This window comes from Stegodyphus dumicola, chromosome 4 (assembly GCF_044657685.1).
Source record: "Stegodyphus dumicola isolate Sdum_Otavi_A_Nest chromosome 4, ASM4465768v1".
In the NCBI taxonomy this organism is placed as follows: domain Eukaryota; kingdom Metazoa; phylum Arthropoda; class Arachnida; order Araneae; family Eresidae; genus Stegodyphus; species Stegodyphus dumicola.
In genome coordinates, this window is record NC_140771.1 from 254413026 (window position 1) to 254485114 (window position 72089).

Sequence of the window (72089 nt, forward strand, 5' to 3'; positions counted from 1 at the left end):
ATGTTATTCTGAAGATAACTAGTATAGCTAAACTAGTCAGAAAACATCATGAATCTTTAGGGGGGATTCTTATTAAAAGGGCTTTGTACAAAACTTTATAACTATTAAAATATGGCATTAAATTTTATTAATGTAATTTTTTTAATTTAAGAACTAGTAAAATTTTTTAACTTAATATTTTGTTGTGTCATTTATTATGCGCTTTAAGTAATAAGAAAACTAAAATATTTCAGCTGAAAATATTTTAGTACCTTTTGTTACCAAGCATGTCACCTTCTAAAGTACAAGAAATGAAACAGAGTTGTAGTGTGGTTTCAATACCTTCAGAAGAAGGCAACATTTCAAGGAAATCTTCTGTTTCATCTAAAAGTAAGATAAAATTGTTCTATATAGGGAGGGGAGCTGCATTAAAAAATTTTAATGTATTTAAATTGATTATGTACATTAAATTTACTACACCATTGTAATTATTGACTGTGATATAATGTATGATGTATTTTGTGAAATATTATCATAATTAAATGGTGCTTTTAATTTTCTCTTGTATTAAGTTTTTAATTTTTAAACATTATTTATATATATATATACAGTACAAAGTCTGTAATCCAGACTCGTCGGGACTTTAGCGATTCTGGATTAGGGTTTTTCCAGATTATAGATCATCAGTTTAAATCTGGTAAGATGGCATGCAGAAATTATACAATTAAAAATATGAAACTATAATTTATGAAATAAAGGACAATTATGATCTAAAGGGTATCAAATTAAAAAAAAAAAAAAAAAAAAAAAAAAAAAAAGCTTAATATTTGTTTGTTTACGTTATTAAACATTTATTTCAACTCGCCCATGCCTAATGTATGTGCATTCTTTACGCGCATGCATAAAGTTTGTGGGTTTGAGGTTCAGATTATAGATCATTTTGGATAATGGACGTCCGGATTACGGACTTTGTACTGTATATTGAAACATAATATGTATATATATATGAGTAATGTTTTGCCATCATAAAATACTGATTTTATAATGTTCATTTATGCAGGTCATTCAATAGTATCACCATTTTCTGAAAGATCAAATGGCAAATATAATGTAAGGCAGCTAGTTTCGGAAAAACTGAGAAGGAAACTCGATAGTATACTTCAGGTAAAAATTTTTGACTATCAATACTTCCAGTTTCATGGTAAAATTGCTTTATTTTGATGTATTTTTGAATATGTACATGACAATAGCCAGCTCAGACATGTGTGTGCCATACAAGTTAGGTTACAAGTAGATTTACATGCTTTATATTTAACTATAATTTCACTGATTAGTGTTTTGTAAAATTCATGATATAAAGATTTTCAGGTACTCTTTTGTTATTGGGATGGGATTCAGAAATGTATGTATGTATATTGGGCATATGTGTGTCTACACATACATATATATGTACATGCATACATGAACACATACATCCACACATACATACATGTACACACTTCTGAATCCAGTTCTGATAACAGAAGAGTACCGATTTTTGTTTTTCTCAAAATCCTTCTCTCTTAAAAAGTACCTCTTGTTATTAATGAGCAGAATAGTATGTATGAGCATAAATATAGCTAAACAAATGTTTTGTGCCAATTCATAAAGTCACCAGTGAGTTAATATGATTTCTGCAGGGGTACAGATAATCATGAAATAACATTCATTTGCAAAAACATTTCGTAAAGACAAAATATTACCCATTGAGAAATCTTAAAAATACAGCTTAGATTTTATAAAGTTTTATTTATATAATTTTGATGCTATTTTACATTATTATTTATATAACATAACATTTAAGGCTAATATTTAACTTTTATCTAAAATTTATAATTTCTCAAGGTTAGCAACATTAGCAGTGGCCATAACTGGTACAAAGTATTTCAAATAGTCTTAAGATTAGTGACTGATACATGTAATACAAATATCAAAATTAACTAATAAAATTTAAGTTTTAGATACTTAAAACTACATCAACACTTATTCAGTTCTGTTGAAGTGTTTATGGATGGTCATTCTGCTCTTTTGGCTGGAGCTTAAATAGTGCCCTATTTCACAGTTTTTCTCTCCCAGAGCTAAACATTTTTTTTTTCCATTCTTGTGTTAGTGCTTTTTATATTGGATGTTTTTAACAGTGTTTTTTTAAAAAAATGGGAGGGAGAAATGATAAAAGAAAACTGTAAACATTTAACATGTTTATAGTCTCCATGCATAGGAGAGAAATATTCTGAAGTTTATGGAAAAATTCAGGTAAATTTTGCTTCTTTTAAAAATACTGAAAGCTTTTATAGTTATTCAGGTGAACTGTGGCAAAAATTTTTACGTCAGCATTTAAATTCGCTATACAAGAGTATTGCTAGAGAACACAAACTTGCATTTAACTTTCATTTAGTGACAAATTATTTGCTAGTAAACGTGAACATTTTGTTAAAAATTGCACATTTTTTCTCCCCATTTTAAAGAATGGATAGGGGCAATCCTAAGTTTGTAGACTTAAGACAAAATTTCTTTGTTTAGTATCCTGTACTATAAACTTCTTTTAAAAAAATTAATTTTTATTCCTCAAATACTGTCTGTGTGGAAAATCTCTTCATTTCTCTTCTTGTTTTTATGCATGTTTATTGTTTGAAAATCAGATATCTTAAAAAGTTATTTTTCTTTTAGAGCCTATACAGCAGCATAGTTCTTTTCATAGTAATAAATAGATTTGAACTAATATTTTATTCCATCATTCATTTGACAAACAGAATCATGTTATTCTTTTTGTTTTTTTCTCTTTTCCTCTATTTACTAAATTACAGTAAATTTAAAATTTGTGTTGTGACTTATCTTACATGTCTAACAGTAACATCAGACCAAGTCCACAAGTTTTATCATAACAATGAGTGCAGGATTGTGTCTGTCATTGGTTTGGGCCTTTAGCCTTAACTAAGGTGACAGTATGACTTTACCTAGCTCCATCCCAGTTCTGCAAGAGAATCTCCTGAGGATGGATTGAAGGGTCTCCCATCCCCTTTTCCCTACAACCAAACCACTTGAGACAGAGCTTAAATTGTGCTGGAGCCTGGCTCTGATACTTCTTAATGTTTTGGTATAAATCATAATTCTAGTCGGAGTGCACCAGAGCTCTAAATAAGAAAGCTCTAGCACTTCTTTTATATAACTGAATAACAAGTTCAGCAGAAATTTAATTTCTAAAATTTTATTAAATAAAAAAATTCTGCTAAAAATCGATTCTAACTTCTGACTGTATTCATCTCTTGGCTTGTGAAACAAACCCTTAGAAAGAGGTTGAGACTTTTAAGGAAAGAAAAGCCTCCACCCACATGCCAAAGGCTTATTTTCTGAAAATACAGTGAATTTATGACAGCGGGTAAATTTTTTGTGCCAACCCTAGTGCCTTCCTGCGGAAAAGAGTACCTGCAAACTTTTTGGAAAGATGTAACCAAAGACGGAGGAGGAAAATTGTCATTTGTCACTTTTTTGTTAGCTAACGCTCGGATTTGAGGTGGGGGGGGAATTTATTTTCTTATCACATTCTGCTTGAGAGCTAGAATTATATTAACAGGAGATCATTGTCAGATGGAATGCTGGACTCTTCTCTCTTTGTTTTCATTTTTACAGATAATCCGTTAAAATTTTCTTTATATTCTGTTGCTGTTTATAGCACTCCCTCTAGTCTCATTAATGGCACTTTAACCATTTTAGCGTTTTTCACTGGTGTACCGGAGAAAAGAATGGTCTTTATTTTTATCATCCCTTGAAGTAATACATTATATTCAGGGCTTAAATTCAACTAAAGACCAGTTGAGGAATTTCTCAGTTTTTTTGTAAAATTTAAATTCCAATAGCAGCACTAAATAAGTCAAGGTCCCCAGTACTTTGTTTTATTATTTAAATATTTACCATTTATTTAAGAGTTTATTAGATTTTATTTCCTTACATTTGAGTAATAATTTCAGTTATTCAATTATTATAAACATGAATTATTTTAATAATGAATTATTTTGAATTAATTTTATTAGTCATTTCATTTATTTATTTATTCTTGATCCTGACAGTCTTCCATAGCGCCCAGGTGCTTCTAATTTTAGAAATTAAGCCCTGATTTGAGAAGACATTTGGCTCGCTGTGTATTTTGAATGCATCCTTGCTCCAAGACATTGTACCCTTAACGTCCAAGCATTCTCCAGGATTCAAACCTAGGCTCATTGATACAGCAGCCAACATTGCTAGCCACTGTGCTTACCATGGTGGCAAATTTAAAACTTAGATATTGCTGTGTATTGTTAACATTTTTCTGCTTGTTGCACTACATTCTACTAACCATTCTTCTGAAGAGACTTTTATCTGTTTTTAGAATTTTTTTTTCCATGTTTCAGCAATTTATTTTTCAGTCCACCTTTAGTCTCGATCTCAATTGTTTACATTTTTTTGCTATTGGTAGAATTTTTTCTTATATGAACAAATGCTGAATACTGTTATGCTTACCATAGTAGAAGCAATTCTTTGAAGTATGTATTAACACTTTAAATAAGGATTAGATATAAAACAGCTGTTGCTGTTTTTTTTTTTTTTTTCTCTCAGCAACCAAGTGAAGAACATCAGTAACTGTGTCCTGCTTCAATTCCTGATGAAGAAATAGGAGGGCTGTATAGGTGTTGTTTTTTCAGTTAGAATCGGATATTACTAATATTTATTTTAACAACTAAGGCTAGATTGTAGCTTTTCGATACAGATAAATTAGCTTCCATCTGGAAAATGACAAATCTTTTAATGCTTCTTGATTGGTTTCATTGCAGAAAGAAGGTTGTTATTTAATCAGTTATAATATATTGAAATACTTACTTTTGAGAAGTAAATTACATTGACCAATAACTAAATTTTCTATGGTGAGACAGTCTAAGTGTATCTTGAAGCTATTATGTTAATAATGCAAGAATAGTCAAAGCTTTTAAACTTTTTTTTAAATCAAAGCAACCAGTGTTTTGTCTTGATGAAACAAAGCCTGTAGACACAAGTAAATGGGTATTGAAAAATGAGTATTTTCTGCATCTTAATAAAAATGATAATGGGTGATATGGCTGATAGTGATAAATCTTAAACATTTGCTGAGAAAAATTTCAAGAGGAAGATTAGTAAAAGATTAAAATCTATTTAATTCTTTGTGATTCATGAAGTATTATTTGTGCTAATTTTAATGCTTGTTTTATAAAATACAATCTCTTCTTATACGTTGCACTTTTTTTTTAATGTGTCTGTTTCCACTTACTATGTGTTTATCAAAGCTGACTTTTTTTCTGTCACATTGCCTGGCATGTTAAACATAGCTAATTTCTTATACTCCTTTTTTAAATTACTAACTAGTTTTCCTGGTCTTCATTTTTTGTTCTTCTCTCTCTCTCTGTATATCTTTTATATTTTCTATGCAGAGCATATAATTAATTATACTAGGTATTAAACACTTAATTGATTAATTTGTAAGTTAGCTGTTTTATATCTAATCCTTATTTTTTTACATGAATAACACTTTTCTTATTTTTTCTGTTTTGCACATTAATATAAGTGTGGTATACCAGCTGACTTTATATACTTAATTCATATGGTATGAAAGCATTTTGATAAGAGAAAATACTACATAAAATAGTAGATGAAGTACAGAAACTGTCAAGAATTAAAAAGGGCCTTCATCATAAAGTAAATCATAATTTATAGTCTGAAAAGAAAAACTGATTTTAAAATTTACAGTGTTAAATCTGAAATTGTATTTTGCTGCAGTGTTGATATAGATGCATTTTGAATCATGACTTTTTACTTAGTTATTATACTTTTAAATTAGACATATACAAATTTGTTTCTGTTCTGTATTTTTGTTTTTATTTATATATTTTTATTATTGTTTTATTCATTAATATATAAGTATTTAGAAATGGATTATATATGGACATTTAGATATATTTTACATCAACAGAGTTGATTATATATTAATATGGAAATTAACATATTGCTACATAAGTATTGACTTTTGGCTAATTATTTATCACAGGCTATAAAGAATTATGATACAGAAGATACTGGCAAAATTTTACCTGCAAATTTACATAATGTTTTAAAAGTGTTTTGCTGCCCTCTATCTCTCCAGGATTTTACTATGCTGTTGAAAAAGGTAATTTCATCTAACTTTTGGAATTTGATATCTAAGAGCTTCATTGTTATTTTATCTGCTTTTTGCATATGCAGCGTGTAGAAAATGCTTGAGATTGATAGCCAGTTTTACACTCTTACTGAAGTTTTTTTAAATTTATCAAAGATACGTATTTATAAAGAGTTTATTAGCTTGCAATTTATTATTTTCAAATTTAGATTGAAAAGAAATTTAATTCTACACTTGCATGACAAATAGAATCATTTCCTGAAAAAAATTCAACATTGCTATTTTTTCATATTACAGTTCCATGTGATGGTTTCTTAATGACTCTTTTGAAGGAATTATTTCTAATTAAATTGATATTATATTATTTATTTATTTATTTTCTTAGTCATACTGTGAAGTCAAATATAGTTATTTTAAAAATGCAAAGTTTTTACTATATTAAAATAAAATATAATTATAAAACTTTAAAAATGTAGTCAGTTATATTAAGACTACTTTATTATTTTTTACAAAATGGCATCCTAATTAAATATTGAAATCATATGCTTGATATTTCTTAAATGTCACATTCGCTGTTTGTTTAAAATGTCTCATCACTTCTGTGCTATTCTTTATTTGATTTCAACTTAATATAAATATTTTATTTTGATTTATTTTTTATAAATTGCTTTTTGAATACATTTGTAATTTAGTTTTATTTTAAAATATGTAAAATTACAATACAATTCTTAAAAAAATAGTTATTAATTTGTTAATTTAAGACATATTTTAGGTAAATTGTGTTGTTCATTAGTAGTTCTCCATCACTTATAAACCACTATAGCAAGTTCTTATAAGCCACTATAGCAAGGATTCTCAATCAAAGAGAAATTCCTCATATGAGAAGAATTTCTAGTTGGGGGGGGGGGAAGGAATGCAGTCAGCCTTTTATTCATCTATTCAATATTTAGTTTTAGTTCATGAATATAAAAAGCTACTTTTATTTGAGTTTTGGTATTTATCAACATTTTCTGTTGTTTAAGTTATACAAATCAAGATAATATAGCTAAATCTAGATAAATATATATTTTTTGAGTTTTGGAAAGGGGAGAATGATTTTCTAACAATGGTGAAAGGTTGAGAATATGGGGGAAAAAAGAGGTTGAGAATCCCTGCACTATAGCTTATGTCTTAAATTAAGTAATAACAATATATATTTTGCCTGCATCTTTTTCAGTTTCATGTGTCTTAATTATCTTTTTGAGTCTTTTTTTCCCCCTTTGATCTAATTCTGAATATTTCTTAAAAATTATTTATTTTGTTTTGAATTCTTTCTTTATTCTGAAAATTCCTTTAATTATAATTAATTGAAGGAGATTTTTCTCTCTGCTCTTCTTCCCGTTTTCTCTGTCTTCAAGTTTCCTACATGTTCAAAATATTTATGCAAATATTTTTTCCTAGACTTAATTGCAGCATATTTGCACTTCCAAAAATTTATTCAAATTATCTACTGCTTTTCATAGTTAGTTTCTGTGTATTTTTGTATTAAATATGTAGTGAATTTTATTTGATATCAGTATATATCACTTTTAATTCCCATCATTATCAATTAGTTTTTAGATAAAAAAATTTCATTCAGTAATTAAAAAAAGTTTTTGGTAATACTAGATTAGTTTTGGCTTAACTAAATTGTTCACTTTTTAATTATAGATAAATATCATGAAACTGTAGTTTTTATTTGTTGCTTGCATTCTTTTAATTAATGATGAAATGGTTTATACAATAAGAATTATATATTAAATTCAATAATCTCTGCATTTATTTTAGTATTTTTTTTCCTGTATGCTTTAGGAAATGATGGATGAAAAAGGACTTGTGTCATACAGGTCATTTTTATCTTTTATGGTTAGCACAGGAAAAGAATTTAATGAGACATCTTCGTCTAAAGTAAATAAGTATGTTTTTTTCCTCAGATGATTTGAATGTAATTTAATCTTTCTTTTTCTGTTGTTTTAACAATGCATAATTTTTCTTTGCATTTGTATCATGTCCTAACTATTTATGATTTTCTGCATTTGTAGTGCAAAACAAGATTTTTCCATTGTTTCATTCTTCATACTTTGTGTACTTTGTTTTTAAATAAAATTTTCGTTTTAGATATTAGCTGTGTTTCTGCTTTAGTTTGGAGAATTTTTAGTGCTTTATGATTCTTCAGTTAACTATAATCATATTTTTTAATATAATTTTTTTACAGTAATACTGCTTTGCATAATAAATGCTGTCTATTCCTGGATAGTGTTCAATATGCAGATTATGTTTCTCATAATCTCTCTATTGGAATGATGTGTTCAGCAAGACATTACAAAATTACAAAGCTTTTCGAAAGAATTTTAAAGAATATTTTAATCTTGGAACTTCTAAAAATTTACTATTTATTAGTTATAAAAATATTTACATGCATTATGTGTATCCACAGTCCCACAGATTTTCAATTCAACTTAATAAGAGTCTTTTTACTTCCACTGGAGGTAGCAGACTTTGCTGTTCATCTAGAAAATCTGCCTTTGGTTTCTAGGACTTTCAGATAGCATTGCTTGGCTTTGACCTGAACCTTCTAAAGGTCCTTATTGAATGCCAGTAGGCTGGATCTCTTGTGTTCTCTTCCTCATCAGAAGAAATTTTCCTTTGGTTTCCTCATGTTCCTGTTCAAGGAGTGCTTAGAATTTTTTAGTAATATATTAAGAAAGTATAATATTAAGAAATATGCTTATTTGTCTGCTGTTTTGTTTATTGCTTCTCCCCCCAGATGTCTGCTCTGTATTTATGTGCTGTCTAAACATAAACAAGTTTAGCTCTGCATTGTATGTTAATAATGTTCACTTGTGGCCCATGGTGTTAGAGTCACAACACTTGTGTCACTTGACACATGATGAAAGATCATCATCATTGTGCAAGGTATTACTGTATGTTGTATTTAAACAGCATTTGCTAAATAAGTAAGCAATTCTCTTTTGCAGCATCGTTTGATTTATTAACCTATTTATTTGTTGAATCCACTGAGCTAATAGTACAATTCCACTTTGTATTATTATTATTTTAATCTGTTGTCATTATTGACATAGTTAACAAATTTAATAAATTCAAGAAATTTGTACAAAAATTTTTGACATGTCATTGGAAATATTTTTTGAAAGTGAGATTGTTATATTTTGCCAACTAATAAAAATTTTGGTGATGATGGATCTATGAGGAAAGGGCACATTTTATTTCACTTTTTTTGGCTTCTCATTTTAAGATAAATTGTATATTCATTATTTTTTTGTCTATATATTGATTTGGAACTGAGAGTTCCTCATGACTGCAACATATACTGTTCCATAAATTCACCTCAAAAATTTCTCATATTGATTTTGAAATTATTTCTACGTTTACTGGCAAAAAGGTAATCACTGAAATTGTTGCCGAATTGCCGATATCTAATAAAATCATACATTAGTTTAAGTTATTTAAAATGGCAAAACCACGAAGGCCAAAGAGGAAGGATGCCTTTGTGGAGGACCTCTTGAGGGAAACTGGCTCGTACTCATATTACACATGAAAAAAAATCTCAATGCTGTCAGCTCATTTGTCTGGGATTGAAACCAAACCAGATATAACTATCAGTATTCAGAGGTCTTAACCATTTGGCCACTGGTAGGGCTATAAAATCATAGAACAATTCCTGCTAAAAGAAAACTCATTATGATATATGGCTGTTAGAGTATCCAAAAGATCTTGACGTACTGAGATATTTACGTGGAAAAAACTGCAGTTTTTAAAATTCAGGTGATGAGAAATAATAATTTTGACTTATTTATAGAAAAGAAATAAGAGCATTTAAAAAAAATTGTAACACTGTATACTGGTAATATTAACTAGATGCTTAAAATTTGATATCACTGACTGCCATCTTCCAGTTGATATAAAAGTTTAAAAATTTAACATAAGCATACTGTTGACCAGTCTAAAAATGTAGAGTTAATTTTTTGGCATATTCTATCCTGTGTATCTAAAATTATGTCATTGTGTGTATTATTTCAAATATTTCTATGTGTTAATAAACATTTGTAATAATCTTTTTGGAAGTTTTAATTTTACAATTATAGTAAAACTTGTAAAATTTTTAATAGCCAACATGTTTTATTTAAACTAAATAATAAATAGAAAATTCTATCTAGTAGAAAAAGTTCTTTTTTATCATTTCATATGAAAAATTATGACATTAGACCTCTCATTATGACAGCAGGTAATATATGACGCATAAGAAATAATTAGTTAATAGTGCCATCATGAATTGATTTTTAAAAAATATGGAAATTATTTAAAATATTCACTCTATGTGTATATGTTCAGTAATTGCAATAAGCTGAATCAGTGATCATGGATCCTGTGATGTAGTATTTATATTAATAAAACAGAAAAGAAAATTTCTTAATGCTGATGTATTTAATGAATGTAAAAAAGCTTACCTTTTAAGGCTTTCAATGGTATTGTGAGGAACATTTTTAGATATAATTTAAAATAATCTCTGATTTCTCAGCTAAGATTTTCATCTTAAACTCTTAGCAAGCGAGTCGCTGTAAAGTCTTCTTTCGTCTTAACTTTTGCAATGAAGAATATTATAGTATTATTTAAAGTATATTTCCCACCATTTAATAAGCTGTACCAAACAAATTTTTCTCCTTTACAAACTTTGTGTGTATGATAAAAGCTATGAATTACTGAGTCTCAATCTGAATTTTTAGTACTTCCTTATTAAAGCTGCCCCAGAATTTAATCACTAATCAACCGAGATGTAACATGTAGCAAGGTATAAGAACATGTGGCGAAATTTTGGCAAACTATTTCAGTTGATTAACCATTCAATCTTGAAGGTCTTTATAATAAGGAAGTACTGAATATTTTTAGTTTTATTTTCTCTGGCTTTTGAATGTAAATGTAATTGTAATTTTTTACAGGGAGGCTGTATCACAGTTAGGTACTGAAGAACTAGAAATTGAAATTAAAGAAAAGGTACGAGATTGAATTATGTTTTAACACACTTATTTTAATTTTTATACAATTTAAATTAAACCTAATTTGTTTTCATATTGTATACTTTAATTTTAATAACCCTAGTTTTATATTTCATTTTTAAGTTAGCTTTTGCATTTATGGTAAACAAGTAAATTTATTGCAGATATTAATTCTCATCCAATTTACTGCTGAAACTTAAAAACCACAGTGCTGGATTATAAACTGATTATCATCAATAATCCTAGAAACAACATAAAACACAATTCTAAGTGATGGGATATGAAGTTAATAAATTCATATTATCACTTGTAAAGTGTCCAAGCCTAAGCCAATGACTTGTGCAATATTTTTATCTTTGTATATTTCATTTTATTTTAGTTATTCATTATTTATTATTATGTTATTTTTTTACATCTTTGCTTATGACTTTGGACAAGGCTTTAGCATTTCTGTGTTAAAAATTAAATAAGTGTTTCTACTGTTACAGTAAGGACTTATTTTTAAGTTCTTACTGTAATATTAAAATTTTTCTACATGAGCGATCAAGAAAGGATCTTCAAATAAATGAGCAAATGATAATATTTGTGAAACTCTATAAAGGCATGGTATTGAAAGCAATAAATTTTTAAATCAGTTGATGAATTAGGTATATTTCTCAAACACAGTGCTGCCATTTAAAGGCCTTGATTAGTTTACTAATTTTATATCTAGGTAAAATGACTTAAGACTGATAGATTAAATAAAAGAACAAAAAGTAAGCACAGTTAGTGACAAATATTTCATATTCTCCAAAAAGACTTTATAAATTACAGTTCAAAATTTTATAAAGAATTATGAAAAGGAAATGTTAGTGTCTTTGTTTGTTGCAACCCAAAAACCACGATCTGCAAGAGAAAAAAGGTTCACCCACTCCTCTCCCCAGAGAGATTGCATGCTGAGAAATATGAAATCATTTAACTTTATTGTGAGATTGTGGTATGTCCCAGTAAATATGTGAAAAGGTTGAATTAGCTATTTGGATACAAAAAAATTTCCTTTCTCCCATTGCCAATTTTCCTAAAATTTGATTAAATAAACTTAATGCCAGTTCTGCAAATTATTCAAGTTGATTGCTGTCTATTTTGCTGTCTGGGATAGAAAATAAACCTCTATTTGGAATTAATATCACCTATTAATAATAGTATTCATAACATTTAATGAGATTTAAAAGACTTATTCACTAATTCTACCAACACTTATAAGGCTCCAATGCTCTCTAATGAATCAAATATTGCTGTAAATTATAATGACTAATGAATCACTTTTAATGGTTTGATCTGTACTGAATATATAATGCATTTCAATGTTTTATTTTTATTTGACATTATACTTGTTTTCTGTCCAATTTTCAACCTTTGCTTTTAATTCTCAATGATCTGTTTTGAATAATTTGTTTGATGTGTTAATATTGATAAAGCATGTGGAGAGAACTAAAGTTTTTTAACTTATCAATGTTGATGTAAACTCATAGAGTGCACAAAGAGAACTACATTTTTTGATTTCTTAATGATCTCCCTCAGATTTTTTTTTTTTTTTTTTTTTTTAATTGCTCTCATTTTTGAAAATGTTGCTTGTAAACATTGATCAGCTGAGTGCATCCATGCCATATGCATTTTTTTTTCTTTTTGTCCTTTTTTGTTTCCATTTTTTTCTGTTTGTCTTTCTGAATCATGTTAACTAAGATTCATTTAAGATTAATTGAGATTAATTGTTAATTCTGGAAGTAATACCTAATAATAAATAGCAACTTAAGTAAGCAATAACCAAAGTAGGCAACTCATACCCTAAAGTTTATTCATCTCATAATATTTTAAACGTAACATCAAAACAGTTCACAGAATGCAAATCATAAAATTAGATCATAATGATAAGGCTTATAACATCCTTTTCGTTATATTAATGGAATCCGAAAATGAATAGTTTTAAACATATAAAAATACTATCTTAACTGTTTCCCAAAATAAAAAAAAAAAAAAAAATAAAACTTGGAATTCTAATTTAAATTGCTTTTCGAATCTTTGCCATCATCAACTTCAAAATGAAGAATAAATAATTAAAACATTTTGACACTTTCTAATATTTTCATATATTGAATAAGTATTTTTGTGTGTTAACAATTCATACACACTTTGCAAATAACCATTCTAGTTGGAAAAAAAGATTGGAATTTTTTTTTTTTTTTACATTTCTAAGCAGTACCAATTTTAATGAGTGAAGATAACTGAAGCAAGTTCAGGTATCTTCATCAGTTTACATCCCAAATATGAATAGTATAATGAATATAAAAAATATGATGTGTACACAACATGACTTCCTTGTATGGAATATTAAATTATATGCATTTTTTCTTGCATTTCATTTAAACTTATTGGATTTAATTAAATCTACTTCGCTGACAGCGCATAAACCACAATAGAATAAATGCATGCTTTAAAATTCACTCTGTTTGTTTACCATAGCGACACTCTGGCGCTAGGTTCACTTAACAGTATTATATTTCGTTCATATTATAACTCAGAATGCACAAAATTTATATCTTTCAAAGAATTATCTAATCGTTGCCACATGTTCTATTCAAATACTATAAGAAAGCTAGAACAATGTATAAAAGAAATTAAGCAAACAAATCAAAGAAGAAACAGTTTTTCACAGGCAATTGAGTATTTCTCATTCAATTAATTCAGTTCTCACTTCATAACAAGGCAAAAATAGATAAAAACTCAAAATATCTGTATTAAAAATTACTAATTATTAAAAATTAAATTACTAATTATTAAAAATTAAGTAAATCTTAAACACTTATTTCCTCGAAAAAATTCCCGAAGGGATTAAGCATGATTTAATTCGCAATAATAAATGAAGGCATTATCTTTGTTGTTGCGAAGCTACATTTCTCTAGATTGGCAACAAATCCACTACTCTGCTGTTTCAAATGTAAACAAGCAATAACCGCAATCAAAAAAATTATTAGGCTTAGCGGCACTTAAACAATTTTTAAATTGTTGATAATTCTAAAAATATTGCATACAGATTTACTAAAGGCATAAAAACCTTAACTGGAAGATAAGAACAATAAGAATAATTCAATCATTTTTGAAGCAAAAAATGTACAATTTACAAACATATAAGAATAAAGAAACTGAGATCACTGAGCCAGGTAACAGAGTGGATATTTATATAAATATATTTATATACGTTTGGCGCGGCCGATTGCAATCAAAATACGAGGTGCACATCTACATGTTATAGCAGTCCTATATACAAAATTTCAACGTTCTGAGGCTACTCGTTTTTGAGTTATGCGAGATATGTACGTACGTTTGTACAGACGCCGCGAAAAATTCTCTTCAAAATTCATTTTAAAGCAGTTTTATAATTTTTTTTAGAGGAAAAGAGTCCTTTATTCTATCCTAACGTACAGATATCATGCAAAAACATCATTAAATTGCATTCAAAAGCAGTCAAAATGGATATTTTCGTTGAAATATGCTGCCTGAAACTTTTCGCGATTACAATACTTCCTTTTTACTTCGTACAAGGAAGTAAAAATGTATGGCAAGATTCAACACTCTGTACATGTGAACATAGATCAGCTGATTGTGGATATACATCAATTATGTCAGTGCTAACTTTATTAGCACTAAAAGGAATCAATAATTAATTATTGTAATTAGTTAACTGATTAGACATGGAAATACACTATATTGGGGTCCTAAACTAAGCTGAGTTATAACTCTGTTATAAGCAGTTTGCAGAACTTAACTGGTAACTAAAAATATTTCTTCTTCAGTCTTAGAGACAGATGATTCTTAAATTTGTAATTGTATGCACTTTTTTATTTTGTATACTATGCAATATCTAATAATGCTAATATGCAAAAAATATTGTCAATTTTGCATTATGTATATATAATGTAAAATAAGAATAATACATTTAAATAAAATGCATATTTAATTCAGATCAAGCCACTGAAATAAACATATAATTGTTTGCATATGCAACAAACATGATGAAAATATATTTTTAAAAGTATGCAATTTTTTAAACATTTTCTCACTGTAAATCTCGTTTTTTTTTTTTTTTTTTTTTTTTTTTTTTTAAATCACTGTATTTGCTGTGTATGGAAACAATTGTATGTTTATTTTTAATTGTTTGATCCAGATTTTGTACATAATGTATCTAAATTTTTTATTTGACATTATTTCCATCAGCTGCTGGATTATATTTTGAACTGCTTTTTATAATGTATTTAGGCATTGTGTACGGTGTATATTATTTTACCTTTGTTTCATTAAAATAATCTTTTAAATTTGCTGTTAAGCAGCATGATCTCTATGAATATTCGTAATATACTTCTGATATTTTGCTTGTATTATGTTATAACTATTTATATACTACTTGTATTATGTTATAATTTGATCATTATTGCTTATTATATTACTGATATGAAAACAGTGAACTTGCTGCAACTGTAAATGTTATGCTGGGATCATCTATTATATTGAAACTACAAGTAAACTGTAATTAACTACATATACAATGTATTTAATTTTTTTATATCTCCCCCCCATCAGTGCATCTAAATAAATGTAATCAACTTATAAGCTACAAAATTTCCTTGCATTGAAAACTTTCCAGATATCAGTAGAACAATTTTATGTATATTTGATGCTTATTAAAAGTCTATGCATACATTATATATTTATTTAAGCAATACATTTTGCATAAGGTAGAATTATTTTTTATAAACTTACACTGTGAGAATATGATGACACTTTTCTCACACATGTAGTCAAACAGCTAAGACAGAATCTAAAGAATATTTCAAAGAAATATACTTTCTCTTTGCCTTTCATAGATAAATAATATATAAATAAATACACCTATTTTATCTAATATAATATATAGTATTTAATGTTAAGAATGCTACATTGAGTTATCTAAATAGTGTATTACCATTACTTGCTTAAATTATTATTAATAAAGCATAGGTGCATATGAATCATTCTGCTATTTTGCTTTGTTTTTGAAGTTACCAATAGTTTTCTTTATCAAGTATTTAAATTATAGAAGGTAAATTTTATTAAAAAAGTTTGTAAAAAGTGCTAATTTTATGTGAAAAGATATTCAATCCATTCTTTGAAAATAATATTAGAATTTTTACCATTTTAAAAATAAAAGTAAGTGAATGAAAACTTAACATGTACTTCATATGAAAAATTTAGATTGTATTTTAATATGTATCATGCAAACTTTTTATCTGTGTCCTTCAAAATATATAATTTTTTAGGGGGAAACAACAATTCTACACTTGATTACTTCATTAAAAATATTTTTAGTGCTCTAGAAAATGAAATGAAGTTTTTTTCTGGAAAGGCATTTAAAATTTTAGACTTTAAATAACTTTTATTACTTGTGTTCTGTGATTATATAATTATGTCACATCATATTGTGTTATACTAATATAATTCAGTCATGCATTTCTTTTTTTCAGATTAACAGAAATTTAAAAACTTTCATTCAGTGCATGTGGCTTCATGATCATAATAATAATGGCTTGATAGAAAAACATGATCTTCAAACAGTGTTAAAAAGTTTTGGGTTTTATCTAAGTACTGATCAATTTGAGAGGTAAATCGCAATTCAATATTTTTTCACTAGCATTATTTACTTATATATTTTTAATTATTGCCTTATATGTATCATATAATTTATGAATGTGCTAAAGAAATATTCATATTATATTTAATAGTTCAATAACTTTATGTTTAGTCTTTTTATATATGAAATGTAATTAGTTTACTTAATATCGCAAATCGTCTGGATTTATGGAATTATAGCAGCTGAATGATCAAAAACAACTAAATATTAGTAGTTTTGTCCATTATTTTCATATCTGCTAAGAAAAGTATTTATAATTTTTGTACTTTTAACATGAATATTAGCCATTTTCTCTTGATCATCTTGCATAGGCAGGCTTTCATAAGTTATTGTAAAAGAATTTACTTTTAAGATATGCATTTTACTTACTAGTTTCCTTTCTACTGAAAGGAGGAGCATGAGTTATAAATTTCAATAGAATGCTGCATTATCAATTAACAAATATATAAATTTTACATTTAACTTTGTTTTAGCCCTTTTAATGACATGAACAGCAAGGATAAGAAAAATTTCACTTGTATATGGTGTTAACAATGTAGCAATAGTTTCCACTAAATGTGCTGTTTCATCTGTTTTACAAACATATATGCATATTAGGCTGTTTCATTTTTCCATAGGTGTGATTTTCATACATCTTTGCCTATGCCTCGAGTCTCAGTGATGTAAAAGATATATATGCCAAATTTCAAGAAGATTGGACAATATTTAAGGGTTGCAAACATTTATTACTTTCATCTCAAACTAGTGAAATTTCTAATACTGAAGTGATTGGTACTAATGTACTGCGGCATCTAATACGGAACGAATACAAGGGGCATGTACCAGAAATGAAAGGGAATTTGAACGAAAATTGTTGTGGTTGGCTTGCCGTCATCACATCCATGAACTAATATAGAAAGGAGTGTTTGATGAGTGATGTGGTGTACCATCAAGTGGTTCTGACATCCAAATTTTTCGGAAGTTCCTTGAATTGTTTCGGAAGTCTGTGGTCTTCACTTGATAAGAAGTCGTATACGATAATGCTAAATGAAGAAAGTCCGATTCAAGGCTTTCTGAAAGAACAACAAGTGAAAATTATTAACTACATCTAAAATGCCCTAGAAAACAGAAATCATCCAAGGGAAAACTGCAAAGAATTATTATAACTCTTACTCATGTACCTGAGAGGTTGGTCTCAAAGCAACTTCAGTTTCACCATCCCAGGGGCTCTGCATCAAGCAAGGTGGATGGCTAAGGCAATATATACATATATGCATTTAAAATTTTTCTCTTCACTAAATAATTGAATATTCTTCAATGAGAATTGAAAGGAATGAAACAGTTTGCACGTTTCTCATATTATGTTTGCTTTCATTACAAGGCAATTTTAAGTTGATGGATTCCAAAGAATGATTTGGATATGCTACAGCTTTTGAGTGCTTACCCAGAGGCAGATGTCAAAAGAGTGCTGTCACAGTTGCTAAAAGACAGCTTTGGTATCTGTCGGAAACAAACGTAGGATTGGCTTTTTTAGACGAACGCTGATATGGAAGATATAACTAAAAATTTAGAAACCAAGCCTGCAAAGAATAAGGAAGGGAAATAATTAGTGTAAAAGCACAAGTTTTTGAAGCAAGAGACCTGAGTCATTTTGTTACTAATAAAACAAAGACGTTCCTTGAATTGTTTGGGATCCATGATGTGACAGAATATTGCGGTGATTCTCTAAGAAGCCATGTGAATGCTCTTAAGGTTCTCGGTTATACTGCAAAAAGAGGAAATCCTCTTATAAAAAAGTTTAAATAATCGGTTAGGGACAGTGGCAGATTGGTCAAAGAAATCAGCCCTGGCAGGAAAAAATATGTCGACCATATGGCCCCATATAAAATATCATTATACATATAAGTTATCATTGCCATTATCATCATCATAAAAATAATTTTATAAAATAAAAATATACCTTTGTGGAAAAGTAACACTTTATTCATATATATATATATATTTAACAAACATTCTCTATTTGTAAAAAGCAAATTAAAGTTAAATATATATAAGTAAGAGGAATGTTAAAAAGCTAATGCTAAAAAATACATGTGACACTATAGTTCCTCAGCAAAAATGTAAAATCATGTAACAACTAGAAACAATATTAAAGTAGTAAAAGCTATCTTGTAAAAACTATGTAAAAATTACAAATTGAGATGACTTCAAAATCAAAAAGGGTGAGAAAAATTAAAGAAATTTTAATGCACAAAGAATTTTAAAAAGAACGCTTGTAAAAATTAAATAGATTTCAAATACACAGTAAATATGTACAAAAAATTGCAATAAATGGTCAATAGCTCAACTCGAGGTTTAAGGCGGAGTTATCAAGGGAAAAGCAGCTCAAAACTCGAATCAAGTTAATACCTATAGCATGTTACATCAAACGATAATAATCGAGACTATAAACATAATTTTACTAATAGAATAATCCAACTTAATAATCTAAAAAAGTTTAGTAAGTCTCAATCATATCGTTTCTTTTTCCGACACTCAGCTCAATGTGCAAAATTCTTGACCATTAAGGTCACTCTAATTCATGTTGTCTTGCTACTTTTACATATATATATATATATATATATGCAAAGAAGAGGAAAGTTCTAAAAAGCTATTGCTTGAAAGTACATTTGATACTATAGTTCCAGAGTAAAAAGGTTATATCATGTATAAACAATAATACAGTACAAAATAAGTAAAAGTTATCGTGTATTTTGCAGGTCAATGTGCAAAATTCTTAGGTCTCTCTTATTCTTAGGTCTTTCTTAGGTCCACATAGGTCTCTCCGATTCATGTACTACTTTCTACTTATATATGTATATATATATATATATTAAAATAAATTCCATACAATAAATAACTGTGACTAAATAATTATATAAACAAAACAGCGGCTGATTCATAATAGCCATTTAATATTTTTTAATTCCAGGTGCTTGGGGAAATATTTCCTCCATTATATCTTCAATTTTTGTTTTAGCCAAAATATCCTTCTCTATGATCATCAATAGTAATGATTCCAAATTAGCTTGCTTCATAGTATCCTTAATCTACTTTTTAGAATTTTTTATTTTGATACAATTCTTTCACATTCATCGTTATAGAAAGGGTGAGTACAAACGTATAAGCAAAAAAGACATTAATTTACGCAATAATATATAAATTATATTTCAAGAGTAATTTATATGCACACAAGGTGCAATTTTTTTGCATTTAGCTTTGGATTGAATGCTCATTAATAGATTGAGCACTCTCTCCTTCTGATTATTCCTTCTGATTCCTTCCTTAGTATTAGATTCAGAATAATGATTTTCAATTGAATTTTTTAGTATTTCACATTTAATTACTAGATCCTGATATTCATCCTTATGATTTTTATCAATTGTTACACGTGCATCGTGCCCTAATAATAGTTGAAAGTGTTTGGTAGCAATGGCTTCGAAAGTTTTTATGGATCGAGAAGTCATATTCACCTTATTTGTCGACTGATGGCGGCCACTTGACTTTTACTTTCATCTTTTTGTTTTACCAATAGTTCTTCACCTGATACAGAGTAAAAGGAGGCGCTGCTTTCTGAAACTCAAATTCACTATATGTTCTTAGTAGTAGAAGTAATATGTCTTCATACAACTTCCTATGCCCTTTAAACCTACTTTCCATCGATGAATCTTTTCTATTGACATCTGCTTTCCATCGTTAGCTATTTCTTCGTCGTCGATATGTTTCACTTTTTGGTGTCTTTTAGCAAACAACTCTTATTCTATAATTATATCACAACCCAGCTTTTCTAGTTTATTATTGCAATCCTTTGCAAACAATTTTGCTGCGTTAAATATTAAATCAAAGTTTCTAGGAATGGCTTTTAAAGAGCTTGTAGCCTCCCTAACCATATTATATGCTAGGATATAATCTAATCCTTTAGTCTGCAAATATTTCGTTACTGACTCAGTATATTGAAATATTTTCAAATATATGTGAGCAGACAAAATTATTCAAAAAGTTGATATTTTATCCAGAATAGAATTTGTAATTTGTCATATCTGAGCATTTTGTATACCATTGGAAGATATACTTTTGAGTGAAAGTGTTAATTCTACTCTAGTACCCTCACTCGGGCTGTCTCTTCGAGTCATCTGTGTTGATTCGATTGTTTGAGTTTCTTGATCGGCCTGAAATTGCACTGGGCATCTGCCTGGTTGCCCGCCGGCCCTATACGTCACTGGTCAGGGATGAACAATGAAAACTATTCTTATTGAATGTAGTCGAGCATCACAGAAAAGTTTTCACCAAACAAATAAAAGAAGGGATTACAAAGTTGATTAAAAATTAAGTCATTCAGATTTGATTAATTTAACACAGATTTTGCCTGTCATACTACGTATTAATCTTAATGTGTAGTTGTAATATTATTTTAAGTTTGTAATTTTTAGTTTTCCCAATAAAAGTAAGTAACATTCAAAAGTCATAATTTTCCCCTACTTTTATAAAACTGATCAAAGAGGGCAACCTTTAAATATTATCTAATCTTCTTGAATGTTAGCATATATATCTTTTACATCCATGAGACCTTGGGAAGTAAGGAAAGTCTGTAAAAATTTAACATTTTATTTTTTGCCTTACAAAATTAAACACTATAATGCAGATTATTGGTTAATTTTATGGATATTAGATCAACCACCTAGCATCATACTTACTATTTTATTAGCTACATTGAAAACATTTCTCCATTTGTTCTTCCAGTCCCGGATCTAGGGAAGGGGGGCAAGCCGGGGTTTGTGCCCCAGGCGGCAAATTCAAGGGTGGTGCTGAATTGTATTTGGAATGTTGTCAAATTTTGATGCAACATTAGTAGTTTTAAAGCCAGGTTTAAAACCTCTTTTAAGAATATTTATAATTAATTACTCAAAACCTTTTAATGGAGCAAACAGTTTTAAAAATAATACTGTTCCTAATACTGTTGAATGTAATGAAAAAGTAAGCTAAGTACAGCCGAATATGACTCTAAAGATAAGATCAGGGAGAGGACAATAGAGAAACTCCAGGCATCACTAAAAATGTCAAAGTACCCTGTGCCTCTGCCAACCCAACATGTAATTTTATTACAAAGGTACTCCATAAATGCCTTGGTCTTTCATCCCTGTAAGTGACGCCTAGAGCAAAGAATCTATATATCTTTCCTTTCACCTTTTTTGCCTAGAGTCCCTCTGTTGTCCTCTCTCCTGGCGAGAATATTCAAATGAAAAACAGAACGATAGCATAAAGGCCCCTTGTTTTTATACCAACATCTCTTTCGAAATAAATGGAGAAGCATTGTTAATTGTAACTCTTTCCTAACACCCAATACAAATTAACCTTGGACCAATGAAATAATTCAAATTGATGTATGTCAAGAATATACAACAGAAATGAAGTATGGCATTTCGATTTTTTGCAGGCAGTCAGCAACCTAGGTTTGAAAAATGGATTTATTATTTTTATAGTTTTTAAAGTTTTTTAATTTGGAAGTTTTTTTTAATTTATTTATTATTATTATTATTATTATTTTGTCTTATTTTCTTTTAATATGCCTGATTCTAGTATTCCGCTCTATATTTAGCGAGATGCAACTATTTAGTTAGCTCGCGTCCGCAATGCTTTCCTAATACTGTTGAATGTAATTACGTCAATTTTTAGCTTTTCTTATTAAGGCAAGTTATACTGTATATTATTTAGGGTGCAAGAAATCGTGAGAGGGTCTATGAAAAAACTCTCAAGGGCAGAATATAGAACCAGAGCAAAAGATAGGACCGAACAGAGAAAACAAATTGCAGCTAAAATGAAAAATGGCTTCACGGAAAAGACTAACCGTCAGACCCTGCGCAGGTGTCAAGATTCTAAGTAATATTGATATTTCGTCCAAGATGAAGAATCTTCATCTGTCATCCTCAAATAGACTTCATTTCAGCAACTGAGAGAACAACTTTCTTCATAGACCTCAAACGAACATCTAGAGGACATGAAATTAGGATATAAAGTATTTTCTCATTTAGGTGTGTGAGGACAGAAGAAAAAAGACTTAAAATCTTTTGATTTGTTCGGACCCAGGTAGTTGGCCAATCACAGAAAAAATGAATGATCAGCAACGATCTTTCTTAGCAGTCAGGCTGTATTATTGGCCGAAAAATATCCAGAAAACGTAGACCTTAGGTACACTGGACGTGATGGAAGACATTTGACATCTTCATTGTGGCACAGAACATTAGCAAATAATGAAAGCCTTTTAAAAGATCTTGGCTTATATATTATAAAACTAAAAATGCAATTTTTGTACTCCGTGAGATTAACTGGAAACATGCCACTGCCATTACATTAGCATTGTGTGCTACAGGATTCACTAATTGGAAAAAAACTTTGCAAAGTTTAACTGAGCACGAAATATCTGAAATCCACAGAGAGTGCATGATTCAAATGCACTAAATTCAGATTTCCATTTCCCAATGGGCGTGAAATATTGAATATGTCAACTGAAGAACTGCAAAAGAATGGAGCAGGACTTTCACGAAAATATGAGCGAGATCTCTAAACACATTTGAGTTCTGTCAGGAACTTGCAAGAACAAGCCCCAGTGTTATTCATCGACATAGAAAAGTCTGGAGCTTTTTATCTCTTGCAACAGATCTACACCTATGATTTTCAGGATGCCTTTTACAATATTTGTATTGTGGATTTACTCTATGCTTCTGACTACATCCGCAAGCTGTGAGCGAAGGTTTAGCAAATCAAAACTTATTAAAAACTATATGAGATCATCGATGAGCCAGGAGAGTTTATCAAGTCTCGCAATTCTGGCAATCGAAAATCAAACAATACATCAAGTTAACTATGGCGATGCCATAGATTTATTTGCAGAACAAAAGGCTCGCAGAGTAAAATTTTAATCCTGCAATATTTTAAGAGCATTAGGTAAAAACTTAAAATTATTATTGAAATGAGGATTATGAAAAGAAGTATAAATACTAACCTTTTCCTTTCAGCAGTAGCCCGTATTGTTGTTATGTATAGCTATTGAAAGTTAGTTACGTAATTAATCAATTCATCTATTGTCCCAACTTATGTAATCTATTGTTTGTAACTAAAGATTATTTTTGTTACAAGTGCATAATGAAGGGTATCGAAAGACATATATAATTTTAAAGGTACCATACGGTATTTTTCATTCTTTAAGCATAACATTTTTGCTAAAATCTTCTTTAAACATAACATTTTGCATAAGCATAACTATATGAATTGCTATTATCCATCACACAATGAATGTTTCTTTTATGCGGAAGTGTCCCGTTTTTCGAGCTCTGTCAAGGGACGTTCTAAATGTAAACAAAAAACACTCCATCTGGAGACCAAAGCCTTCGGCGCAGTGCTTCACTCGCAGTGCGGGGTTAGCCCCTCCTTTGTTTCTTACCGTCGTGGTATGGCTAGTTATTGTTGCAAATATTACAAAATTGCGTATTTCAGAGAAAATGTAATTTTGATTATTACAGTGCAAAAATAGTCTTTTGCATAAATATGTAAATATTATGTTATCGGGCTTTGTGAGGACGATAGTAGAGTTCTTGAGTAGGCTACATGAAGGCATTGTTGTGAAATGAATACTTAATGTGCTAAGTTAAAGTTACTGTTAGTATCGAGAAATTGGTACAAAATCATTCAATCCATTGTATTAGTGATCTGTAATTTGCTTATATTTGTTTAAATGAAATTTTTTATTATTTAGTAATGTCTGATTCCCATTTTTGTGCTGTGCTAAACTATTTTAGTATTTAGTTCTGAATCGTTTTCTGTTAGCATCATTTATTAGCACAAGTAGGTATTCTTGCAAATATTGAAAAAAATCCCCATTTCAGAAAAAATGTAAATTTGATTATGTCAGTGCACAGGAGAAGTAACTGCATTAAGAAGGTTCGCACGGGTTTTTAATTATGTAACTTTTGGTATGTATGTTCGGCCATCAGCGGCTGAGATGTAAAGTCTAAACACTGGTAGTTCAGTCAGAGGTTAGAATCAAGCGAATTAGCTGCCTGCATGGGTGTTTCCGCCGTTTCACTCATGCGTAACTTGCATATGAGCCAATTACTCCTAGAAAGACCTCTCCCCTCTTAGGCAGGTAGCTCTCTTATGCTTTGCCATAAGTAAAGAAACTAAACCATTTGTTATGTATATTTCTTTTAGAACAAAAATGGTACATAAAGAATTTCTTATTATGAAATGGATTTTATATTTTATCTCGAAAACTACCTATTTGTATGTTTATTTAAAAAACTAAAATTTGTTACATAAACTTAAAGAAAGATAGGTAAGGGCGGCAATTTTAAGTTTTCACCCCGCCTAAGAAAAATGCTAAATCCCGCACTGTGTTCTTCGTATATATCATTTAATAATTTACCACTTAAGTCACATTTAGATTGGGTTGTGTATCGAGGATGCAACATTTTTATTTATATTATAAAATAAGGGTTTTCAACACTACAAAATGATGCATTTTTACCATAAAAAATTTACCCATTTGATAATCTGTTGTTGATTCTTAAGAAAATGGTATTTTATGGCATATTTGCTTAGATTATGCACGTGTTTTGAATTAGTGTACTCATCATTTGATGTTTGTTTGAGACTAAATGAACTTGAAAGTGATACATTTACATGCATTACACTAATTTTGTTTGTTAAAAATATCTTAAAACAATTTTACTTTATTTATTTATTTCTTGTATTTAGTCAGTAAAATCTTTTTTAAAATATAATAAAATTATCTTAAATTTTGGTTTTAACATATCATAAAAATTGGCAAATGACAGAGAGGTGTCAAAAGTAAGGGATTAAGTAACGAAAAAGCTTGAGTTCGATTTCAATCAACCGTGGAAAAAAAAGAATTTTTTGCCTTCTTTTCCCTTCCCCCTGAAAAAAAAAAAAAAAAAAAAAACCCATCTCAAAAACATCTACTGAAGTTGTCTTTTTTGTCCCCTGATTTTTAATTTTACATTGGCTTTGCAAAATTGTTCTTTTTCAACATGGGGTACTTTTGAAATATTAAGATTAGAGTTCAGCATCATCCAAAGAATTTCCATAAACGTTATGAACAGTCCATTACCAAATTTTTGCCTGTTCCTAATTAAAATGCTATGAAAGTACATATTTATATGTTTCTGGATATATTTATGTTATATTAAATTCAACTGCTATTTTGAAGGGCAACTTTTCTCATTGTTTAATGTTATCATAGTCATTATCAAAATAGTCGTGGGTATTCAGGATATGCTTCTGGAATATTTTATGTTTGAAAAAAATTTTTGCATGATTTAATAATCTTTATGAATGGTATATGTTCCTTTGTGAGTGCTGTTCACTGTGCACTTTAATTTGCATCATTCCCTCCTACCCTGGTATGTACTGCTTTCATCTAATTTTTTTTTAAAAGGTTTTGGAATACATATGATATTCAAAGGAAAGGAGCCTTACAATATAAAGAATTTTTATTGAAATTAGGAACACGTGCGGAATCATTCAAGCATTATCTGTCCACAAGTGTTGCAGCCAAAGTACACTACCATTCTCCTGCCTTCCATTCTTATTCTAGGTATATTTTAAACTATGTAAATCAGGATATAATTTACTAAAAGATAACCAAAAATATTACAAGTTCCATGTCGTTTTATTCTATTATATTATTTAATGTCATTTTCTGACTTTTACATTTGTTGAAATATATTTTTTGCCTCTCATTCTTGGATCTATCTCTTACTATATACATATTTGTTTTCATATAATGATGATAACATTATTAAACACTTAAACATTCAGTGTTTCTCAGTACAGCAAAGCTTGTTCATACATTTTCTTACTTTTAGTTTTTCTTCTAGTTTCTGAGGGTTTTGTTTTCTAGGGTGATCTGATAATATGTAAAAATTTTTATGGTAAAAAATTTAGTATTTTTAATGAATTTTACATTTTGTGAAAGGGATTCTGTTATTAATATAATATGTGTTTTAATGTTATGGTAAATTTATTGCATATATTTCATTTCTACATTTTCTGAATTTAAATCAGAAATGTAAATGTTTGTTTTCACTGGAAATGTGAAAGACCTCTGAAAGCTTTGACTGAGCTATGATAAGATGAAAGTGGATGGTGTGGGAAATTTTCACAATTTAATTTTCTAGCCCTATTTGTTATTTAATGTTGAATGTAAAAATTTTTGGTTGAAATTTTTCTATTTGTTACATGTGATTTTATAAATATAACTATTCATAAACACTCTGTTAAAATTTATACATAAATAATTAATGGTGTGATAATGAAAGTTCTGGATGTAATATTAATGAATGATGAGGCTTTTTTTCTGGTATGTTCAAAATGGAAGTTATTTATATAAAATTACAAATTTGGATATTGGAGATTAATAATGCAAATGTGATACCTGATTCAGTACATTAGGTTGAATATTAAAGATGAATGTGATTAAGCATAAAGCATATTAGCTAATCTGATTCTAATTTTGATGAAATCTGAATCAGATTAGCTAATTCTTAATGTATCAATTGAATTGAGTAGCATTCTGCTATTTCTGTTAGGGTATGAAATGTTCTTCATTTTATTAAAGTTATTAAAAGATTATTAAACAAGCATCACATTTTCTCAGAAACAAATCCTCCTTGCATTTTGTGATAAATTATTAAAAATAAAAATTTAGATGGATATTTATTTAGAATCTTAGTAAATGCTTCATTTTTTAGAATTTAATTGAAATGACAGCTATATCTCAAGGATATTTTTTTTAATCTAATGTTGGACTCTCACCTATTCAGCATTGGCTGCTCCTAAGAGCAGATGTGGGGACCATTTTATTGTGGAGTCACTTAATAGGTGGCCACTGTTGCATTCTATGAAGGGACGGACAGTTACAACCATGCTACAAGGATTTCTGGGATTCGAAGCCGGGCCCTTTGGTGCTGCAGTAGGCTTCCCTAACCACCATATGGTCTGGACTGCTGTCTCAAGGATACTGTTAATGACATATTGTAGCTTATTTGTTTCTGGCATACTAGCAGCCTATTTGGATGCTGGCCCAGCCTGCAACTCTCAGTTAAACATATCTATTAGAACTAGCAATTTACATGTATAGTAATTATCAACATTATTTAATTAATATTTAAAAACAGTATTTTTATTTCATATAACAGTGCTTTTCAACCTTTTTTACTACATGCACCCCTTTCACCACTGTTAGATGATCATTTCCTCCTCCATCCATTCCAAAACTAAAAAAAAACACATATACATTTATTTAAATTTAGATTATTTTTAATGTGTTTTATGAAATTTAGTCTTTTTAGCTATCATAAATTGTAACCAAATTTTAAATAGACTGACAGTGAATTATCTTTGTCTAAAATAGCAACTGAAACTTGAGAAGAGTGTAAAAGACCCTTTTATTAAAACTAAATAACAGAAAGCATGCCTGGTCTTACAAATCAGTCAGCACTTATGGCGAGATATCTTAATAATAGTAAGTTCAAATTTAAAATAGGCTAGTAGTCTAAAGACTACATAATTAAATTTAACGGGAAGTTGGCTCACAAACGTAACTGGCATAGATATTCAAATGTTGGCAGTTTTAATACAAGGCCAAAGACTTCAAATATTATATGAGCTAGCTAACCTAGTAATGTGGTCTCGAGAGGTAGAACACTGTATGTGTTACAGCTTAAATACATGCAATCTGTCTAGAAAACATAAAATAACTGATTAGATTAAGATAATACAACAGTATAGTTTTATAAATTAAACTAGGAAAAGTACGAGATGTTGATAAACACCAAAACTTGAATAAAAGCAATTTTTTTATATTCATAAACTAAAATTAAATTTTTATATGAAATTCATTTTTTGTAATAGTGAGAAAAAATTATAAAGTATTGAAACTAAAAAAAAGTATATATATATTAGTTTTTAACACTTTAACAAAGTCCACTTCAAAGGACATTTATTTTAAATGTTTATTGTTTTCAGTTCATGGGTTTGGTATTCTGACTGAATAGAAACTATTTCTATTTGAGGGAAATATTGGTTTCAAGCACTATGTACAAGTGACACAACGAAATTAATGCATAACTACATTTTGCATAATTAAGTTTTTTTCTTTATTCAATAAATATCCAAGTCTCCTTTTGATGTTGATTTGCAATGATGTAATGTCATAAAAATTTTTTCTAATATTTGACTTCACAAGTTTGAAGAGCTCATTTTTAAATTTAAGTAAGACACTAACCCTACCCTTGCTTGAAACCATAAAATTCCCCCGGGTTGAGAATCTCTGCTCTTTAGTGTCATACATAAATGACTTCCTCTTATTTCGCTATTTTATTTATAAAACTACCTGTTTATGTCTTTACCAAGTTTTAGAATAAAAATATTGCCAAAAATAGTGGGGGGTCTTATTTTTGAGTTAATATGGTACATCATTTGAGATACACTTGAAATAAGTACATCATGTGAAGTATAGCTAATAAAATATAAATAAGTTGATAGTATTTGTTAAGCAAAATCTTAAAAAATGTTTGCATTTATCTGTTTTCAGCTGCACAAAAAAGCAGGGTTTAATTGACAATACTGATAGAATGATATCAAAAATTTTAAAGTTAACTAACCTAAAATTTTCTATCGACTCTGTTTTGAAAGCACCTAAAATTGTTACACAACTTTCTCTGAATATATTTAACAATGATTTTAGGACTACAGATTTTAAAAATATGTTATTTGAAATTATGTATAAATAATAAAATACAAAGAAATTTGTTTTCTTTAGAAATAATAGCCTTAAATCTGGTTTGTTTATATCATTTTTATATCAAGTTTCTTTTGTTGGTGCTTATGGATTCTATGTTCTAGTACTGTGGTTACAATCCTTAGGTTTATCTTAAGTGCTTAAATACTGCAATGTGTCCTATATCGGTGTCTGATATTAAGGCAAATGTAAACGTCATTTATTATATATTAATCATGTGAGAAATTAGAAGAAAAAGCAATGACATTGATTGTTTTCATTACACAGTCAAAACAATATTAATGAAATTATAAAGATGCATTTATAAAGTTGACGTAATTATAGGTGATTTTTTTCTTTTCGCAATAAATAATTTTTATATGAAATTCATTTTTTGTAATAGTGAGAAAAAAACTTTTATAAAATATTAAAACTAAAAAAAGTATATATATATTAGTTTTAACACTTTAACAAAGTCCACTTTAAAGGACACTTTTTTTTAAATGTTTATTGTTTTGAGTTCATGGGTTTGGTATTCTGACCGAATAGAAACTATTTCTATTTGAGGGAAATATTGGTTGCAATGTTGTATGTAACTATGTACAAGTGACACAACGAAATTAATGCATAGCGACATTTTGCATAATTAAGTTTTTTTTTTTATTCGTTAAATATCCAAGTCTCCTTTTGATGTTGATTTGCAATGGTGTAATGCCATAAAATTTTTTCTAATATTTGACTTCACAAGTTTGAAGAGCTCATTTTTAAATATAAGATTTCATATTCTCTAATTTATGGGTGACTACTCCTTAAACTAATGGTAGGCCTATCATAACTGCTTAGCTTAAAATTGTTTCAGAGGTTAAAACTGAAATCTACACATCAGAATCAAATTGCAGTTTCTTTTCAATCTTATAATTGTTATTTTTTTAAAATTTTTTACCAATTTTTTGAAATTTTAAAGGTAAATTCTGTGACTTTCATAATCTGAAGTTATCAGATTGTGATTTTTTTTAATGTGTATTTTTTAAACAATGGATATTTGGTCATACTAAATAACTTCTCTGGAACCTGTCATATTATCAATATACGAGTTTAAAGAAAAAGAAAGGGCATAAATTAGGAAAAATATATATGTCCAGGGTAATACTGTAATTGTTATGTAAGCATTAAAGTAATTGTTATGAATGAACAAAATATTCACCACATAATATTTTTTTTTTCATAAAGTAGAAAATACATGCTGTGTCCTGTAAAATATTTTCAGCTTCTTCCATTGAAAAATGATTTTCTAGTCATCAAAGTTTATCTTGACATGTTTATTTTTATGCCTGTGTAAAATGCTGTAAATTTCCATACACAGTTATTTTTATATTATCTGATCCTATGCAATTCCATTCTCTTTCACTGAGTTATTCTTTCTTTTCTCTGCTAATTTACTAATCTTGTAGGAGGAACTTATTTTTTTATCTTTTAATTGAAAAGAAAAATAAATGGAGGTTTGTTAAATAAAAATATCAAGACTACATTATACTTTTCTTCAGTAACAGGCAAGAACAGCTGAGAAAAAGATATGCTAAACTTGGAAGAGATGATCCAGAAATTCAAGGCCAGCATTTCAATAATGTGCTTAATGCTTTTAAACAAAAGGTTATTTTATTTTATTAATTTTAATTTTTTAATGTTTAGGATTAGAGAAATATGAATAAATTTACTTTTGAGGGAAGGTGTAGATGATGTTATTTACTTCTAAATTCACAATGTGGTATTTATTGCAATGCAAATAATTAATCAAATGCTTATATTATGGTTGTTTCAGTAATTTTAACTCATTTTTCCCAATAAAAGGCCATATGATGATAAAAGAGGCAAAATATTCTCACCTGAAGTAAGATAATAAAAAAGCTAATTATTCACTTAAATTGTTTCTTTAAAATCTTAGGGAGAATGGTTTGTGGTATATATTTCAATCAATTTAGTTTAAAAGTTATATTTTAGAAAATAAAAATATTTTAAAATATTCATTAAATTACTTTTCTATGTCTGTATAAGAATAACATCATTTTACTATAAAACAATGTCTTGCCATTTAGTTTATTTGTATATTTTAGAACAGAGCTGTAAAACTAAGTGCTGGTCCTGAAAAATTATTTCTCTGTAATCTCAAAAGTATCTTTGTTTCTTTTAAAAAAGTAATCCCAAAATAGTCAACATAACTATTTATACTGCCATATGATATTAACAGCGAGTTAATTATTTTTAAGCGTTAAAGAAGTTTGGTTTCTTAGGATTTTATATTTTAAAGTTTAAGGTAAATGATATTGTTGTATAATAAATTCTTATATTTTAAATTAATTCTGCTCAATATTATTATCAATATTTCCTTTAACTCAGTCTCCTTTCTTAAACATCTACAATTTCATGTTTCTCTCATGGTAAAACAAATCAAAACTTAAAGTCATTTCAAATTTTCTTTGCAATGTTCATAAACATTTAATTATTTTTTGTTACTATTTCTTGTTTTGGAAGATTTCTTAAAAAAGTTAAATGTTTCAGGTGAAAGAAAAATTTCCCATTTTGTTACATGCATTTCAAATAAAGGATATGAGTGGTTGTGGGTTATTACCTCTCTCTGTTTTCCATCAAATTTTGAACTATTTCATTATGCCAATGTCATCTGAATTATTTAAGCAAATAATATTGAGGTACGTAGCTGAGACCAAATAGCCAGAAAACTTTTCCTTTGTACCTATTAGGCATTTTTTTAAGAAAAGAAATTTTGTAACTGTATGATTATATTAGGCATTTCATTCTAAAAAAAATTATGTTTACAGTATTTTATTGACAGTGAAATTTTATAATGCTTTTCAATAAGTATTTAAATGACTTTTGTATTTACATGTTAATTTTTTACAGCTTTAAATTCTCACCTGTAAAAAATAAAATCCCTTGGTATTTCTTTCTGAAGCTTGTATGTGGTGAGGAAAACAGTCAGGCAGCTGATTCATGTATGAAAAAGTAAGTACTTGTTCTGATATAAAATGTTATAAAACTATATCATAATTCTTTTAATTATTTAAATTTAATGTCACCCCAGCTCATAAACTACTACTTTTTTAATAGGTCTTTCAGTTGGAATGTTTGTAGGTCTGTGATTTTAAAACTTAAGAAGAACTGTAAAAATTTTGAAACTTTTTTTAAGCATTCATTTATTATGCACAACCATGTAAGCATTTATACCAGTTAAGAAATCACGAATGTTATTTTGGATGATTTTATAAATTTTGATATAACCTCCTTATATTGATTCTGTGCATATTCCAAAATGTTATACATGTTTACTTAATACTGTTTTGTGATTTGTCAGTTGAAACAACTGTTATCTTATAATTCAACATTGATTCTATTAAATGTGAAAATAATCAAGCTGCAAGAAATTTAAAAATTTTTCAAATCTGTTTTAAAATTAATATTATGTTTAAATTAATTGTTATACATGTTATGTTGGCTCTGGGAATGTTTCAATAATAGCTGTGAACAAATATAGTAAAAATTACATTTTGAAGTCTTCATACTTAATATTCTTCTATGTTCATGTCACAAGCTGATAAACTCAAAAATCATCGATTCAGCTAAAAAATTGTAAAAATCATTGATTCAGCTATTGGAAAAAAGTAAAACTTCACTTGTGTGGAGACAAAGCTGCTGAGATTCAAGTCTCTTTAAATTTGAAATATTCTACACTCATAGCAAATTTGAGTTAATTTCAGTTTACTGAAATGTTTAATGTAATATCTTGAACTTCCACAGATGGAAAGCTGGTTGTAATCAGATTAAATATTTAACTTTAATTTACTACATGTAAACAATATGAAGTACTTTGGTGAGAAAATATTATAGCTTGGCATTTTTGCTAATATTTAAATTGTCAAGTTCTAATTTGAGATAAAATCTTTTAAAATCTCAGCGTACTTCTTGGTTAATTGTGGAAATCACTAATTATATTCTTGGATTAATTATCTCTGTGTGTTACTAATTTTAGAACAATTTATTGGGCTTAAATAACTTTTATTATAAAGCAACACAAATTTAATCCTTTTCAGATCGGTAAATATTTATTTATATTTCAGTTATGGACATCTTTAAAAACCTGTTTTAAAAATGTCATTTAAATTATTGTCAAGTGTTTCAGCAGTCGTTTTTAATATAAGTTCTACTTTGGTTTAAATTTAGGAATAATAAAGCATCCAAATTTAAAATTAATTTGAATAGAAAAGTAAGTTTATATATTAAGTTTATAAACCATTGTTTGTGTAAAATATACATTGAGAACGATTCCCGAGTACCTCCTTCGAATAGCTGCTCTGTTTCCATCTGCAGCTTCATAGATCAAATGCATGCTGGTGAGCTCTATGTTTGTGTTGCTATAGGGAATGCATTCCACTTGAATTACAGAATGACAATTTATACCAGTAGAATACTTTTACATACCACTCAACAGCACACTGTATTACCTCAATATGCCATTTCTGCAGACCTATTACATTACAAAACATGCTTATTTTGGTTTCTTCTACCTGGTTTTACATTTGAGCCAGACACTTTTGATTCACCCTGTATATACAGGAAATAACATTTTTAGATTTATAATGGAAGAATTTGTTTCAATCACATTAATGTGTATCTTTTTTGTATGTATGAGATATCTGTTTCAGAAGTAACTTATAAGGTATTTCTCCCTCCTTCTTGCTTTCCTTTGTAGCGTAACAGTAGCACACTCGGCATATATTTGAGAATCCAGACAAGGAAATTGCACATTTTTCAACTACCCTGCTTCAAAAATCTTAATGTCTCTGCAACCTAATATGATACAATAAATAGTCTGCATCCTTTAATTTAACACTGTGCATAATTGAATAAAAGAAATGTAAAGATCGTGAAATCTGGCTTAAGTATGCAAGAAATGAAAAATGGAAGTGGGTTGCTAAGAAGTTGCTAAAGAAGTTGTTTCTTAGTCAAAATTTCTGTATTCAGATTTTAATTAAGATCTAAATATTGCAAATAATATGTGTACTTTTAAGAAATGATTTTTGTGCAAGAATACAATTTTGATTGTGTTTGCTTTTTTTAAGATGTATCTGCTTAACATTTACCTTGCTTTCAAATTATTATTTATTTAGAAAAATAATATGAAAATTACTCGTGCTGAATTGCGTAACACGATTAACAAGTGTCTGCTATTTCCTCTAACTGAAGATGAATTTCGAGCACTGATGTTGATATTAGATCCAGGACACACAAATATTGTTGACTGCCAGAAATTTTTATCATTACTGAATACAGTTGAATCAGTGAGTTTTCTCTAATTCTCTCTAATCACAGTTAAGGAGTAATGCTATCATTAAGCTAAGTATTATTTTAAATTAGTATGTGTATGTACTTGCTCAAACAATACACTTAAGTTTGTTTTTAATTGGAGTAGATAAATTATTTAAGAAAACGATGCAATAAAAAGTACAGTTTGAAAACTTCAGATTAGGGTCTAACATCTCAGAACATTTACCATAAAAGTTTCAAAAAGTTAAAAAATATAAAAATAACATTATAAAGAAATTGAAGTGTGATGTTAGTATACAGATTTCAGTTAAGCATCTGCACAATTTTGAAATATTTTCATATATAAGGGAGAAGTGAATCAATTTTAGAAGCAATATTTATTTTCTCGCTCTGTGTGTATATATATTAAGTGTTGAAATAACGTTTAAAGATTGTTCTCATTTATAATAAATTGCCACATTTGTAGCTCAAACTAAAAAAATTTTTATCTGAATTTCAGGTTACAATTTTTTTAATAATTAACAATGTTAATTAATTCCTTATATTAAGAACTCATCAGTGATATAATGCAAAATATATGATTGCCATTATGTATTTATAGATGTATACTTTTTGTGCTTCCAAGAACTGCACATTCCTGAATAGTAAGTTATGCAGATGAAGCTTCTATAATGATGTGTAATATGTAGTAAGTTAACTATTCATTTTAACTGAATATGTAGATCTGTTACTAATCATACAACAGTGAGTTCATATAACTCATGGTGGAAACCGTTTATCCATTAATTCATTGCAGTTTTAGGTATTTGAATTATAGTATTACTTTTTCCCTGCAAGCAAAATATTTTGCAAATGACTTAAATTGGTTTTATTGGCCTTACTTATTTTTAATTATGAACATATCTTTACCTTATATTTTGCGATTTTAAATATTTTTTGATAACCTATAATAATATTATGAATAAGTTCATTGCGATTAAGACTTTTTTGGGGGGCTTATAATCAATTACAACAGTTTTAAAAATGTTATCTATATCAAAGTGATATATATTTCAACTTGCATTATTTAAGTATCATTTTAATCAGCTGTTTATTATCAATGTATTTTGTTGAAGAGTATTGGATTTTTCTTTAATCTTATCTAATAGCTTCTAATTTAAATTAAAAAATACATTATTGTGCTTTCCGAAGAGAAATATTTCTGTTCCTTCATTCAGAAACATTATGAAATGCATGGTATTAAAATTTTTAAGTGCACAATAAGCAACATAATTAATCAGAAAGGGGAAAAACCGTCAATCATTACTTCTACATGGAAAAATGACTCCAAACGGGTACTTGAAAAAAGATATGTGACATATCCGTTCTCTCTTCCCAAAATGATTGCATGGGGTCAATGATTTCAATCAATTTAAATTACATTATTAACAAGAAAAAATCCACCAACACAGAAATCAATTACAAAGTATTTAAATACATCAACAATAAATGAAATAAATATAATAAAAAAAAAAATCTGAAATGTTTCAGATTTTAAATTATGTCCAAAGGGGCGTTTTTTAACATTTTGTGTGTTACCTTTCTTTATTAAATATCATGTTCCTCGCACTTAAACCATAAGATCCAGTGCAACAGCAATATCGCAAAATAGTTTTAAAACGAGCATATCTTTAGAATTTCCGATACAGAGACTCGCGCGCTGGAGATAAAAATGTTTTTTCTGCACAACGTTGCCATTGCTCGCTTTGAAATCCTTGAGTTTGTTAATCAAAAATTCGTCAAAGTTTTAAAAGATAGGAAATCGATCATAAAACAAATTTCAAATTTGGTCTTCCACATGCTCATATTCGTTGGAGGATTATGTTATTCAAAATTCGATGACTCTATGTACCGTTGTTTTATCACAATACGAGAAATATACATACATTTATGCAGATTTTTCATTATTTAATTTCTTCAAATATAATGCAGGTCTCTAACATTTTGTGGCAACAGTTTGAAAAGTGAACCGACATTTATGAGTCCGACGCAAAATGCCAAAACGAAACTAATAAGTCCTTCGGGATTCAAATCCCTTTGGACTAATAAAAAACAATAAATGCAAATAAAATAAATAAGTGCAACAGTAAATAAAATAATAAACCAAAATTTACAACGTAAAAACGTTAAAAATACAGTTTGCCTAGGCATGTGGTTCCTTGCAGAACAATTTGTAGAACTCTGTATGAAAACTATTTAGCAGGAGATAAATGGAAATACTTTGTGACCATTAATAAACAGAAAAACGTGTACAAACCTGGCTCTTTCAGTGCAAAGAAAGCTTCAGGAAAGAGTTTATGAGTGTGCCAGGATTTTCTTACAATGAGAAATTAAAAATAAGAAGAATAGAAAGAAATATCAATTTCAACTCAAAAGAAAGAGAAAGTTTACCGAAGAAATGCCATTTCTTTATCCCAGTGACTTTCAAAGGGTGAAACTTCATCAAGGCAAAGCAACAAGTGATACTTTGAAAAGTACCACTTTATTCCTTGAAAAATTGAAGACTGATACAAGCATCGCATATATAACTTTTTAACATATTCCTGCGAAGTCCTCTGATGTTTCACTTATGCACCATTTTGTCTTTGGTCTTTAGAAGGGAGCTCTTTCTAGGCAATTCTACCCCTATTGATGGTATCTGGAAAGTTGTGAAAGGGGAATGGAAATCAATATCCCTGGTAATTTTATGAAGAGTCCTTCTGTCATGGTAAATCTTGTTGCAAGCTTATAGTCTAGGATAAAGGCTATCAGATCGAACATTAAAAAAGTACTTTTTGCATTTTAAACATTAATTAAATGGTATCAAAATCATTCTAAAAATGTGAAAATATCCCCTAGATTACCAGTTCCATGAAAATTTTAAGTTTGCTGTACTCAAAGGCAGTTTTATTCTTTCTCCAAAATGTACAGTTCTAAATTTAATGACTGTTTTACTGAAGGTAGAACAATTAGCTGCCATACAACTTCTGTTTTCTAATTGCACCCTAAATTTGTTCTTAAAATTCTAGAATTTAAATTTGATGTACTGTAAAAGATCCGAGTTAGTAAACCTGTCTTCATATATCTGTGGGAATGTTTGTATGTAAAGTTATAAGATTTTTATTTTAAGCCAATAAAAATAAAATGAATATTTTACTAATGTGAATTTTTCTTCTACAAGAGCTTAAAATAAGTCTGATTCCCCCTACCCCCAAATCCTTCATCTTTTATGAATGCTGTTGTAATAGTTTTCATGAAATTTTGTTTCTTATTTAGGAAAAAAATTAGAAGTCTACATTGAGGATTAATATTTAAAGAAATAAAGATTATTGCTACTTTTTCAACTTCCTGTATACCGATATTAAACAATAGTTTTTTTTTTTTCATTAGTTGTTTATATTAACTGATATTTAATTCTAAAGCTTTCTAAATTCATTTCTCCATCTCTTTATGGAAAGCCTTTTATGGGAAAAATACAAGTAATATTCCTTTTCTTTTTAAGGATTTGCCAAGTGAATCTCTAAACATAGAGGATAAGAAAGAAAAACTTGATGAAAATATTCGTACGACATTATGTGGGGAAAAAATAAGATCTGAACTCAAAAAATATTTCAACAAAAATTTTAAAACTATAGAAAAGGTAAAATTGCATATACATGCATTTGCAGTGTACATTATACATATTTTGACCCTGAATGACAAAATTTTCATTTTTGCACTCATTCTGTTAATTATATGGAAGTGCTTTGGTATTATATATTTATAAACGTTTATGTTTTTAAAGGCTTTTAATGCTTTTGATTGTGAAGAAACCGGATATATGAATACTACAGAATTAAAGAAAACTTTAGATGCTTTTTGCTTTCCTTTATCTGAAAGTCAATTCCATGAGGTCATAAAGGGCATTTCAGTGATTAATAATAAAATATTTTATGAAGATTTCATAAATCTTTATAAGAAGAGTCCTTATGAAGTAAGTTAAATTTTTTTTTAAATTTCTTCCACGTTTTGACAGCAAAGTTGTTTAAATTTTTTATTTTCATTATATCTATTTAAATTTTTATTTTTATTTTATTTTTTAATTTAAAGTGGATTTATTAAATAAAAATATGTAAAAAAGCTTTTTCTCTTAATTATGCTGGTTTAATCAAACACACCAAAAAGTAAAAAATTATTATTTTTTATGTATAACAAATAACATTCTTGATCATACATGTCCAAAATTAATATCATGGATCTGCTAACAATGGCAAGTTTTATTTCAAAGCTGTAGGAGAAAAATTTATGCGAATTAAATGGCAGCATTCTTATGTAGTATGTCATTTCATTTCTATACAAACACTTCCGTTGTTGCAGGAAATTCTGTTATTGTCCTTTAAAATTCATATACAGAAGCCCTGAAATTTTATTTTTAATCATGGATATTCAAGAATATTATGATTACTAAAAATTTTAATTTTTAAGGGCACTTCATTGAAATCATGGAATTTGAAAAGCATTTTTATATGGTTTGTTTCATACTTTCTCATTTACAAAAGGAAGAAAAATAATAAAGAAAGAACTACCTCTCAGTGAAGAAATATTATTCTCTTTAATCTGGTTCAAGATAGCATTCTATTAATTTATTTCTTCTTTTATTTATTATTTTTCATCATCATTTAAAATCATGGACAATACTAAGAATGAAGAATGAATTTCTTGGTTTTAAAATTCATCACTTTAACAAATGCCTAATAACAAAACAAAACACACACACACACACACAAAAAAAGTGGGAAATTTTTTGAAAAACCACCAAAGTTCAAAACGTTAGAAGTCCCATAAAACCTTCATTGAAAGAATATTTTTCGCTGTATTTGATGGTGTAATGATCAAAATTTTGCAGCAGGTTGTAATTAATGGCTATTTTAACATATATCTTCATAGTCATGCATTTATAATAAAAATTCAACTTGTTATTCACAATATTCAAAATTATATTTTTACTTGTAATGTACTGCTATTTTTAAAATGTTATCTGTAAAGTTAATCATATTGTAATTGTGGTTTAAGAATTATTTTAAGTATTTGATATCTTCACATTCTCTAATCTCAAAGAAAGAATTTTTTCAAATAAATCTTCCTTTGGAATAAAGTTTAAAAGTTATTCAAAAAGGTTTTGGGGGAAAAAAAAAAAAATATTCAAAAAGTTCTGAAAATGAACTTGCTTAAGTATTCAGGCACTTTGAATAAATTTATACCTAATAAAAACATGAAAATGATGGGACATGCAATATTTTGTTGGATATCCCTTAGCTAAAATTACACTTTGATATAGCTTCAAATGATTTATTTTATGTAAGAATGTTCTATTTCTCCATAGGAATTGCATATAGTAGAGCTTTCAAAGAAATGTCATGTTTCCATATTCTTCCTCCAACGTATTCCATATATGCTCCATAGGATTTAAGTCTGAAGAATACAAAGAAGTTCTAATAACTTCAAGATAGTTGTGTAATAAGAATGAGCGAACGTTTAGAACTGTATATTTAGGATCAATATTATGATGGAACTTGAATATATTTTGCATTCCAAGTTTTCTTGTAGACACTTTTAGGTTTTCATTAAGAATAGTTACATATTTATCGCAACCCATATTACTTTTGATGAACGTTCACTTTCCTACATAAAAGTGGAAAAACATTCCTCAAACGATTTTTCCTCTACATCTGTGCTTACAATTAATTTGGATCTTACTACCTATTAATTCATTTAGTGGATCCAAATATATTTAATTTTGCATTTTCTGCAACTACAACTTTGTTCCAATATGATAATGTTTTTTTTTTTTTTTTTTTTTTTTTTTATATATATATATATATATATATATATATATATAGATTTTGAGAATGATAAGTGTATTTTCCTTGTTTTCTGGTAGGCGAATAATTTCCATTTTGCTGACTGCCCTTTGTACCCTCATGATTCTTCTAAAAGCTTCAGGATTAACTTTTATTGCAACTATTCTAAATTTGCTTAATGTTTTAAAATTTGCTAATTTTTAGGTATTGATTGATTTTTCATATAATAAATTTGTGATTCCCTGATGTTAGCTTGGATTGTATTCCAAACAGCAGTGCCTTTTCAACAGCCCCATCCAGTTTGCATTGTTTTATTACATCAAAGATAACCAACGTTTAAACACTTAACATATGAAGGGTCTTTTGGATGTTTCGAATACTTTTACCATCTTTAAAAAAGATAAATTACTACATTTCTCACAGAATTGATTGTTAATTTGTAGTGTCTTGCCATGTTCACTTCAGACTTGAAACTGTAATATATTCTGCTAAAGAAATAAAAATTTCAAAGGCAGATGATAATTCTTGTAACATATTTTCATTAAAAAGAATTTTAACAAGAAATATTGCCTACAAAAACATCTCAACAAAAATGAGGAGTGTCTGAATTATTTTGCGAATTGTACAGTTACTATTATATTGCATTAACCAGTTATTTATAATTTCAGCCTTTACTATCACTTTTCCTTTCTGTTTGCTCACCAGAAATGTAAATCAGTTAGAAATTATTTAAGCTGAGGTTTTTGGATTGTAAGACAGAGCATGTTTCTGCCTCTTGAGGCCACATTTCTAGGTTTTGCCAGCTCTGATAAGATTATAAATCTTCGGCTTTGCATTATTGCTGCTGACGTTTAGTTGTTACTCCAGTAGAGAAGTTCTGAACCAACTTAGAGTTAAAAATGAATTGTGTAGTCTTAGTTTAACTTTTGAATTTGACTGTTACTTTAAGTTACATCACCACAAGTGGTATTCGATCCTGTTAGCATGAAAAGCGCGCTTATGTTAAAGATCTGATTTAATTTTTTTAAAAAAGGTTATTTAAACCTTCTCAAGTCTCTGTGGTTAAAGTTTAAATGAAAACAATATTTTAGAAGTTCCATTTTACAGGGTTTAGCAAACTGAATAAAGTAAAGAATTGTGTAGAACATTTATGTGTTGTGATTCATCATGATATGTTATGATATGACCAAATTAAAATATACATTCTTAATTTATCTCAGATGTGCATATAGCTTCCTCTTAATTCTGTACATCTTATTTCAATTAAAAGTTTTTTTTTTCAGGTTTTTTTTTTTTGTTGTTGTTGTTGTTTTTGTTTTATTAGTTTTGAGGCATAATTTGTATTCACAACTAAAATTTGGTTATAATTTTAATGTAAATGCAAGTTTTGATATCTCTTTTTAACTCACCAGTCTCTTATATTGTACAAATATATAAACAGTTCAAATAATAACAAATGGCTTTAGTTAAATCCTAATGATTTTGAATAATTTTGAAAAATAAAAATGTACGAATAATTTTGATATCAGACTCTAATTTTCTTTCACTTTTTTACTTTTAAGTGCTGTATATTTTACTAAATTATATTATTAAAACTGTTAACAGGAGGGAGAAAAATGGATACAGAATGTGAATAAACTTGTCAATAAAGAAATAAAAGTTATGGAAGAATCTGAGTTTAATCAAATGATTGAAAGCATTCGAGAAGCTGTAAGAAGATACCAAACCTGCTTCCTGAAAGAGTTTAAAATTAATGATAGTTGTAATACTGGAGTTGCTGAAAAAGAAATTTTATCCAAATTATTGCAGAAATATGTGTTCAAAGTATCAGATGAACAGGTATGTATTTTATTTTGCTTTACAAGAACACAATGAAATATATATGAAGAAGTTTGGGTAATTGCTGATTTATTTGGAAAAAATAATTCTGTTTGCTTAGGAATAAGAAATCATAATTTACTAAAAGTTAAGTTATTTGTACTTTTTAATAACATTTTCTAATAAGTGTTATTTTTTATCATAAATGTGATAAATAAAATTATATTTCTAATGATCTATAATGTATTAATTGCAGAATTTCTAATTCTGCTTTTTATGTACTCTGTCACCTGCATCCAAAGTAAAATTTTATAATAATGAAATTTACAGCAAGTATAAATTGCAGTCTTTTCTAATAGTTCTTTTAATATTGTTCAAATTGTAATATATGTTTTTGATATCTTGATGTATTTCTTTATTCTATTTTTCTATTCCTTTATTCTATCTTGATGTATTTCTTTATTTGTTTTTCTATTTCATGTGTAGAGTTTAGGTATCATTTTAGCTATCATAAATTTTAACCAAACTTTTGGCAGACATTAAGCGACTTATCGCTAAGTCGAAAGTACTTACTTTCGATTTAGAAAAAAAAGAAAAAGAAGGGTTTATAAGACCCATTTTATTTACAACTAAATAGCTGAACAAAAGGCACTCCTTTACAAATACATCATCCTTTATTGTGAAAAACTCACAAAGTAATATGTCAAATTTAAAGCTAAATTTAAATAACTAATAGCCAAAGGCTACACAGAGCAACTTAACGTGAAACTGTCTCAAAACTTCACCGGCGAATAGTATATGATATATGAATTTTGACTGTGAATAGCCTTTCGATTTATTTCTGTTAAAGTAACTTAAAATATTTGTTAGTTGGTGAAATGAATTTCCAGGCTTAATTATATTCATCCATATGTGCATGTTTTAATAAATGTTTTTTTTTATTCTCATTATTTGTTAATGAGCTAATTATTTGATAGTATATTTTCCGCAGCATATGAAATTAGTTGGATATCTTTGAATATCAATCATATTGTATTACAGTACTTAAAACATTATGCTTGCATATATCTGTTTTACTATTAATGATGAGACATCTTTCTGAATGTTTTATTTTTTAACATTACTTACATTGCATTGTCAAATATTGTACATTTTTTAATATTTGTGTGAAAGAAATATACTAAATATGTGTGAAAAAAGTACTAAGTTTACGCTTTCTGGAATGTTAACTGTTGAAACAGATGAACATATTAAACTTTATTTCAGTTAGCTTAATATTTTTAACACTTAATATTTTTTCCTGTCTTTTTTATGTATATAATTCACTTATTTTCCTGTCTAAAATTTTAGTTTGAGAAGTTTTGGTCATTATTACCTAAAACCGAAGCAGGATTATTAAAGTATGAAGAATTTTTGAATGAATGGAGTAACATTAAAACCAGTTCATCCAGTCAGTCAGAAACTACTTTATCAGATAAAAAATCTATTAAGAAATCCCTATCCGGGAAGACTGGTTCTGACATAATTTGCAGCAAACAAAGACCCAAAACAGCAAGTGCATTAATTTCCCACAGAAAGACTGCAAATTCACCTACTAAAGTATCTGTTAGACCTAAATCGGCAGCTCATAACATGTTACAGAAAGAGGCATCATTATCTACAAACTTGAATGACACATACAAAAATTCTGAAATCTTTCTCCAGGCCTCTGGATGTAGTGTGCTCACTCACCAGCAATACCAGCAGTATAAATCCTTGGATTTTAGAAAAAATATGAAATCAACCAAAGATGCAAATAATTCTGTATCTGTAAGTATATCAAAGCTCTCTAAAAAAATCACAGTGAAATATGAAGCTGATAATAGAACTAAATATCTTTTTATTGCATATTGCATGCATTTTGCATGGAAAATAATTTTGAATTTTTTCCTTAATGAATCATTTTTAAAATATGCATGTAAACTTTTACAGCCTTTTTTTACTGTTAGATTAATCCTGTGAAATATCGTATTCACTCGTAAAAAGCACCCTTTTTTGCTGTATTTTTGTTCTAAAATTTGATAGGGTCTTACAGTCTGGTATTTTAATAAATGAAATTGTAGAATGAGAGCAAGAGTATCATACTGTAGACAAATTACACCGTTTAAGTACTAAATAAATTACAGACGTAATTACCATATATCCCAAGTAGCATGACATCATCGTAATGATGTTGGAAACTCATTGCGGATGTCGTTGCAGAAACGTTGCAATAGGTCGTCTTTAAGACACCCAGATGTTTACGAAACTCCACTGTTTTGCAACCATTGCAAAAACGTCCTTGCAGATGATGTTTTTGTTGCACAGATGTCGTTATTGTGTCTTTCTTAGGTTATATTTTAGTTGTGAAAGCATCGTATCATGATGTCTTAACGACACCTAAATTTTCGCAGAATTCGACCTTTTTACAACAGTTGTGAAAACGTTGTTATTATGTCCTTGTCGATCATACATTTCATATACTTTTAACCTTTTCTGCATACTATACAAAAGACAACATACTATAGAATGGGCATTATTATTAATTTTAATGTATTGGTTCTTGTTATGACATATATCTAATTCATCTTCAGCAGTCATATTAAGTACTGGTGCCAGTCCAATTATTTCTTTGTATTTTGAAACTAATGAACATACCACAACAGCTTGAATTGTTGTTGCTTCTGCATTGATTGCATCTTGAGCAAAACCAGAAAATGCCTTACCGTTGTATGTTATTTTTGGTTTTATAAGAATTAATTTTGAGCACCAACACAATAATCGATTAACAATGATATACTATATAGCACTTAAGGACGTTATAAATGAATCGCTAATCCATGTATGCAAATATTGCACTGCTGGAACCATTGAAGATTAGAGAACAGCAACTACCATATAACTTTAATCACCGGAAACACATAAAACACCAGAACACTATATTCATGATTAGCATTGGAGCACATTGCATCTGATATTTTCTAAATGATCTATCCAAACTTTTGGTGTCTTCTTGTAGAGCAGATATTCACAAACAAAATAAGCACAAATTCGGCATTTCTACGATGATTTCTCCTCAATTCAGAGCCTTCCAAACAGGAGCTCACAGCAATGCAAATTCACTCGCTGAAGGCAGTTGAAGTAAGTAGATAGGAATGATAAGATTCACAGTGAATTTTTTGATTGACAGTGCATTACATTTACTTTTAATATGAGCAATATTATTTATATCAGTCATTGATTGATTCAATTTCAAACATGAAGTCAATCTTTTCAAATGCCTTACAGATGGCATCTTTACCAAATTACTTGAAAAAAACTGCTGGAATCTCAATTAATTGCACAGTTGTTCGAATTTGGCATCTAGCCAAAGTGCGCAAGCCTCGAGCTCAGAAGTTCATTTATATAATCAGCCAGTAAATAATATACATAATATAGTATAACCTTTCGATGGTTCTGTTAATTTAATAGAATCTTTTTTTAAATGACCTAAAAGAAATATTTCAACTGAATAGAACTACGAACAATGTTCACAAGATTATATTTACAAAAAAATATTTATCGGGCTCACTAAAACATTTGTAATGTCAATGTTGCCAAATTCCGAGTGTACCGTATACTAGGTTTAAACAAAGCCATTAATTTTGTTGTTTTCCATTAAAAGTGTTCATATTTCTTTCTCCTTTTCCATAAATTTTTCTCTTCTGCTTCTCTTGACTGTCGGTGAGTTTTCCATCATATATATTAGACAGCCATTAAATATGTATTGTCTTTTAAAATTGGACATTTTCTCAGAATTCTTAAAATCACCCCATTTATATCCGTGAATACATCTTCATGCACAATCATATCTTCGCGAAAATTGTACTTTTTGCTCTGTGTGTGGTAAAATGTTTCATATTATGTCAGCATATTAATTCAAATAAATTCTTCCTTACTTCAGAAATAAGAAATAAAGTCATATTTCAGCAGTGAAATAATTGCTAACATGTCATTTGCACTGATTTCGGAAATTATGATTTTTTTAAATATATAAAATGCATAACTTTATAACTTACTTTATAGGTTAGTTTCATTTTTAAATATTTTGCTATAATATTTATAAAAAACAATAATTATTTTAAACAATAATTTAGCACGTATTTTTAGTACTAATTAAATTTAATAATTCAAAAGTATTTATATTAAATTTATATTTTGTTAGATGAATCTACCTTAGATTAATATATTTAGATGAAATAAAGTAATGAAACATTGCAAAATAAATCTTATGCAGACTTCAGATTCTTAAAAAGGGCAGATTTAGTCTCTTTTCATTCTAAAAGTAACACTGATGAACTGAAAAAAATGCTAAAACAACCACGTCTAAAAGCAGTCATATCATGACGTTTAGGCGACGTCAATAAATTGCCAAGATGCTACGGCAAATATTCTGCGTCTTTGCAACATTGTAAAGTTACCACGACCACTTTTCAACCTCTCGGACCAGTTTGCAAGGTCTTTGCAATGTCTTCTGCTACTTGGGATATAAACTGCATAACTACCGCTAATTACAATAGCCACCTCTAGCTGAGCTATTTCAGTTTAAGCCTACATCCACTATTCTGGCTACTAGAATGCATGACAACAAATAAGTAATGATATATCATTAATTTTTCCTAATTATTCTGTGTCGTAAATATTGTATTTATGAGGTAGTTTACTCTTCACTCTAAGTAGAAACGAAAGAATTGTAATCAGAACCAAGCTGTCTTTGAATGTTCACCTACAATTTTATTTCTTAAAATTAATGCTAACATATAAGGGGTGTCTTATTTTAGGGTTAACATGGTTATTAAAAATATTTATAAAAGCATGAAAATTTATATGCTTCCATGTTTAAAAATTTAATTTGCCTCCATGCCTTATTTTAGAGTTAGTTCTGTTATTAAAAATGTATTCCTCCATGTTTCCCTGATTAAAATTTAACTTTTATTTGTTTAAAATATTTTATTAGTATTGTTACTCCTCCTCTCCATCCATCCATCCGTCTGTCTGAAAATGCAACACCAAGAAGGAGTGGACAGGAAGTGATGGAATTCGGGAAACAGAGAGATACAGCAACCTTTATTTCACAATTATATGCATAATCTAGAACAAGAACAGTGTCGGCTTAGTAGGGTGTGTTTTTTTTTTAACTGCGATGCTGTTCAGTCACATACCAAATGCATTCGATTGGTGAGAAAGAATGGTACCCAGGAAATAAGTTGAAGGACCATTTTGGACAGCAATACATGAAGCAACACATCTAGGTTTAGAGTCAGTGAGATTACGGATGGTGTCCTCAGGAATGGCTCTCCATTCCCTGTCAACCATTTGTCACAGTTCGTCTTCTAAAAAATGGCATTCAGTCTTCTAAAAAACTGAGATGGCGTTCAGTCATACCAAATGCATTTGATTGGTGATAGATAAGAACAGAACGGTACCCAAGGAAGCATCTCTGTGCCTTGCAGAGTATGTTAACTGATGCGGGCAATGGGTGATCGGGCGTTATTCTGCTGATAAAGGGCACTGGGCACTCCCTGAATGTAGGAAAGTATCACCGGCCGCAGAACATCATTCACGTATAGGTCGTCATTGTGCCCTAAATGGGAACTAAAAGTGAGTTGGAATCATATGCAATTGCACCCCAAACCATGATGCTGCATTGTCGTTCGGTGGGGTGTTTCACAATTGCTGTCGGATGAGACTTGTCTTCATATCAATGCCACACTTGTATCTTGCGACTATTATTGGAGAAGCAGAAGCTTGACCACAACCCTGTGTCATTCCGTAGTCCACATCGCTCGAACCCAGCATCATCACAGATGTTGTAGTGGGGTCAATGGCAGTCTTTTCAATGGACGCCACGAGTGCAGGTCACTAAGCTACCAATCGATGGCAAATGGTTCTGGTCAATATAGTAACATCTAGGGTGCCTTGAACATGCAGAAAGGAGGTAGAAGTGGCTTACACATGTGCCACCATTTGTCGGCGGATGCGACGATCCACGCGTGCTGACGTCACTCTGGCTGCACGGCACCCATCAAACTTCCCACATTTCTTTGGATGGTTCCAACCATCGTCGCCACAGCCGGTGCAGCTCTGTGGACGCGTTCAGGTGTGTGTCAGCTGAGATTTGCCTTATGGACCGACCTGCCCTTCTCAGTCCGATCATCATGCCCCTCGTAAAATCATCTATCTGCTAAAACTGCCTCTGTTAACAATGACCTGACATTCTCTGCTATTACTCATGTCCTCAGAAACAAGAACAAATCTTCTATGATGATTTTCCTGGCAGATATAACAGCACAAAAAATATCTTCTTCAACGTGAGCCCTTACATCATTAGCATAACTCGGTATCGTGCATCTGCACCGAAATTTGCATAATTTTCGGGCTACTCTTTCTTGGTGTTGCATTTTCAGTATTGGGTTATGTTTTATTAATAATATTATTATTATTTAATTTTACAAGTTTATTTTTCACTGAAAAAAAAATTAGTCTTGCAGAATATTTCCTGAAGATAAAACAGCTAAAAATTTCGAGCATGAGATTCATTTTATTAATAATCTGAAAAAAAGATGGAGCGACATTTTGCAGCAGTGCAATGCAGTAGACTCAGAAAATTCTCACAGTGTACCTTGGAGCGATTTTATAGGTTATATATATTTTCATATTTACTTTCAAAAATAACAAAAATTGATGTGTATAAAATATTTATTGTAATTAATTTTTTAATTTATTATTATAAAATTAATTATAATTATAATTCATTTAGAATTTAATTATATATATTGTAACATCTGAGCATCTGTGTTGGATGAAAGGAAAAGAGCAGTTGTCTTTTAAATATTTATTTTAAAACTTAAGAATTTTTTGAATACTATTAAATAATCAAAACCTTACAGCCATAATACAAAACAATGGCCACTGGATGCGGCAACGACGTGGGTTATGTCTTCTGTCAATCTCGCTGCATAAAAACTCACACAAAAGCCCTCTCTTACGTTTTGTCGGAAAAGCCTTGGAATGGGGTCAATTACTACATCTCTTGTGTTCGGAAACTGCACCAGGGGATTTCCACACCTTTCCTCAAAGTTTTATTTGACAGTTAGTCTCTGGACAAAACAGGAAGTTCTTCTCATTAAGCAAATGTTTGTCAGAGGTGTGCATATCGTTACAATATATATATATATATGTATATGTTACGGTGAAACACAGAAATCTGAAGAATGTCGACTTTCACCGGTGAATGTCAACACACTGGTTTTCGTGATTTTGCAAGGTGAATGTCAAAATTCACATAGTCGCTTGGTGTATGTCCAAAATATTTTCCAAATACTCTTATTCCTGACTTACAACTGTGAATGTCAAAATTCACCATGTACTAATGGTGAATGTTGAACATATAAGAATATTATATTTTCTTCTCTGTAATTCAGACGCGAAAAAACGCACTTGAGACTTAAAATAAGAACTTATGAGCATAAGAACTTAAAACACACACTACATTCAAAATGATAAAGGAAAATAATAGAAGTTAAAAACTTACTAAATTATGTGATTCAAATCTTATTTATTGCAACAACTTAAACTACTATGACACTTTGAATTGCACAAGAGGCCCTTGCTTTTACAACTGCATTTATTTGTGGAACACTTTCTTTTGCAATGACAGCATGTACCTGTACTCCTCTCTTTTCGACCTACACCAGAGCAGATCTGTGATTGTCAACATAACCGGCGAGGATCTGAATGTACAAAAATGCAATGCAATACTCGATCTTTCACCGACGTATTTGGTGAATGCTAACATTTTCAGATGAAAGTCAACATTCTCCAATTTCGGTCTTTCACGGTAACATATATATTTGTTGTTAGAGGCCCCATCAGTGGCTGAGTGGTTAAAGACCAATACTGGTAAATTCAACCTGGGTTGGAACCCAAATGAATGGGCTAGCTGCATGACTGGTTTTCGTTATTTTGCAAGTCAGTTTTCATTAAAAAGCCTTCCGTGGAGGCATCCCTTCCCTAAGACAGGCAGTCCTTCTAAAAGATATTTTACCTTGTTCAAGTAACTTAACCTAATCTAATCTCTTTTCTCATCAGAAACATCTTCAGGGAGTCATTGCAAAACGTTTGGATTATTGCATTATATTATATTACCATGCATTTGCCACCCACTGACTTTGCAAGAGTTGGTATTGCACAAAACTCGATTTATCTTTTATTCAAATGGCAAATAGCCAGTTTAAAGAGTGTAGTCATAAAGCAGTTTACGCACTTCTAATTCTTTACTTTATTTTCATCTAACTGAAATAATTTGTAACATATCCAGCATACTTAACAAAATTTTCTAACATTACTGTAAATAATGTAGATGTTTCCAACACCAAATGTTGTAAATCTAAATAGAAATTGTTTGATTTGTGTAAATAATTAGTAGTATTAGTGTAATTAATCAGTAGTCCTTCTCATGGCAGTTACTTCCGTAAAGCAGGTACTTGTGAAAATGATCAATATTTCTAAGAATATGAACAGAAATCTGTATTAAACCTCATCTCTTTAAGGCGATCACCTCTGAAGAAGACCAAAATCATCTGGAAATAGCAGGGATCATTTTAGGTTTCAGTGCATGGTGTGTTAAAGTATGTGTGTATAAATATGTGTGTTTATGTATTGAGATAAAAATTGTAGAATATTTAATTAAATAAATACTATTGATGTCACACAAAATGCTGTGAAATAGAATATACATTAATCAAAAGTGGTAAACTAATTTAATAGGAAGGCACCTTTTTTTAATAATTTGAAGCAAATTTAAAAATAAACTTTTTTACCCTTTAGTAATAGTAATAATAATGGTATGTTAGTTATAGTGGTATCAGTCAGTGCTGGCACTAGGCATTTTTCCTGCCTGGGTGCAATCTCTGGAGGTCCTAAGTTATACTGCCCTGCACTTTCCTGAATTTTTCTGCTCGTCCCTTTTCTAAATCTAAAAATTTGGCATTCCTAAATTCTGCTATGCAGTGCGACCAATGGTTGCTCCGTCCCCGGAGGTTATAGGAGTAGTAAATAGTAACAAAAATTTAAAGGCTTTCTGTTAGAACTGAAGAAATGCTTTTATATATGGACTAGATCATTTTAATCATTAATCCTTCAAGCTTAATGATACCTACAGGAAAAAAATACCCAGTGCTAATAGAAATCGTTTTTTGATATTCAATACTTTTCAGAAAAGCTGTAAGTTTATTTAACACAATTTTAACTTGAAATTTTAGATCAACATTTTTTCTGCTCCTGTATTATTTAAGATTGTAGTACTAAAATCTTCAAACTGATAACATTTTAAGATTTAGTAGACAGAATTCAAGAAGGAAAAAAATTAGAAATTATATAATGATATTGTTTTAGCGCTTTCCTTCTTTATCAAATAATGTTTGTAATTTATTAAGCATAATTTCTGTGTGTTGGATGATATTCTGAAGTTTCTAGAGTGCAAGTTTTATTATTATTTATTTATTTTACTTTTAACTTAACCCTTTGAATGATTTATCACTTACTCCCTTGAATTCTTTTTCCATATCATATATATATATGTGTGTGTGTCTGTATATGTATATATAACCCCTTTTTATACAAGTTATTTTGCTTTCATCTTAATAATTTACAGTCAGTCGTAGGATCCGATAATTATCAAATGTACAACTAAAGAAAAACATTTTAAAAATCATAGCAAACACTTATCAACAGACAAGAATTTGATAAAAAGTTATATGTAGCGACAGCGTTTCTAGATATGAAAAAGAAACAGTTCAATATGACTCTAAGAAATTGTGATAAAATGTACCGAATGTAAACAAGTGATTATAATATAAAAATAAGATTAATGATTGATTTTATTTTAGATTAGGAAACTGGTATTCCATCTGTAGAAGCAAAATCATTTCATCTGTGACAGCGTAATTTAATCGCTACAGAACATTATTCTTTTTACTGTGTTGTGTGTTCAGTAATATTACTTTAAGAGTGTATTATACCATTGCCTTTTTATTAAATATTTTTGGAGTTTTTGCATCGTGTAGATGGAATAAGGCAACATTTCTCAATTTATGGTCTGCGGACCTTAAGCAGGTCTCGAAGCCTGTCCTTCTGGTTTACCTGGATAATAATAATAAAAAAAGAACCTTTAAAAATGTCTGAAAGTTTCAGATGGGAGTCTTTCGGTGGTGTTGGGATATGTCGAATACGTCAAGAACTTTCCGAAACCTAGAAAACAGGAAAAGGAGAGAGAAAAAATGTAGTGACTGATAAAAATTTTCTGGCCTTGCAAAAAATTCTTAAAACAAAATCCTAACCTCAGAGACCTGAAAAAAATATAGTGATGTGCATCATCACAAGCTGACGAAAACATAAAACCAAACATGCAATCCGCTATTATCATGAGGGAATCCTTTCTAAAATGGCAAAGGAAAGCAAAGTCACTCTCAGATATTCTGAATTTCTTTTTGAAAGCAGTGGAAATACTCATGAATTTTAGAATATATGCTGATTGCTGTGTCACCAGCTAACAGCAGCCGCAGCCAAAAAATGGATTCGGAAAGAATACCACTCTTTATGCTAGTTTTTAGATAGTGGCACAAGCTTTCCCAATTTTTATCAACTTATCGGCAGCGGGCTTGTACATTTGTAAACTAATTAACTGTTGCTCCCTTAGGTCAGTACTCCTCAAAATATTAGTTAAAGCTTAATCAGCTAATGACATTTGTACTATGAAGTTCCAAATTTTGTTTTAAGTTAATTACTGTGCTGTTTCCAATGGATTTTTTTTAAATAAATTGTTATTTTTTTCTGTTATTCGAAGTGATCATCCAGAGAGATATAAACAACAAATAGCCCACAACATTATATTTTCTTCACTATTTACGAAGAATTTTTTCCCCTGCTTTCCAACTTTTTTTTTTGATTGTATTATATTAATTATATTTTTTTTTCTGTCTTCAGATATTCTGCATAAATTTGGACTTGATGTCAACAAGGAACTCGAAAAAATCTTAGAAGTAAAATATAATATCAAGAAAAATCTACCAGTTAATTATTGGACATTTTTCAAAAAACTGTTGTTGTCTGACTCTGAAATCAGTCAATTTAAAAGCAAAAATAATATGGTATACATTTCCTAATTTCCATAGATTTTATTTAATTTTTTTTTTATTTAAATTTATAAATAATTGATAATAATTTCTTAATAAGTTATGTTTACATAAATATTTTCTTTACAGGCACTGTCAGGTCGTCCATCTATGGATCTGTATAAAGTATTTCTGAAATATCGAGAAAAAGTATTGCAAAATTACAGAGATTTGTATCATGCATTTCGTAAAGCAGATCACCAGCGCAGTGGGAGACTGAGTTTTCTGGAATTTCGTAGAATTTTAGCACATCATAAAATATATATATCTGAAGATGATTTCTTTTTCTTATTAGATTATTTTGATCCTGAACTTTCAGGAAAATTACATTATAAAAGCTTTCTGAGTGTATATAAAGAGTAATGAAATTTTTTGAGAAAAAATATTTTTATGTGCAAATTATGTATCCATGAATGTATTGATAAATTTGTTTAATATACAGAAAGTATTATTTTAATTAACACAGTATATGATAGGTACTGTGTATTTTAAACAGACTTCAGAAGAGCTAATAAGTATGAAAAGTACAATGTAATATAATAATAATCTGAAATGAATAATTTTAATAAATTTAGTATTTCTTTAAATTATAATACTATATTTTAGGCTGAAATTGTTAAATTGATAAACTTGCAGGAAAAATTATTTGAATTCAATAAATATGTATAGCAATTAGAATTATATATATGTGTGTGTGTGTGTGTGTGTATGAAATGATAGTAAATCAAAAAGTAAAAGAACAAAAATTAAATAAAAATTTTGTTCTAAAAATTTTTGTACTCGGTTAAAGAGAAACAATTCTGTCTCTGTACTTTTTGCATTCACTCTAAAATGTTTTCATACGCTATATATTTTCCAAAATGAGTTTATTTCAGTAACTGCAAAAATTTTAATAAGATTTTTAATCTATTTTTTTATTATGTAATGCAGATTTTCTAGTATAGTGAATGTTAGTATTTTTTTATGTAATTTCTGTTCCGTTACTATGAATTTTATTAAAAATTTAAAAATTAATATATGAATATTTTGTAATTTTTTATTAAAACATCTATTTTTTTATCTTTTAAATATTAAAATTTTCCCAGATATTTCTCAATTCAAGCATATAAAATAGAGCTTTTTAATATTCTTTTTTCCCTGTATATTTTTCCCATTTTGGAAATACTGAACTGTAATTGCAGTGCCCACAAAATATTAAACCATAAGACAATTTATTACTCCATATTTACTTTAGCAAATTTGGTAAATTATTTCTTTATCTTTCGGCAAATAAAATTCGTTTTCTTTTTTCATTCATTTGTAAATTTTTGAACAAAATATTTTAACAATAACTTTATTGTTTTTTTTTACGATAAAAATATTTTTTTTACGATTACGATTTTTGACATACAAGAAGAACTACACGTTTAATAAAATATTTCGTTCAAAATTATCTTTCCGTGCATAAAATTACACAATAGTGCTGTTCAAAATTATTTATACATACATGAAAATCTGCTGTCGTTGAAGAAACTGTTCAATCTGAGTTAAATTTTTGATGCAATAAGTAGAGAGCAAACTTAATAATCATCGTTTAATGCAATTTAATCAATCTGTTTCTGAAATGTAAATAAATGACATGACATTTTTAGAGGCATGGTAAGCCGTTTTTTTTTAAAATGCATGTCCTTGTGAACTTCTGCAGTTGATGTTTTATCTAACCACAAATTTTTATGGTGGTGTAAGAATCTCTGAGTTGAAAGATCTCTCGGGCATTTTACAGTTCTATAAATATAATATGTGTATGGAGAAGAATGATCATTCAAAGGCCTAGCCTTCAATGGGATATCCAAAACTTTTGCTCCCTGGGATGATCCGTTTGCCACCCCTCTTAGTGCACACCATACGACCTATAAATTCTCAAAACAATGTTTGAGAAAGTGAATAAAAAATGTGTTCTTCTCTATTATTAATTAGGAAACTATATGTATATTATAATTTCCAAAAGTTAAAAAATAACAAATGAAAACTAGTGATAACTCAAAGTATGCAAGCAAATTGGACGAAACTTAATGCTGATATTTATTATACCACTTGTAACATAAAAACACAAGGAAATTTATATTGAAAATTTACATTTTATAATATAAATAGGAATATAAAAAATCTCTTAAATTTGGACTTAAAAATTCAATACAAAAAAAACTTTCTAGCCCCGAACAGCAATACAAGCCTGACAACGATGCTTCATGCTGTCAATGAGTTGCATGGGTAGCAGTGCCCATTGATCACAAAAAGAGTTCTAATCTTATCTAGGGTTAGGGAAGGGTGTTGGAGGCCAGCAACATACCTCTTGTGAGCTTTGCACCAAATGCTTACGGACGAAAAATTATATCCACTATGTCGTCTCTATACCTCTGAGCATTGAGAATTTCATGTGGCAGCACAAAACGGTCTGTACGCCCACCTAAAGGTACTCCTCGCCATACAATTGCACTGCCTCCTGCATAGGTATCCTTTTCCCATATTTTAAACGGAAGATCGAGTATTTGCTTCTCTCCATATGTAAACATGTCAATAATCCCTCTGTAAGGGAAAATGAGATTTATCAGTGAACAGAAGAAACCACCATTGATTTTTCAATGCAGTTTACATGATAAAGTGCCCAATCCAAATACTCCTTGTGGTGATGGGAGACAAGCATTCATCTCTTTTTCATGCAGCCTTCTTCTTACTGTCATGGATGATACTGTCTTCACTGTAGCAGAAATAATCACAGATCTAAGCTGAGATGGAGTTGAAGCCCTGTTGTTACATTCACTAAGTTGCAAATGCGAGTCATCTGCAGAAGTGGTAACTCTTTTCCACCTTCGGTAGTTCTGTAAGAGCCTGAAACGGTAATTTGGAATTCGTCTTACAACCAGTTTACGATCGTCGTACAATGCCAAACTGTTGTTGACCTGCTTCTAATCAATCTCTTACTCTATAATGCAATGTCTGCTGGCAAATGTCGCCTCCAACTCATTTTTTATACTTTGGCTGTCTAAAAATTGTTTAATATATCGTAGTTCATTGAACAGCGATTCCCTCGTAAACAGCCCATTTTATGCTGTATCATACTTTTGGAAAGAGATGCAACACTACTCTTTCGTATAATGCTACTTTCTAACATGTACACTGCAAAAAAAGAAAAAAGGGGGGGCTACAGTTCAATAGCTTCTGTTTCACTGGGCCACTTGACTAAATTCAACTTGCGTTTCGCATGTCTCAAAAGCGTGACTTAGGATATGTATTATATTTATATATAGCTATATATGTATTATATTTCTAATATAGGTATATTGAGACAAAATCGGACGTTTTCTGGAGTGACATGTTATTTTTTTTCACATATTTCGATTATACAACTCGAATTATGCCAAACTGCAGAGTTTTGTAAAAATCGCACAACTACTTTTTAAAAAATTAGATCTCAAAATTTTAGCTCCTCAATGTTAATTGAATTTGATATATATTTATTAATATCCCTTTTTTATTAAACTTATTTGCTTCTTACTTTCACATTTTGAAATTTATGTTCATTACAAATTAAATTCGCCCATTAAATTTGTCTTTTGAAATAATTTTTATAAGTTTTTCAAAAAAAATTTTGAATTATAACCTATAAAAATTTTACCATCATCTTAAAGTAGATGCATACCTACAAAATATTAGAGTTTTATTCAAAATTTCCTAAGATATATTTGATTTACAGATTAGTGTGTTCTGAAATTTGGTGTATTTGTTATAAGCAATAATAACGACAAATGTTGTTAACACAATTTGTTAAAATTGACCTTATTTTCGCTCGTGTACAATGAAAAAAAGAAAAGGAAATTAGATTGCTATAAATTAAGAAGTTCGCCAAGTAAACTTGGCACAAACTGAAAAAATGCGCCAAGATAAATTTTTTAATATCTGCGTAAATTTCACACTAAATTTTACAAAATTTAATATTTAGGCATAATTTGAGTCTTAGAATCGAAATATGGAAAAAACATTGGCAGGTCATTTCAGAAAAAATACGATTTTGTATCAAAATATTTATTAGACCAATGGCTATAGCTAAATTTAATATATATCCTAAGTCTTTATTTCGAGACATGAAAAACGCAATTTGAATTTCGTCAATCGGCCCAGTGGAACGGGAGATACAAATTGTCGCCCCCCTTTTTACTTTCTTGTAGGAAGTATAAAGGAAGTACGTATTGTAATTGCGAAAAAGGCTAAAGTGCAGAATCGTCCACTTATTTATTTGGCGCTTTTTACAAGAGTAAGAAGAATTGGATTTTTGTCAATTTTCTTTGATTTTTTAAGTGAAAATAGGTCGATATGTACATGGATAAAGTCAAGGGAGTGCACAATGCCATTTTTGTGCAATTCTGGGATATTTTTTTTTGAGTGAAAATAGGTCGATGTGCACATGGATACCGAGTATGTGCAGTTCTTAAAAAAGCCCATGCAGTGGGCGATTTTGCACTTTTTTACTTCCTTGTACGAAGTAAAAAGGAAGTATTGTAATCGCGAAAAGTTTCAGGCAGCATATTTCAATGAAAATATCCATTTTGACCTGTATCGAATGCAATTAATGATATATTTGCATGACATCCGTACGTAAGGACTGAATAGAGGACTCTTCCCCCCCACAAAAAATTATGAAACTGATTTAAAATGAATTCTGAAGAGAAATGTTCGTGGCGTCTGTGCATACATACGTATCTTGCATAACTCAAGAACGAGTAGCCTCAGAACGTTGAAATTTTGTATATAGGATTGCTATAGCATGTTAGATGTGCACCTCCTATTTTGGTTGCAATTGGTCTCCCCTAAGTATATATATATATCCACTTTGCTACTCGAGTCAGTAATCTCAGTTTCTTTACTCTTATATGTTTGTAAATTGTGCATTTTTTGCTTTAAAAATGATTGAATTATGTTGTTCTTATCTTCCGGTTAAAGTTTTTATGCCTTTAGTAAATGTGCATGCAATATTTTTAGAATTATTAATAATTTAAAAGTTGTTTAAGTGCCGCTAATCCTAATATTTATTTCGTTGGCGGCCATTGCTTGTTTACATTTGAAACAGCAGAATAGTAGATTTGTTGCCAATGTAGAGAAAGTAAGCTTCCCAAGCACAAAGATAACGCCTTTTATTATTGCGAATTAAATCATGCTTAATCCATTCGGGAATTTATTTGAGGAAATAAGTGTTTTACTTCATAATTTTCAATACAGATATTTTTAAGTTTTTATGTAGTTTTGCCTTGTTGCGAAGTGAAAACTTAATTAATTGAATGAGAAATACTGAATCGTCTGTGAAAAAGTGTTTCTTTTTTGTTGTTGTTGTTTGCTTAATTTCTTTTATACATCAATTTAGATTTATTATAGTGTTTGAATAGAATGAATTTATTATAGTGTTTCTGGCAACGATTAGATAATTCTTAAGATGATATAAATTTTGTGCATTCCGAGTTAAAAAATGATTGAAATGTAGAGCTGTTAAGTGAACCTAGGGCCAGAGTGTCGCTACGGTAAACAAATATAATGAATTTTAAAGAGTGCATTTATTCTATTGTGGTTTATGCACTGTCGACGAAATAAATTTAATTCAATGCAATAAGTTTAAATGAAATGCAAGAAAAAATGCATATAATTTAATATTCCGTACAAGGAAGTCGTGTGGTGTACACATCAGATTTTTTTTCCCCTTCAAATTTCGTGCTGCTTTAAGCCTATTTATCACGATTTTTCAATTTGTTTTTTAACTTTTTGAAACCACTGTATGTTTGTTTGTTTGTTCCTCGCACTGTGGAAAAACGGAGGCATCTAGAGTCACCCACTTACCTTCAACCAAAAATGTAGACCTAGAAGTCTGAGTTTTGAATTTCGAATTTTTTAAAAATTTATTTTATATTTTCTGCAAACTCAATGAAATTTCAATTAACAAACTCCGAGATATAAAAGTAATATGTTGCCACTTAGCAAAGCGTAAGATATATTTCAATTTCAATCAGAAAACTCGGTGGTTTAAATGTACTGATCCCGTTATATTAGATACAGCTAATAAATGAACTCAGACTTGAGCGGATCTGGGAGACTTCCAGTTTTATACATTTTAATTTTATTGTTTTTCCATATAAAGTAAAAGGTGGAGTAATGCAATGCCACAGTTGCCAATTATTTGATTATAATTGTTTGAAAATTGAAACTCGCCACGTCAAGTATGGTCAAAATATAGTTACAAAAGGTCAGAATATAGTGCCATAAGAATTGAAATTGTTAAATGCTATAATAACCAATAAGTTGTTGCTCTAAGTTGCAATATAAACGCTGAACATGAAAATCTTTAGAAAGAAAACATACTGATACAAATTTAAGAAGTAAATTTGATACTTCTTAAAAATCTTATTCTAGCACCATTGTGCCACCTCCAACTAAAAACAGTCCCATGTTAATGTTATCCAAAATAAGGCTCCTAAAGGTCAGACAGGCATAATTTTCAGGGATTGGTGCTCTTGCTGAGATCATGAAATTCATAACTGTCCTTAAAGAATTATTTAGTGGTATTTATCGTGCTCATATTATTAAGAAAATAGTTGGCAGAATGTCTGAATATAATGTAACTTGAAATCCTTTGAAAAGCTGAGTATAATATTTGCCATTTTTGAAAATATGTTGTTTTATTACTTAAGTGTGCCGTTTCACTTTTAATATTGTTGCTATTAAATAATATCGCCCTGCTTCAAAGATAGCGAATTAACCACTTGACAAAGCCTGCGTGTTTTTTATTGCTGTTTATTATATTTAAAGAAATTAAATAATGAAGAATCTGCATGAATGTATGCATGTTTCTCGCATTGTGAAAAAACGATGGTACCTGGAGCCATCAAATTTTGAATAACGTAATCCTCTCCCGAACATGCACTTGGAAGCATAAAGTTTGAATTTCGAATTTGTTTTCTTATCTATTTCTTATCTTGTAAAACCTTACCGAAATATTGAATAACAAACTCAACGATTTTAAAGCGAGCAATGGCAATACTTTACGGAATAATAAACATTTTTATCTCCAACGCCCGAGGAATTCTAAAGATATGCTGTTTTTAAATATTCCGTGATTTTGCCATTGAATCGAATTTTATGTGGCATAAAAATAAAAAATAAAATCTGGAGGCTTTAAGATTTTACATTACGTCCAAATGGACTTTTTTAACCTTTTGTGTGTTATCTTTTATTTATTAAACATCGTGTTCTTTTTTTTTAAACCATAAAATTCAATTCAACAGCAAAATCGCATAATAATTTTTAAATAAGCATATCTTTAGAATTTCCGATATACAGTCTTTACTAGGAACGTACACGCGCTGCAGATAAAAGTATTTTTTTTTTCGTACAGTTTTGCTCTTTGAAATTGCTGGGTTTGTTAATCAAAAATTCGTTGAAGTGTTACGAAATCGATAATGAAACAAATTCCAAATTAGGGCTTCCAGATGCCCACATTCGGTGGAAGATTATGTTATTTAAAATCTGATGGCTCTAGCTACCGTTGCTTTATCACAATGCGAAAAACGTACATGCATTTATGCAAATTTTTCATTATTTAATTTCTTTAAATATAACATAGGGCTCTAATATTTGGTGGCAACAATTTGAAAAGTGAACCAACATTTAAAGTTTTCAACGCAAAATGCCAAAACGAAATTAATAGCCCTTCTGGGCTATGGGGTAAAAAGCGTTAGTAGGAGTGAGTAAATAGCGGATTGGTAGATTGCGATCTCAGCGAGAGCGTAAAAGACCTTAACAAACACTTTTGGGCGATCATTAACATCTACTACTACTATTACTACTAAGAACATAAAGTGAATTAGAGTTTCAGAAAGCAGTGCTTCCTTTTCTGCATCTGGTGAAGACCATCAGTAAAACAAAATGAGTGGTAAAGTCAGATTGAGACGAAAGGTAAGAAAAGTGGCTGCCATCAGTCGACGAATAAAGTTGAGCTTCTGGTGGAAGGTCCAAATTAGTGAACTGAAGAGTCTAGTTTGTGTAAAAAACCATAAGGATGGAGAATGCCAGATAGATATTTGTGTTTTTCCCTGGGAAATGGAGAACATCTAAGAGAGTTGATGCAGTTATTAGGATGAGTGAGAACTGAATAGAAGAGATTTCTGTCAAAATTTTTAATATAATTTTGAATTGTGTCCACTTTGAGATCACGGTGGATATACGAATTTGGAATCAACAATGGCGCGTTGATAATCTCTCCAAGTTCTTTGTTCTGAAGAACTTGGGTGTGTTGAAGGTGAGTTTTAGCAGCGTGGCCTCAAACAGGACTAACATAGACGTCGAATAGATTTATATAAGAGGAGTTTATCGGAAGCAGCCATATGATTTCTTCTGCCAGGAAGTGGGAGCTTAGTTGCAAGCGTGATATTAATTTGAAACCTTTAAGATTTATATCTATTTTATTTACATTAGAAGCTTCATCATTTTGCCACATAGCATTTTACAATATATTGAAAAAAATTAAAATCGAAAAAGTAGCACAAAAATTGATGGAGTAGGAAAAATTTCGTAAAAACGCAAATCTGGCAAAGCATCTTTGAAAGCTAACATATCTTCAAACATTTGGCAACGAAGAGCGTTTGTGACGTCATTCAATCGTTGTTGCAGTTGCGAATGTTCAATTGTCTGTTGTGTTTTGTAATATAGATTACCTTTCAGGTGCATTAAAAGTTATCAAAAAGAAGTTATTCATATCACTTTTGGGGGCATTATTTACATAAGCCTATTAATATTCTTGGAAGACTTGGTATTTGCTTTCGAAAATCAAGAAAATAAATTTATTGCCAAATTGACCGACCGGTTTTGTTAAGAACTGTTAAAAAATATTTATCCACAATGTCTGGGAATAAGGACGTCAGCGATGGTGCTGGCCAAACAGCTGAAGAAGCAGCTTCAGAAACTCAGATGAAAGAAGCAGAAAAGAGTGAGGAAGCAAAATTAAGGGCCAAATACCCCCAAGTTCTTCGGCCAGGTGGTTCTGTTTTCTTACAGAAACGATTGCAGAAGGGTCAAAAATACTTTGATTCTGGTGATTATAATATGGCTAAAGCCAAGGGTCAAAAAGTACGACCTGCTTTGCCAGTTGTGACCCAGCTACCTACTGGTGATGCTATACCGACACCTGAAGATTTGCCAACTCGTAAGACTTCAATAGTTCAAAGCAAATTAGCTACGGAACTATCATAAACTGACTAAATGTGGCTAACTTCGTTTCACACTTCTTTCTGAAGTTTTGGAACTTTCTCGAAATTGTAATATCAGAGTTTGCTTTGAAATTTTCGAATTCACCAATGTCATTTAAGAATCATAACTATCTAATGATGCTTTGAAGATCTGCTTGAAGAAAAACTGTTACGAGAAAGTTAAATAAAAATACCATGTAAAATTGATCCTGAAATTTATACGCACTGGAAGTGAAATTAAGGTGTAAAAGCTGAGTGTTGATTAGTTTCATTTTTCTGGAACACTTTTATTTTATTAAAATTTAGTTATATACAAATCTCTTCAAATCTTTTTATTTATGTGTTACTTTGATTTTACTAAAATTTGTATTAAGATATGACTATCCAGATATCAACAAATTACTGTTCTGATTGGTATTTATGGTACTCATTTCAGTGGTGTTAATCTCTTGATACTTTCATCACTAATGAAATATCTTTTAAGATGGATTGCTTTGAAAAAAAGATTAAATATGATGCATTTGTCTTACTAGGAGCATATTTATACTGTTGATAAATACAAAAGAGAGCAATCAAATTGTAAATTATTTGTTCAGATAAATTTTAAATTCTATTGATTGCCGATATAAATAATTTGAATACGAACAGAATACCTATTTAATAATTTAATTTTTATGTCTCTATTACAGTTTTGCTTAGAACTACAAAACTTGACATCTGAATTTTTTTACTTTTTACTACATCTTAACAGCATTGCCATAAGGAGCTGCATAATGAAATGTGTGATCAAATGTAGTTCCTCCTTTACATTTATACTTAGCCTTTTATTGTTTTAGTAAATTTATCAAGAAGCGTTTGTTTTATCCCATTTTATTTATAACATACCTAATTGATTACATAGAAGTTTTTAAATACGCAGTCTGAAAATAAGAAAAGTGTAAAGTGATATTTCATTTCTTATTTGATTTTTGTTTATATAATATGCCGTAGCAATCCAGAAATTTTACTCTACCTTCGTTGATTCATTTTAACTGTGCCAAATTATGCATACTGTAATTTTTGTAAGGTTTTTATGATGACTTGAATTTACATTTTATATCATTTTTTAAAAAAATTTCATAGTACTGATTAGTTCATGAAAAATCATCTATATAAGATATGAGTAACAAATATAAGACAGCTTTTGAAGTTTTTTGAAAAACTTTTTTTATTGAAATACTAGTTTTATTAGAATAGAATATGATGTCATTTTATTTTTGAAATCTGCTAACAGATTCAGATATGTTGAGTTCTGTGATTTTTTTTATTTTAATCATTTCTTAAAGTAAAGTCTGTAATAATTAGAAAAAAAAGAAGGCTAAATTATGAAACATGAAAGAGTAATGTTATGATGTGTATTTTACATGCGATATTTGCAAAATATATAATAAAGGTTTTAAAAAAGTTTCTGTTAAAGTATGCAGTATATAATATATATTTAAGAATGAAGTTTAAAATATATTGGAAGAAAAATATCGGCTAATCTTTGGAATATAGTAAACAGGTAGTTTGGCGACATTTTGGTAAGGGGAAAAAGGTTACTAGCTACGACTTTACCAGTGTATGTGGAAAAAGTCAAGAGTGTGCTCAATGCCATTTTTGTGCAATTCTGGGATGTTTTTTTAATTGAAAATAGGTCGTCGTGTACATGGATACCGTGTATGTGCAATTCTTAAAAAATGCAGCAAGCAGTGGGCGATTCTGCACTTTCTCCCAATTTCGCACCTAATCTTCATCATGATTAAGCACTTTTGTTCCATAAATGTTCTAGCATAAGAGTAATTCGACTAGCAGATTGTTGGAAAAAAATGTTGAGTAAAAAAAAAAATCGCTTTACTTCGTGAAAACAAAATGGCGTCCAAAAAAAAAACTAGCAGATTGCTGTAGCAGGGTTGGTCGTCAAAAAATTGAGAAGTTACCATAATCCAAAGATTAACCAAAATATCTTTCCATTTTTATTAATATTAGAATTTTTAAGAAATTATGCTGTTAGTATTTGAGCTATTATTGTAGGAAACAAAATTGTAAATTTTAAAATTTTTCTATCATTTAAAAAATCTACATAAAAGCAGTTGAAATTTATAAATGAAATAATTGAATGATAAATATTACTGCTGTCTGTTTTATAGTCAGAAGCAAATAATCTTTGTAAATCATTCATGTAATAGGAAAAATGTTCTTTCATAATAAAATCTAAAATTAACGATGCACTGATAAACATCTCAACATAAGTGCATCTTAAAAAGTGATCCCTTCACAGAAATCAGTGTAATATGATAGCAATTTGTTTTACTTGTCATTGTATTATATCCAAAAGTTTAAAGCATAGCACTATATAAAAGTAAAACCAGAATAGCTTCGCGAAGAAAACAACGATGGCTAAAATTTAAAGGAATTTTTTTTATACATAAATATGGAATGAGTGAACATAGGCAATGATGGAATAAATATGGAATGAGTGAACATAGACGATGATAATGGGGGTATACAGTGATGACTGGTTGATAAAGTATTTTTAAATTTTGGGCACTCTGATGTTGAGCGTGTCAGAGAGACATTTTTGCACAATCCTAGAAGATCTGTGAGATCAGCAGCAAGAGAATAGGATATGCCAATTTCGACGGTGTACAAGGTTATTAAGAAAAATTTAAGACTGCATGCATACAAAATTCAAATTGTTTAAGTTTTTTAACCGGACAGTAGGCCTTGGAGGATGGCCTTTGCAACAGATATGCTAAGGAGGCTAGAAGATGCTGCTGAATTTCTGAAGCACATAATGTTCTCCGACGAAGCATCCTTTCATCTTTCTGGCATTGTTAATCACTATAATGTGCGTATATGGGGATCTGAAAACCCCCATGAATACCATGAAGCACAAAGGGATTCCGAGTCATTGGGCCTTTCTTTTTTACAGAAAAGACGGTCTTATCAGTCGTATACTTAGACATGTTGGGAAACTTCGTATTTCCACAACTAGAAGAGCTTCAGCCACATGTCTTTTTGCAACAAGATGGTGCACCACCTCATTGGGGTACCATCGTTCGTAGTTCTTTGAATGACCATTTTACAGGAAGATGGATTGGGCGAGGAGGTCCAATTCCTTGTCCACCCAGATCACCTGATAAACGCCGCTGGACTTTTTCCTTTGGGGAGTTGTAAAGGACAATGCTTACAGGAGGAGATTGTCGAACATTGATGACCTAAAAGCCAGAATTACAACCGCAATAGCCTGTGTGGATGCCGACATGCTTGCCGGTACCTGGCGTGAAATTGAATATCGACTTGATATTCTCCGTGCGACGAAGGGGGCACACGTGGAAGTTCATTGACAAGGGTCATGAAACTTTTTTAGTCTATCTAACCATTTATGTTATTTATTTAAATCTATCTTTATTATTTTATGAGTTATTAAACATCAAAATGGGTCCAGGACTTTATAAACACCCTGTATTACCGCCTGATGCAGTCTCCGTGGGTTCTAAATTCTGCAATATGCGGCCATACGAGCCCTGGCACTGGTTCTGGGTTTATGTGAATAACAAATCAGTTATTCTTAATTCAAATAGCCCTAAATGTAATCTTTGGGTCTATGAGCATCATTAACAATATTTTTTTTAACATATGCAAAGAAATTTTAGGTAAATTTTTCCTCGTCAACATTTTTTAGCACATTTAACTTAAATCTGTAATCATTGCCAAGTGTAATGTCAATATAAAAGGTTACACTACTTTATTATTCAATTACTAACATAAAAAATTGTTTAGGCATTACTACATGAGTCATTACTCAATTTGTCATGTTTTGATAAACATGCGGTGATGAAAGGAAAGTATAATAATGATTCACCTGGTTGGCGTTAAAGGTACGTTCTACTGTCCGAAGAAATAGCCATTATGGTAAGTGTAGTTGACTGTCGTAGTCGTGCTGAGGCAGATACGAATTATTGTATTATACCGTAGTGTGGGGTTCATTTGCTTCACAGATGTCTCTGTCGATCAATGCATAGATGACATCCATTTTTTGTTTGTTTAACAATAAACTATAATAAGTAAACAATTCTTGATTATTATACATTATAGGTACAAGCATGAATAGCTTAAGTCCGGCATTGTCTCTGCCGGATGAGAAAGCAATCTCTGCATATTAAAAGAAATGGTGACTCCCTTTCCGCAAAAAAAAAAAAAAAAAGATCGGACCGTCCTGTCCGACAACCAGGGTGCAAAGTTCCCTTCTTCATCCTTGTCTTCATGTTCCTCCTTTCTCCTTCTGCCCAACAAACCACCTGCTCCGCCGGACTAATTATTCCACTGGCTAGGCTTTTCCTTTACCTTCTCGGGTTGTGGGCATTACAGTAAGTGCATTTTATTTTATTGTTTTTATTTTGTAGAATGTTATGTTCATTGTTTTTTTACTATGAATTTCTGTTGGTATTGTTTGTAATTTATTTTAGTTGTTTTGTTGATTTGTGCACAATGCCTAGATTGTGCAATTCGCTGATGTTTTTTTAAGCTTGAACAGAATGCTGTGTACATAGTATTCTTTAAAATTTATTGTTAATGTTAATTTATTAAAGTGAGGTGTGCATAGTTCGTAGATTCCTTCGCTGCCTATATTGTGCAAATCGTAGATATTTTTTTAAGTTAAAACATATCGCGTGTACATGGATTCTTGTCAAATATTTTTGGTTAGAAATTTTGTTTTTCTTATCTAAATCTTTTGTTTTTGTTTCGCATTTTTAGCTTAAATTGTGTGTTCAAAATTGTGATTTTTGCATGTGCGAAAGCCGTGTTTTAGGAGACATTTTAGACTTAAAGCTTGAAATGTAGACAAAAAATTTAGATAGTAATATGGCACCGTGGAGTGGCGAGAAATTTGGCGACCTGAGGGCGCATATAAGAGTAGTTCCCAAATTAAATATGAGAAGAATTTTAAGCGTATTTTTTATTTTGCATTTAGATATGTAGATATAGACATATACCAGGGGTTCTCAGCCTATTTTACCCCATGCGTCTCTTTCATTATTGCTAGAAGATCATTCTTCCCCCTCCCAATCTTCCTTTTCAAAAGTTCAAAAATAAATTTGTATATTTATCTAGATTTAGCTGACTTTTTAATGAATTTTTTGAATTAAACAATAAAAAATTTAGAAAATGGTCATAAATACCAAAACTTGAATAAAAATGGTTTTTAAATTCATCAGCTAAAGTTAATACAAACAGCTAAATAAAAGGCTTACCGCATTCTCACATCCTCTGGAACTGTGAGTTTGCCTGGTTGAAAACCCTTTGTACATTAGCATACTCACGATTATCTGGGCTTATGTCAGGGAGGCAAGTCATGAATAATTCATACTGACAATTTTCATGCATATTGCATGTGTTTATTTGTTTAAAAAATAAACATGTGGAATGTGCTTAACATGTAGAACGAATTATATGATGTAATCATAGCAACTAAATCTAAAGATGCAATTCAGTTCTATTTAGAGCATGCTGGGACTTGTACATGTTTGTTTTTTACACATTCTCGTGCATAGTGTTGAAAGTGTAGGCACAGGCACTATGGGATTGATTATCAAAAATACACTATTTACTCTCTCTCACTATATATATAATGTTATGAAAAGTGAAGGATTCTAAATTCAAATTAATCATGAAAATAACAGATATATTAAGATACAATAACGTACCGAGGAAGTATTAATTAGAAGTCAAACAACTAAAATCAGCGTTTTCAAATTTTCACAGGACTAGTTTCGATGGTTTTACTGAACCATCATCCTTAGCTGCAAAAGCAAAAATGAACGAGATAAGGTATAGTGATTAAATAAGATAAGAAAGACTGGACAGGAGTCAAGTTACTGGCGCCATCTGCTGATGAAACCAAAACTAAAACATAATTTCTTTAAAGGCTGAAGGCAAAGATGAATTGGAATTAGGGTCGTTAACCAGAACAGAAAGATTTTTTTGAATGTGAAATACCTCTAGAAAATCTAATTCACCAATGGATGATGTTTTTTGAATAATTTTGGCTACAGAAAAATGGAAAGTGTGATTTTCGGATCAACAATCCTGGGCAATGGGAGACTTCTGTGTTTCCTTTTTTCTAACATATGCCTCATATTCCTTAATTAATGCGAAATTTTAAGGCTCTGTTAGTTTGACCAATGTAAATTAAACCACATTGGCAAGGAATCTTGTAAATATCCCAGGAATTCATATCTGGAATGGGTTCCTTGAGTACGGAAAACGAAATTTTATTGATGGGACAATAAACGACCAGAAAGTAAAATTTGTGTAAAATACGTGCAACTTTATAGCTAATTGATGGAAAGAAGGAAATGACAACAGAATTTTTATAATCTCTTAAAACAAGAATGTGGCTTTTGGTGTGTTGAGATGAGAATTTTTTAACTGCTTGATTAATAATGTTTGGTAAAAAGCCCCTGTCAATAGCTACAGCTTTTAAATAATTTAGTTCTTCATCAAGAGATAGCTTGGAGGAGCAAACACACACTCTTGTTTTAGGGGATTATAAAAATTCTGTCGTCATTCCCTCTTTCCATCAATTAGCTATAAAGTTTCACGTATTTTACAGAAATTTAACTTTCTGGTCGTTTATTCTCTCATCAATAAAATTCTGAGTTCCATATTCAAAGACCCCATTCCTTATATGAATTCCTGGGGGGTATTTACAGGATTCCTTGCCAGTGTGGTTTAATTTACATTGGTCAAACTAAGAGAGTTAAAATTTCGTATTAAGAAGCATGAGGCATATGTTAGAAAAAAGGAAACACAGGAGCCTTCTGTTGCCCAGCATTGTTGGTCCGAAAATCACACTTTCAATTTTGCTGCAGCCAAAATTATTCAAAAAACATCTTCCATTGGTAAATTGGATTTTCTAGAGGCATTTCACATTCAAAAAACCCCTCAGGGGGCTCACTTTTGTGAGTACGGGTGTGGCAATCCCGAGGTACCCTAGCTCTTCAGGGGATTATCTTCTTGGTTAGATGGGTGTCACGATCCTGGAGCCCCAGTGATCTATCCATTTTTCCGTCTCCTCTCCTCTTGCTTGGAACTTTTTCCCTTCCCTTCTCCCTTGTGGTTTCTTTCTTCGGAGTTTGGGCCTCGTCACGAGAAACTGGAACAGCCCTTGTGTCTAGTTTTTCGAGTGGCGAGAAAATTGCCCATGTGTTTGCCATGTCGCTGGAAAGGAGGGTCCTGATAGTTGAGGGGCGAGGTACTGTCCCCAACACACTGCTTTGGCCTCTGCTTCAGCTAAACGGGAAGCACCTTAGTCATCCTCACGGGTGTCAATTGGCTGGTCACTAGTCCTTATGGTCAGTGGCTTGGGGATAAGCTTTTGGGAGTACCTGCTTTCGAGAAAGCCGACTGTAGGGCTTTCAATTATGGCTTCTCTATTCATTCTGAAAAAACCTGATTTAAATGACACCAACAAAGATATTGAAATTGTTGACAAATCTATTAACAAGAAGATCCGTACTGATGAAAATGCCAAAGATATTGAAATTATTGACAAATCCATTACCAAGAAGATTCATACCGATGCAAATGCCAACGAATCTACTGATTGTCCGCGCTTTGTTGTTGTTTCCAGTGCCTCTGGAAAATTACAAAAGATGTCTCCTTTCCTGGTCAGCAAATATGTTCATTCATGCATAGGTAAGCCAAGGAACATAAAGCATCTGTCAAATGTCAAATCAAACTTGGACAAATAGCTATAGCTGTGTCATCACACAAAACACTTAATTCCTGTAGAGGTGTGATCTTGGAGATCGACCTTCTGTGTGTTTCAGAAGAAGAGTTCGTCTCTGAGTTAGCTGACCAAAATGTCTGTGGTGCTAGGCGGATCAAGATGCGAAAGGAAGGCCAGTTGATTGACACGGAACACGTTATCTTGACCTTCAAATCGCCTGATCTGCCAAAGAATGTAAAGTCTGGGTATCTTAACTGTACCGTAAGACCATATATTCCCAACCCAATTCGATGCTTCCAATACCAGCGGGTTTAGCCGCTCTAAGACATCCTGTCGTGGCAACCTTATGTGCACGAGATGCTCGTTGGTTGGCCACGATAGTGAGAATTGCACCGCTACGCCATTGTGTGTGAACTGCAAGGGTGATCACCCAGCATTTTCTCGCTCTTGTCCAAAATGGAAATCTGAAAAGGAAGTTCAGGATACAAAAGTAACTCGAAATGTGTCTTATGCTGAAGCCCGGAAAATAGTAGAAAGCTCACAAGTGCGCCCAAATTTATCTTTTGCCAATGCTGTTAAGTCCAGAAGATCAGTTGCCATCCAAACTTTTCGTTTCATCAACAAAAAGCCGAGAGCCTCAAATTAATAACAAAAACAAGAAAGAACCACTTCACATAATCCAGAAGAAAGAAATAGTAATTCCGAAAAATCCAAAAACAAGCCTACAAAAAAACAGCTAACAAAAACCGCATTTAATTGACGATTTAATATCTGACACTCTGGACTCGGATAATATGGAAATAGAAGAAGGAATGGAAATCCCAAAACACCTCCTTCCTCGAAAGACAAAAAAGCAGCACCAAAAAATAAATAAATAAATAAACAGGAAACATAATGGCCAACCTTATCTCTTGGAATTGTTGCAGTTTCCACCAAAATTTGCTCGACATCAAAGCTATAATCAATGCCTATAATCCTGTGTGCTTAGCAATACAAGAAACAAATCTGAAACAGGAACAACAAGCAAAACTTTGGAGGTTTTCTATTGTCAGGAAGGATAATCTTGCAGGTGAGCGTGCCAGTGGGGGTGTAGGCCTCCTCAC

The 72089-nt window shown here is 30.0% G+C and overlaps 2 protein-coding genes across 2 annotated transcripts; both read left to right on the forward strand.

The window, feature by feature from the left end:
- The first annotated feature begins 214 nt into the window (after nucleotides 1-214).
- Nucleotides 215-55092, forward strand: LOC118180181 (EF-hand calcium-binding domain-containing protein 6-like). Its single transcript, XM_085814417.1, has 19 exons — nucleotides 215-369; nucleotides 1040-1143; nucleotides 6068-6187; nucleotides 8006-8109; nucleotides 11152-11206; nucleotides 16743-16879; nucleotides 26379-26537; nucleotides 31268-31373; nucleotides 32280-32428; nucleotides 32640-32741; nucleotides 32847-32949; nucleotides 34904-35074; nucleotides 38581-38718; nucleotides 38863-39051; nucleotides 42524-42757; nucleotides 44087-44545; nucleotides 49277-49433; nucleotides 53780-53943; nucleotides 54058-55092. Exons 1-19 carry the CDS (start codon nucleotides 267-269, stop codon nucleotides 54328-54330), a joined length of 3027 nt encoding a protein of 1008 aa, XP_085670543.1. The 5' UTR covers nucleotides 215-266; the 3' UTR covers nucleotides 54331-55092.
- Nucleotides 55093-62626: 7534 nt separating this feature from the next.
- Nucleotides 62627-63547, forward strand: endos (endosulfine alpha). The gene has a single exon (XM_035349299.2). It carries the CDS (start codon nucleotides 62884-62886, stop codon nucleotides 63232-63234), a length of 351 nt encoding a protein of 116 aa, XP_035205190.1. The 5' UTR covers nucleotides 62627-62883; the 3' UTR covers nucleotides 63235-63547.
- The last annotated feature ends 8542 nt before the right edge of the window (nucleotides 63548-72089 follow it).

Coding starts and splice junctions, on each gene's coding strand:
- endos (XM_035349299.2), top strand. CDS start 62,884: ATGTCTGGGAATAAGGACGTCAGCGATGGTGCTGGCCAAACAGCTGAA.
- LOC118180181 (XM_085814417.1), top strand. CDS start 267: ATGTCACCTTCTAAAGTACAAGAAATGAAACAGAGTTGTAGTGTGGTT. Junction 32,950..34,903: donor CATTTATTATGCACAACCAT/GTAAGCATTTAT, acceptor TTATTTATTTAG/AAAAATAATATGAAAATTAC. Junction 42,758..44,086: donor TCAAAGTATCAGATGAACAG/GTATGTATTTTA, acceptor CTAAAATTTTAG/TTTGAGAAGTTTTGGTCATT.